The sequence below is a fragment of the Asparagus officinalis genome, chromosome 7 (assembly GCF_001876935.1).
Source record: "Asparagus officinalis chromosome 7, Aspof.V1, whole genome shotgun sequence".
NCBI classification, from domain to species: Eukaryota; Viridiplantae; Streptophyta; class Magnoliopsida; order Asparagales; family Asparagaceae; genus Asparagus; species Asparagus officinalis.
This window is the reverse complement of record NC_033800.1, coordinates 119,751,318-119,823,406: the sequence shown is the minus strand read 5'-3', so window position 1 is coordinate 119,823,406 and position 72,089 is coordinate 119,751,318. Positions and strand designations below refer to the sequence as shown.

The following is a 72,089-nucleotide window of genomic DNA, read 5'->3' as shown; positions in this document are numbered from 1 at the left end:
GAGAGCTGATGGGACGATTTCTTCGATTGAGAGAGAGCTGCTCTTCGTGACTGTTGGGTTGCCTGAGCCGTGAGAATGCATGGGAAAATTGGAGATCAACAGAGAAGCATTAATTTACTCTCTTTAGTGGGCCTGTTATTTACCTGATTACTCTTATGCAACTTTAATCTCAGCCATTTGCGAATGAATCTAGATCCAATGGAGAGGAGCAGGTTTTTTTAGTTTTTAGGATAGTGAGGTTGTGTATTGAACCTCTCCCTATATATATATATATAATATTTATATATATTATATATTATTATATATATATATATATATATATATTATTTATATATATATATATTATATTAATTTATATATATTATTAATATAATATATTATATATATATAAGAGAGATGAGAGAGAGAGGAGAGAGGATTACATGCGGTATCCTTGTCATAGGAGGGGGATTTCCTCTATGACGCCTCTAAAATTCACATGGATTTGAGCAATATTGTGGATGATCCCGCTCTGTTGAACTTGATCTACATATTTCTATAAACCCTAACATACCAAAGTTTGGGTGAACCGGTCGTGTTTTTGACCTTCATCCACTTCGTCTATCATTTTCTAACGGTTTGAATGAATTAGATTTTACCATGGTCGATGGCAGGATCAAACGACGACGAATTCACCCCAAACTTGGTGTATTGGGGTTTTAGAATATGTAGATCAAGTTCAACGGAACGCGGATCATCCATAATGTCGCTCAATCATATGATTTAGAGGCGTCATTAGGAGCGAAATCCCTTCCTATGACAAGGTAACCCATTAATCTTATATATATATATATATATATATATATATATATATATATATATATAATATAATATATATATTATATATATTATATATATATATATATATATATATATATATATAGATGGCAAACTTCTTGTCAACCTTAAGTGGACGTCCACTAAGTTTCTTATCCATTGATGTTCACTTGATTTGAGCTACATTGTGGGATGATCCGCTTCCGTCAACTTGATCTACATATTCTAAAAACTCAAACACACAAAGTTGACAGAAGTTTTAGAATATGTAGATCAAGTTAACGGAGCCGATCATTCCAAATATAGCTAATCAAGTAATCATCAAGGATAAGAACTTACTGTGGACGTCCACTTAACGTTACAGAAGTTTTTGCTCTATATTATATATATTATATATATATATTATATTTTATAATTATATATATATTATTAATATATATATATTTATATATATATAATTATATATATATATATATATATATATATATATATGGTATATATATCGTTTAGAGATTAATTGAAAGAGGTGGATATTTCTGTTTCATATCTTCTAATACTCGTTTTCTCAAGGCAGGAGCGTAGAAATTAATGCCAAGCCTAATTTTGTGCAGGGAAAAAATCGGATAATTTTGACGGCGAACATCTTCGTTCAAATAGCTGATCAGAACTAGAGGCCGAACATAAGAAGTAGATATTGACGTGATTGCTAACTTTTATCACACACAAACTAGGAGTCAGCTTCGGGATGCAATTTTGGTCCATTATTCATGAAAACTGGATTATGAGGACGTGGAATTAAGCTGCTTGATTATTGCGCTTCTGTAACGAACAATCGAAACACCACCCCAAAATCAGAAAGAAGAAGATATGGAAATCGATCTGACCTTGACCTGCATTTTGTGTGCTTGGAGGTCCCCCCCCCCCCCCCCCCCCCCTCCCCAAAAAAAAAAGATTTAGTCACTCTTTAGTATTTCTGACGTATTCTGAACACGACAGAATTCCTATTATTGTTAAAATTTTGGACATAATAGTTCTCAAAAAGCCACGAAGCTCCCACATTAATAGTGGGAGAATATTTAAACAAATATTTATTTCTTAACGTTTAAACAGACAGATTATTTTGACAATTCTTAGTCTCTTAGTCATACAAAAGTAGTGATCAACAGATAATATTAACAATCTCGAAGATAAGGCTAATGAAAGGAGGTATGGGCATAGATACTAGAAATTAACGGGATTTAATAGTAAATTTTGATAACATATAAGAATTATCACAACCTAAGGAGGAAAAAAAAAAAACCTGTGATCACCCAACAAGAAAATGAGAAGGTGGAATATCGTCAATACAAAGATTATATGCTTAAATATGATAAATAAGAAGTTGGTCATGAAAATAACTTTTGATTTGTCAGGATCTTCACACATTACTATCTGTTGAAATAAATGAATGTTAGAGGGTTTTTATGGTAAAATATCATTAATGGTAGGATTCCATAGATGAAAATTAAAATGTGTTTACTAAGTAATATGTGAGTTTTAGTCCCACATTGGCTAATTGAATGTATTTTAGTTGGTTCAAATTAACACACGTGTTATATATAGTATAACAAAGGTATTAGTATTATCCACTTGTGTTGGTATAAAAGCGAGCGGGACCGAGCGCCGGGTACAGCACGGGGTCCGGACGTGTGCTCTTTTTACACGTGCTGTCTTTAAAGGAGCTTAAACGTTTTGCATGTGCTCACTTAAAACTAGCTAAATTTTTCGTACGTTACAAGGATTGAATAGGTTTTACTGTAGACGTTACAAACATTTGTAATAACTGAAATTCAAATCTTTGTCCCCCATGAACCTTATAAAAGGGCTTCCTCTGATTATTTGAAACACAGAAAAATAAAATCTCATGTCTTCTTATTTTATAATTCTATAAGTTGTTAAATACTAGATGTTCTGACGAACTGAAGAAGTAGCCGTTGTGTTCACAAGAAGAGAGCACTTCTTTGAACTGCAGCTGTCTCATCCTCAGAAGTATTATGCAGACCCAATGCTACCGTAAGTGGGGCATAGTTTCTTCAAGATTAGTCCTCTATTAAGAGGGAGATTCAGTCTTGAAAAATATTTTGTGTCCAAGTTCTTAAAGTTTTTAATGATCGAGGGTAAATCTGTAACAGAACAAGCACATGAACTTTTGTTCATTCTTCATGCTCTTCGAGAAGCTGAAATGGAGCTTCTTGAAAAATTTCAAGGTGTGGTAATCATCGAAAAATTTTCTAATTCTTAGGAGACTTTTGGAATGTCTCTCAAGCATCGTAAGGAAAAATAAATCTTGATAACTTGATGATTGCCATAGCTATTGAGGAAGAGCATAAGAATTAGAAACATGTTATGCCTGTTGAGCACCAACCTAAAGTAAACATTATAACTTCTAAGAAAAAGTTTAAAAACAAACCTAATGGCAAACCTGATGACAAAATCAAAGCCAAATCTAAGATCCAATAGCAAACAAAACATATTAGAATTGTGGACATACTAGACATTGGGCTAAAGCTTGTCCTATAAAGAAAGTTAAAGTCAATCCAGAGTTTACTAGTGTGCTCAGGTTAACATGGTTATGACTGAGCCTACTAGATCCATAGAAGGATATGTTTCTATTAACCCTGAATTACTAAATATTAATAAACCAAATAAATGGTTGGTGGATACTGGTGCACACGTACACATTTGTATTGACAAATTATTGTTAGTGTCTTACCAGTCTGCAAGTGAAAATACTGTGAAGATGGGGAACCAATCTGGACCTAAAGTGTTAAAATATGGACGAGTGGACCTGAAGTTTTCTTCAGGGCAAGTTCTATCATTACACAGGGTACATCATATTCATGCTGTTCAACATAACATTATTAGTGGTTCATGTTTAGTTAGGGAGGGTTATGAGTTTTCTTTTAAATGTAATAAAGTAGTTATGTCACATGTTGAATATTGTATCTTTAAAGGCTATGATTCTGATGGAATGTATAAGATTAGAGCAAAACATGTTCTTAGTTCTGAAATAAATAAAATTTTTGTTTCTGATTGTCCTGTTAGTAATAATATTGAAGCATCTAATATTTGGCACTAACGTCTTGGTCATGTTAATTTTAATTCTGTTAAAAGAATGATGAATCTTAATATAATTCCAAAATACTCTTTAGATCATAGTAAGAAATGTCAAGTATGTGTAACAACTAAACAAACAAATAAACATTTTCAATATGTTGATAGAAAACTCTGAGGTGCTTGATTTAGTTCATACTGACATTTGTGAATTTAATAATGTTTTGACCAAAGACATGAAGAAATATTTTATCACCTTTATAGATGACTATAGCAAATATTAATATGTTTACTTGCTTAAAACTAAAGATGATGCTCAAGAAAAATTTATGTGGGGAGAGGATTTGAATATGGTTTGCCATAGTCTGAATAGAGTCTCTCAGAAACATAAAGAAAGTATTGCATTTGAACTTTAGAGAGGCCGAAAGACAAGCTTGAAATACCTTAAAGTGTGGGGGTATCTAGCAAAAGTGATAATCCCATAACACAAGAGGAAGAAGCTAAGTCCTAAGACAGTAAACTCTATCTTTTTGGGTTATGTAGAAAACACCTATACTTTGAGATTCTTAGTGATCAAATCTGAAATCCAAGCACAGATGTTAATACAATTGTTGAAATATTTGGTGATGTAATATTTTTTGAGGATGTTTTTCCTATAAAAACTAGAATGCCTCAAAATATTTCTAATAAAAATCTAGTATTTGTCTCAACTTTCATTCTTGATCATGTGAAAAGGATGACAAATGTGGGGGCATGTAGTTCTAAATTTGAATCTGAAAGACCAGATGATTTTGATGAACCTAGAAGGAGTAAAATATCAAGGATCGTCAAGGATTCTGGAAGTGACTTTGTCACTTACAACATCGAGGAGGATTCTATTTCCAACAGATCCGCTATGATCTCAAAAGAGACTAAACAATGGAAGGAAGCTGTGAAAAGTGAAATAGATTCTATTGTCTCTAATGGGACATGGGAATTAGTTGATCTTCCTCCTGGGTGTAAGACAATTGGGTCCAAATGATTTTTAAAAGGAAAATAAAAGCAGATGGTAGAAAAATTTAAGGCTAGATTTGTTGCCAAGGGGTTCAAACAAGTTGAAGGAATTGATTTCTTTGACATATACTCCCTAGTTGCCCGCATGACTACAATCAGAACGCTTATAGCATTGGCTTCCATATATGATTTCACAATCCACCAGATGGATGTAAAAACTACTTTTCTTCATGGTTTTCTTAAAAAAAAGATTTATATGGATCAACCTAAGGGATCTGTAGCATCTAGAAATGAAAGGAAAGTATGTAAACATGTAAAGTCTATACGGACTTAAACAAGCCCATAAACAATGGTATAAAAAGGTTTAATATAACTATCATTGATTTTGTTTTCAAAATGATTGAGTCTGATAAGTGCATTTAGAGTAAAGTAAGAGGTGATTCTTGTATTCTTCAGTGCATTTATGTTGATTCTATTCTATTGTTTGGATCTAACATTGGGATAATCAATGAGACTAAGTCATTCTTGAGTAGTAAGTTTGAAATGAAGGACATGAGAGTTACTGACATGATTCTTGGCCTAAAATTGATAAGATCATTTGAGGGTATAGTTATTCTCAATCTCACTATGTTGAGAAGGTTATTGAGAAATTTGACTATAAAAATTGCAAACCTACCAAAACTTCATATAATCCTTCAGTAACTCTCTACAAGAATGTAAGTGGAGTCTCTATATCTCAATTGAGATATTCTCAGATCATTGGAAGCTTAACGTATCTTGCAAATTGTTCGAGACCGAATATATTTTACTCAGTTACTAAATTAAGTAGATACACTAGCTATCCAAATAGGGCTCATTGGGAGGCCATGGATAAGATACTTCGGTACCTGAAGGGAACTGTTTTCCCTGCACTGCATTATGGTATATTTCCTCCCGTTATGGAGGGATACATTGATACTAGTTGGATTGCTATGGGTTCAGGTAACAATGGTTGTATAGGGTATGTACTTACCTTGGGTGATGGCGCTGTTGCCTGGAGATCTGTCAAACAGATCATTTTGTCTTAGTCTATGTTTAAGGCAAAACTTTGCTCTTTGGACACTACTGGTTTAGAAGTTGAATGGCTTAAGGGACTTATGTTCGAATTACCCATGATCAGCAAGCATATTCCTGTAATCTCTATGCATTATGACAATATGACCACAATTGAAAGAATTAAAAGTTCAAAGTATACTCGCAAAACTCGAGGTCATATCCAAGTACGGATAAAGATTGTGAAGAAGTTTGTTGATGAAGGGATAATTGTTGTGGACTTATCAGGTCCAAGGACAACATAGCAGATCCATTTACAAAAGGACTAGAGTTGTCACTAGTTCTTAAATCCAATTTGATGATGGGACTGAAATCATTACCTAACTCATCGACAGTAGCAACCCAACCTATATGAGTGGGAATCCCACAAAATAGGTTCAATGTGGTAATAACAAATTGTTGAGTGAGTTAAAGACCTAATCATAGATTGATACTTTATATCTGAGTCTATCATCATGTATACCTAAAAGGTGTTGATAACTGCTAGTGTAGTAAGAGTGTTTCAACTCTGAATGAGATCAAGTCTTTAAGACAAGATGCAATCAGTGCATCCTTGGAGATGCCCAGCTATATGAACATAATTGTGTGGCCACAATTAAAGGAAGGGGGTTATTCCTCGAAATTGTTCATGAAAAGGATAAGTACGCATGGCCATAATGCGTCAAACCTAAAGATTGCTCTTCTATAGCTTATATTGTGTTGTTACCAATGCATATCACCACATAAAAGGTTCAAGTTCAAGACTTAGTTTCACTTCGTGCCTGTGGTGATAAAATTGGATAACTATAGGGAAGGTTCAAATCAGAAGATACCTTCTCCGAAATCATGATATGTATAATCTTAATTACTGTCCGCTATGGAATTGTGGGGGAATGTTAAAATAAATGAATCTTAAAGGGTTTTTATGAAAAGATATTATTTAATGATTGGATTCCATAGATAAAAATTAAAATATGTTTAATAAGTAATATGTGAGTTTTAGTCTCATATTGGCTAATTTAATGTATTTTAGTTGGCTCAAATTAACACACGTGTTATATATGATATGACAAATGTGTTAATGTTATACACTTGTATTGGTATATAAGCAAGGTGCGAGCAAGCGAGCGGGACTGTGTGAGCGGGCTCGTGCGTGCGGGTCCGGGTGCGCGGATCGGGTCTGGGCATGCGGTCCGGGCGTGCGGTCTGGGTGCGTAGTCTGGCGCGTGCTTTTTTTACACGTACTGTCTTTAAACGAGCGTAAACGTTTCGCATGTGCTCACTTAAAACTAGTTGAACATTTCGTACGTTACAAACGTTATAAGGATTGAATAGGTTTTATTACAGACGTTACAAAACATTGCAATAACTAGAATTCAAATCTTTGTCTCCCACGAACCTTATAAAAGGGCTTCTTCTGATCATTTGAAATATATAGAAAAATGAAATATTTGTCTTCTTCTTTTAATAATTCTACAAGTTGTTAAATATTTGAGGTTCTAGCGAACTGAAGAAATAGTCGTGGTGTTCACAAGAAGAGAGCACTTCTTTGGACTGCAGCCGTCTCATCATCGGAATTGCTGTGCAGACCCAATGCTACCGTAGATGGGGTATAGTTTTTTCAAGGTCAGTCCTCTGTTAAGAGGGCGATTCAGCACTTTTGTAAAGTATTTCAAACTTGAAGTGTTTTTAATATGATATTTCTAAATTTCTGCTCTTTTCTTTCTTTCCTATATGATTTGTTCTGTATTATTTTGGATTAGTTTTTATGCTTGTTTTTCCCAACAAAAACTTTTAAGACATTATGATGTAGGGTGTCTCTATGATGTATTTTATAGATTGTTGCGCATGGTTCTATAAGATGTATTTCATTTAATTTTAAACATACTACCAATAGCTTATTGGTGGTCTATGATGGCTGAGTGCTATGTCTTGTTTATGTTATTTGCCGATTTGATATAATTTTATTTGGTAATAACAAGTTGCTCTAGGATCCGTATGTGGAGGTTCAAAAGTGGAGAGATGAACTGAAGGGAGCGGTGGATTTCAATGAGTTGATACAATTGTTGCTTTTCCCCCTTGATTGGAATGGATAATGACACGAAGGATATAGTTATACATAAATGTGATGATTTGAGCTAGTCTAGATTCAGGAAAAAGATAGAAGATTGCATACAACGAATAAAGAGTTGGCTTCATAAAATAATGCTAATCTAAATGGAGCTAATCTAACTAGCCCCACATTAATTTATGTTAGGGAAAAATGTGTCCAGGTCCCAAAAGTGGGAACTTCGTGTGACTAGCCCCCCTGTACTTTGCCCCATGTGGAATAGCCCCAAAAGTTGAGCTTTAATGTTTTAAGCCCCCTCCACGTCAGCTTTATACTAAAAGCAGATCGTATTTTGCAAAAAAACCGAAACTGCCCTTCTCTTTCTTCCCCAGACGAGTCCTGGTCCCGAACAACAGAAGTCACTTCTCATTAATACGATATGATGGGGAAAATGGAGGGAAATTTCCTCCTTTTTTTACTCCATCATGAGCAATAACTAGTTAGTTCTCCATTACTCCTCCTCCTCAGACCAAAATTCTCTCCATAACTCTCTCCAATACTCTTACTATCCCTTCAAAATGGCTGAAAAGGACATCATCTGCATTGTCTCTTCGTAGTATAAAGCAGTATTCTTGAAGATTAATTCTTCAACCACCATCTTAGATCTCAAGTTTGATGCGGCAGAGAGGTTAGCTCTTCCATACGAGTCATTAATTTTGGCATACGAAGATCAAACTGTTGGAAGCTTAAATTTTCTCATTGAGAACGATGGTGATCTGACGTCTATGGTGGAGCATTGCCACAATCTTGGACTGAAAGAGGTTCACGTGCAAGCTTTTAAAGAAGGAGATGATTCTTCGAATAAACAGGAAAACGAGCAAGTCCGACAAGACATGTAGGTTAACTGTAAAATCAATTAACTTAAGTTCTAATCGTCTTCTTGTTAGTTCTATACTAGGTTTAACTGGACTTCAGTTCTAATGTTTTATTTGTCATTAAGCAGTTCTTTGTTATGCTCCATACTAGAGTTCTAATGTTTTATTTGTCAGTTCTAATCGCTATTTTGTTAGTTCTACTAGAGTTATTGCTAGTTCCACTATAGTTCCCATATTGTTAGTCCTAATTGTTATAAATTAGATATAACGTGGTATAAATTAGACAATGTAGGTATAAAATAGAACTAACAAGCCATCGGTTAGAATTGACACTAACACACTACAGATTAGAACTAACACTGTGCATATTATTAGAACTAACACGCTACAGAATAGAACTAACACTATGCAGATTAGAACTAACACTCTACAGAATAGAACTAACACTGTGCAGAATAGAACTAACGCTGTGCGGATTAGAACTAACACTCTACAGAATAGAACTAACACTGTGCAGATTAGAACTAACACTCTACAGAATAGAACTAACACTGTGCAGATTAGAACTAACACTCTACAGAAGAGAACTAACATGTTATAATTTTGAAATAGCTTGTTATAAAATAGAAATAACTTCGTTAAATTAGAACTAACCTTTAATGGCTATATTGTTTGTTCTAATAGCTATTATGTCAGTTCTAATCAATGCACTGTTAGCTCTAATGGTTATATTGTTAGTCTTTCTAGTTCTAATTGATTCTAACAGCAAGCAATTGTCGTTTTTGCTTTTTAGCTTTTGCTATTATCTGTTGATACTTCTACTATTTGTGCAGTTTGAACTCAAAAAGTGTAGACTGTGGTCCGTCGGCGTTGTGGACCAAAAGTGTTCCAGATAAGAATCCCAATGACAATCCTTCCGGAGATGATGTCATGACGATTGATGACATGATTAGCAGATCAGAGAGGATTCCTACTTGGTGGCACACAGCTTTAACCGGTGAGGGACAACGATTTGAAAGTGCGAAGGAGTTAAGATTGGCCTTGCTATACTACTCCATGGCAAAAAAATTCGAATACGAGTTTGGGAAGAATGAACCGAAGCGTATTCGAGTGTTTTGTCGGTTTAAGGCAGCAAAAAATTGTCCGTGGATGTTATTTGCCTCTCCACCGAAAAATGATAATAGACTTGAAATCAAAAGGTTTGTGGACAATCACAGTTGTGGGCAGCATGGCAATAATGCTGGTCAATCTAGAGCCTCAAGGCGATTCATTGCTACCCAATTATAACCCACATTAAAGGTTCGACCGGATATACGGCCTATTGACGTTTAAAAGGAGTTTCTAAGCTCGTATGGGATTAGGGTCGATTATAGTAAGATTTGGTGGGGTAATGAAAGAGCACAAGAGAAATTATATGGTGATGTCCGTGAGTCCTACGATCAATTACGATGGTAAATAGAAGTTGATATCTAACAAAAGACAAACTAATTTTCTTTATGTGACGTTGATTATACTAATTTTTCAATGTTGGTACTAACGCTTAATCTTCAATTTTCTAGGTATGTAGAAGAGGTCAAGAAGACAAACCCAGGTAGCTATATTCATGTTGAACAGTATGAGGGGAGGTTTACAAGGTTATTCATATGCTACGCCGCCTGCATAAATGGTTTTTTATACGGCTGTAGACCACTCTTATTTTTGGATGGTACCTTTCTTAAAGATCGATTCAAAGGCATACTCCTAAGCGCCGTAGCATATGATGGAAATCAGAGGATATTTCCATTGGCGTACTGTATATGCGATCAGGAAAATAACGTTAACTAGAAGTGGTTCTTACAAGGTTAGTTCTATCCCTAGCTATGTTAGTTCTATTGCAGGTTATGATAATTCTAGCTCATTCATTGCTAACTCTATAATTCGTGTATGGTAACCACAACTCTTTGTAGGTTTGTGGTCTATTCTCTATGAAAGGCCAGATCCATACAACCCTCCACACAAGCTAGTGATAATTTCAGATGCGGATAAGGGGATCAGAGAAGCAGTTAGAGAATTTTTTCCAGATTCTATACACTCTCGATGTGTGTTGCATCTAGTTGAGAACTTCAGGACAAAGTTGAAGGATTTGGGATTCAAATCAAAAGATACTCAGATCTTGGGTAATCTATTGCAATCTGCCTGTTACAAATATACTAGAGCAGAATGGAACGATTACATGGACGACATTAGACTGGTTGACGAAAGAGCTTACAATATTGTGATGAACTACGCTCCAGAAAACTGGGCCAATGCGTTTTTTCCTGGAGTTAGGTAAGTTATAAGCTATTTCATTACATGACTATTATAAGCCGCTTGACGAATTCCCTATTATGTTTCAGATATGGTCACGTTACATCAAATGTTGCAGAGTCATTCAACAAATGGATACATGAGGCTAGGCTACTACGGATACTTCAACTGGTAGAGCACATACGTAAACAGATTATGGTTCGTATGAATGAGCGACGAACCATGGCTGAAAGCTGGAATCAATTTCTTTGCCCCAAAGCTGAACTTGCTCTCAAAGAGAACATGGAAAATGGCCGTCCATTGGAGGTTCGTCAGTCCCACACAGGATTATTTGAGGTACAATCCCATAGATCTTGTCAAGTGGATCTAGACAATAAAACATGCACTTGCCGTGGGTGGGATGTAACCCGTGTCCCTTGCAAACATGCATGCGCATCCATTATGTTTATGAAAAGGGATGTCTACCAGTTCTGTGACTGGTTTATGACGGTTGAAGCCTTTAAAAAGAGCTACGAGCCAATCCTCTACCCTATCCCTGACTTTGAGAAGCGCATCGTGCCAAGGGATGAGATACAGATCCTACCTCCACTTACAACAAAAAGGAAAGGGAGAAATAAAACCAGGCGTATCAACAACAGAACTGTTTACACGCGGCCAGTAAAATGTTCTCGATGTCATATGGAAGGTCATAACCGTAAAACATGTAATGAATCTATAGCTGACTAAGTGTTTGATATGTTGAAGTGTTTTCGTCCCAGTATGCAACAAATATTTTGTTTTTTTCCGATTGAATGTTTACTCTTTGTTAATCGGGAACTAACATCAGCTTACACTAGATAAAAAGTTGTAAGTAACAAAACAACTATCATATTAGGCCTAACACGCTTAAAAGAATAGAACTAACATCTCAGTTATTCGATGCGCTCGAGGGGCTAGGAGTAACAAGCCAAAGAATAGAACTAACTTGGTATCAGATAGTACTAACATGTGCAGAAGCAGAACTGACTTGGATCGGAACAGATTACAGAATAGAACTAACACTCTACAGGATAGCACTAACACTCTACAGACTTGAACTAACACTGTGCAGAATAGAACTAACACTCTACAGAATAGAACTAACACTGTGCAGATTAGAACTAACACTCTACAGAATAGAACTAACACTGTGCAGATTAGAACTAACACTCTACAGAACAGAACTAACACTGTGCAGAATAGAACTAACACTCTACAGATTAGAACTAACACTTTACAGAACAGAAATAACTTGGTATAAATTAGAACTAACTTGGTATAAATTAGAACTAACTTGGTATAAATTAGAACTAACTTGGTATAAATTAGAACTAACTTGGTATAAATTAGAACTAACTTGGTATAAATTAGAACTAACTTGGTATAAAATGAGAACAAACTTGGTATAAAATAGAACTAACTTTGTATAAATTAGATCTAACATTGTATAAAATAGAACTAACTTGGTATAAATTAGGTTTATAACGTTGTAAAAAATAGAACTATCTTGGTATAAATTAGAGCTAACGTGGTATAAATTAGATATAACGTGGTATAAATTAGGTTTATAACGTGATATAAAATAGAACTAACTTGGTATAAATTAGAAATAACTTGGTATAAAATGAGATATAACGTGGTATAAATTAGGTTTATAACTTGGTATAAAATAAAACTAACACAAATTAGATATAACGTGGTATAAATTAGATATAACGTGTAATAAAATAGAACTAACAAGCCATCACAAGCTACAGATTAGAACGAACACTGTGCAGAATAGAACTAACACTCTACAGATTAGAACTAACACTGTGCAGATTAGAACTAACACTCTACAGAATAGAACTAACACTGTGCAGATTAGAACTAACACTCTACAGAATAGAACTAACACTGTGCAGATTAGAACTAACACTCTACAGAATAGAACTAACACTGTGCAGATTAGAACTAACACTCTACAGAATAGAACTAACACTGTGCAGATTAGAACTAACACTCTACAGAATAGAACTAACACTGTGCAGATTAGAACTAACACTCTACAGAATAGAACTAACACTGTGCAGATTAGAACTAACACTCTACAGAATAGAACTAACACTGTGCAGATTAGAACTAACACTCTACAGAATAGAACTAACACTGTGCAGATTAGAACTAACACTCTACAGAATAGAACTAACACTGTGCAGATTAGAACTAACACTCTACAGAATAGAACTAACACTGTGCAGATTAGAACTAACACTCTACAGAACAGAAATAACTTGGTATAAATTAGAACTAACTTGGTATAAATTAGAACTAACTTGGTATAAAATGAGAACAAACTTTGTATAAATTAGAACTAACTTTGTATAAATTAGATCTAACGTTGTATAAAATAGAACTAACTTGGTATAAATTAGATCTAACGTGGTAAAAATTAGGTTTATAACGTTGTAAAAAATAGAACTATCTTGGTATAAATTAGAGCAAACGTGGTATAAATTAGATATAACGTGGTATAAATTAGGTTTATAACGTGGTATAAAATAGAACTAACTTGGTATAAATTAGTAAATTAGATCTAACGTGGTATAAATGAGATATAACGTGGTATAAATTAGGTTTATAACTTGGTATAAAATAAAACTAACACAAATTAGATATAACGTGGTATAAATTAGATCTAACGTGGTATAAATTAGGTTTATAACGTAGTAAAAAATAGATCTAACTTGGTATAAATTAGATCTAACGTGGTATAAATTAGGTTTATAACGTGGTATAAATTAGGTTTATAACGTGGTATAAATTAGGTTTATAACGTGGTATAAAATAGAACTAACTTGGTATAAATTAGAAATAACTTGGTATAAAATGAGATATAACGTGGTATAAATTAGGTTTATAACGTGATATAAAATAGAACTAACACAAATTAGATATAACGTGGTATAAATTAGATCTAACGTGGTATAAATTAGGTTTATAACGTGGTATAAATTAGGTTTATAACGTGGTATAAATTAGGTTTATAACGTGGTATAAAATAGAACTAACTTGGTATAAATTAGAAATAACTTGGTATAAAATGAGATATAACGTGGTATAAATTAGGTTTATAACTTGGCATAAAATAGAACTAACATAAATTAGATATATAACGTGGTATAAATTAGATATAACGTGTAATAAAATAGAACTAACAAGCCATCACAAGCTACAGATTAGAACTAACACTGTGCAGAATAGAACTAACACTCTACAGATTAGAACTAACACTCTACAGAACAGAAATAACTTGGTATAAATTAGAACTAACTTGGTATAAATTAGAACTAACTTGGTATAAAATGAGAACAAACTTGGTATAAAATAGAACTAACTTTGTATAAATTAGATCTAACATTGTATAAAATAGAACTAACTTGGTATAAATTAGGTTTATAACGTTGTAAAAAAATAGAACTATCTTGGTATAAATTAGAGCTAACGTGGTATAAATTAGATATAACGTGGTATAAATTAGGTTTATAACGTGGTATAAAATAGAACTAACTTGGTATAAATTAGAACTAACTTGGTATAAAATGAGAACAAACTTTGTTTAATATATAACTAATTTTATATAATATAGATCTAACGTTGTATAAAATAGAACTAACTTGGTATAAATTAGATCTAACGTGGTATAAATTAGGTTTATAACGTTGTAAAAAATAGAACTATCTTAGTATAAATTAGAGCTAACGTGGTATAAATTAGATATAACATGGTATAAATTAGGTTTATAACATGGTATAAAATAGAACTAACTTGGTATAAATTAGTAAATTAGATCTAACATGGTATAAATGAGATATAACGTGGTATAAATTAGGTTTATAACTTGGTATAAAATAGAACTAACATAAATTAGATATAACGTGGTATAAATTAGATATAACGTGTAATAAAATAGAACTAACAAGCCATCACACGCTACAGAATAGAACTAACACTGTGCAGAATAAAACTAACACTCTACAGAATAGAACTAACACTGTGCAGATTAGAACTAACACTCTACAGAATAGAACTAACACTGTGCAGATTAGAACTAACACTTTATAGAATAGAACTAACACTGTGCAGAATAGAACTAACACTCTACAGAATAGAACTAACATGGTATAAATTAGAAATAACATGGTGTAGATTAGAACTAACTTGGTATAAATGAGATATAACGTGGTATAAATTAGGTATATCGTGGTATAAATTACGTTTAAAACTTGGTATAAATGAGATATAACGTGGTATAAATTAGGTTTATAACTTGGTATAAATTAGATCTAACATAGTATAAATTAGATATAACGTAGTATAAATTAGGTTTATAACGTGGTATAAAATAAACTAACGTTGTATAAATTAGAACTAACTTTGTATAAATTAGATCTAACGTGGTATAAAATAAACTAACTTGGTATAAACTAGAACTAACTTTGTATAAATTAGATCAAACGTGGTATAAATTAGGATTATAACGTGGTATAAATTAGATCACACGCTACAGAATAGAACTAACACTGTGCAGAATAGAACTAACACTCTACAGAATAGAACTAACACTGTGCAGATTAGAACTAACACTCTACAGAATAGAACTAACCTTGTGCAGATTAGAACTAACACTAGGTATAAAATAGAACTAACTAGGTATAAATTAGATCTAACGTGGTATAAATTAGGTTTATAACGTTGTAAAAAATAGAACTAACTTGGTATAAATTAGAGCTAACGTGGTATAAATTAGATATAACGTGGTATAAATTAGGTTTATAACGTGGTATAAAATAGAACTAACTTGAATTAGATATATAACGTGGTATAAATTAGATATAACGTGTAATAAAATAGAACTAACAAGCCATCACAAGCTACAGATTAGAACGAACACTGTGCAGAATAGAACTAACACTCTACAGATTAGAACTAACACTGTGCAGATTAGAACTAACACTCTACAGAATAGAACTAACACTGTGCAGATTAGAACTAACACTCTACAGAATAGAACTAACACTGTGCAGATTAGAACTAACACTCTACAGAACAGAAATAACTTGGTATAAATTAGAACTAACTTGGTATAAAATGAGAACAAACTTTGTTTAAATTAGAACTAACTTTGTATAAATTAGATCTAACGTTGTATAAAATAGAACTAACTTGGTATAAATTAGGTTTATAACGTTGTAAAAAATAGAACTATCTTGGTATAAATTAGAGCTAACGTGGTATAAATTAGATATAACGTGGTATAAATTAGGTTTATAACGTGATATAAAATAGAACTAACACAAATTAGATATAACGTGGTATAAATTAGATCTAACGTGGTATAAATTAGGTTTATAACGTAGTAAAAAATAGATCTAACTTGGTATAAATTAGATCTAACGTGGTATAAATTAGGTTTATAACGTGGTATAAAATAGAACTAACTTGGTATAAATTAGAAATAACTTGGTATAAAATGAGATATAACGTGGTATAAATTAGGTTTATAACTTGGCATAAAATAGAACTAACATAAATTAGATATATAACGTGGTATAAATTAGATATAACGTGTAATAAAATAGAACTAACAAGCCATCACAAGCTACAGATTAGAACGAACACTGTGCAGAATAGAACTAACACTCTACAGATTAGAACTAACACTGTGCAGATTAGAACTAACACTCTACAGAATAGAACTAACACTGTGCAGATTAGAACTAACACTCTACAGAATAGAACTAACACTGTGCAGATTAGAACTAACACTCTACAGAACAGAAATAACTTGGTATAAATTAGAACTAACTTGGTATAAAATGAGAACAAACTTGGTATAAAATAGAACTAACTTTGTATAAATTAGATCTAACATTGTATAAAATAGAACTAACTTGGTATAAATTAGGTTTATAACGTTGTAAAAAATAGAACTATCTTGGTATAAATTAGAGCTAACGTGGTATAAATTAGATATAACGTGGTATAAATTAGGTTTATAACGTGATATAAAATAGAACTAACTTGGTATAAATTAGTAAATTAGATCTAACGTGGTATAAATGAGATATAACGTGGTATACTGGCTATAAGATAGAACTAACGAGCATGGTACAGAATAGAACTAATGTTGTATGAGTTAGAACTAACGAGCATCACTAGAACGAACATGGTACAGATAGAACAATACATCTGATAACAATCATTTTCAATTACTTAAATATACATCCATTATTGTATTTGTATGAACATATCATTCATCACTGTACAATGTTTCTTCTTTATGTCTTTGTTCAAAACCAGCCAGTAATAATTGTGTGGCAAGTCTTGCTCGCATAGCTTCAGGGATATCGTTCGGAGGATTAACCAGCAATGTTGATCGTCCTTCAATTATGGATTTTACAAAGAGGTAGACGAACACACCACAGTCAAAGCTGCAACATAGAGTGAGTTCATTAGACATTTTCGGTCCGTTCGAATACTATAACACAAATTTGAACAATATAGACATCGGAACTAACCGTCCTCTTTGTTGCTCGCATTTGATGGCTTGATATCTAAATATTTGGCGCACATTGTCTTCAATAAAATCAGCATGATGGGCATCAAAGAATTTTATGATTTTATTAACAGGCTCCATCCAAGCTTCGTGCCCAGCGGAGCTGTAATGCTTGACGACTTTATCTTTAAGGTCAACTTCTACAAGATGCCAATGGTCGTCCCTGACCAAAGGGATCAAGAGATGCTCTATGCGGTATGCGGTATATTTGTCAATGAAGTTCAGATAATGCTCGTAATTGTTCACCTCCAAGCCATAGAGTGAGTGCTGCAAACACATCATGTTTGAGTTGAAATTAAAACAAACATGAGCTGCGAAGGCTAACTAACACCGTATTAATTAGAACTAACACGCTACAGAATAGAACTAACACTGTGCAGAATAGAACTAACACGCTACATAATAGAACTAACGTTCTACAGAATAGAACTAACACTGTACAGACTAGAACTAACACTGTGCAGATTAGAACTAACACTCTACAGAATAGAACTAACACTCTACAGAATAGAACTAACACTGTGCAGACTAGAACTAACACTGTGCAGAATAGAACTAACACTCTACAGAATAGAACTAACACTGTGCAGATTAGAACTAACGCTCTACAGAATAGAACTAACACTGTGCAGATTAGAACTAATACTCTACAGAACGGACCTAACATGACTTATGGTAGGTCTAAATTGATGCTAACTAGAACTAACGTGATTCATGGTATAACTAGCATGGATTACACAAGATCTAACATGAATTTCAATCAAAACTAACGTGGTGAAATTAGGAATAGCATGTTCTTACAAGAAAGAACACCGATACCACTCCATATCCTTTGCCGTATGCCTCCTGGCTAATCGTGTCCAAAACTGCTTCTTCCACCTGTTATTGTTATGAAACATTAAAATTCAATTTAAATAATATAATTTGAATTATTAAGGAAGTATATGTTAACCTTGTCGTCAAGGCGGCCACCACGAAGCACATATAACAACTCTTCCCTGTTAATACTGCTGTTGGTTGTTACTATAACATTATATCTCCTGGTATAAATTAGAAGTAACATGAATTAGAACTAATATGTGGAGAATTAGCATATAAATAGTCAACTGAAACTTACCTGTGAATCTTCTGAGAATAAAATTTGGTTAGGCTCTCAATTTGAGCTTTGTCGAGTCTTTCTGCTACGGGAGATGTTATCTTTAAATTATGTACAAAAGCACCTGTGCTATCTATTATGCGTAAGTTAAACAATGTTGGGTCTGGAAGCTCATTATTCAGCTCTCCCAATAGATCTTCCTCTTCATCTATCATTGGCTTCAAACTCAACGCATCAAAAGTGGGGATTTGATTACCGGGGTAAAAATGAGTAACTTTTTCAGCTAGTTTTACTTTTGATTCAGGACTTTCAAGTATATCTATACTATTTTTTTCCTTTTTCTTTCTTTTGCCTTCAGTATATGGTGTCCTCTTCCATTTAGATCTCCTGCTTACCCTTCTTGGCTGTGGTCTACTCTTTGCTTCCACATTGGTCGCTAGAACTTCTACAAGTTTGTCCACATCATGTTTAATTTTTTCCTCTTGTTCTTCCAACTTATCTACATTCTCCTTCTCTTTATCTATAATATCTTCCTCCTTATCTACACCATAAACAGGATCCTCATCAAAACCTTTGTTATCTACAATAAAATTTTCATTTTCCATATGCTCCTCTTCCTTATCTACCATATGCTCCTCTTCCTTATCTACAATATCTTCCATATGCTCCTCTTCCTTATCTACAATATCTTCCATATGCTCATCTTCCTTATTTACACTATCCTCAACCTTAGTATCTACAGTCTGGTCAAACTTACTATATACCCCCTCCCCTGAAGAAGTAACAGGCTCCTCTTCTATTGCCTCATCGTTAGCAGGCTGCATCACATCCTCTTCAACAATCTTATGTACATGTTCTTGCATGGTGGGCTCTTCCTTATATACACTGCTTGATTTGGACTTCTGTTCCTCTTGAGATGGCCGTCGCTTCTTCCTAATTTCATTTGCAATTTTATGTTTGATATTTGACTTAAGCAGCACCGGGTCTATAACCTCATCATGTCTTCCACATTTTTCAATTATCCTGTTAAGCCTGTTGATCTCAATCATGAATTCTTTACAATATTTGCTCTTGGTCTGCTTTGTAGCAACAAGAAGTCGTTTGAGAAATTTAGCAGAATTTCTCCAAAATGTGAGTTGCTGCTCAATGGGAAGAACATTGATCTCCTCTTCATCGTCAAAAGCAACGTCAATATGCTTTGCCATGATCTATTATTGATATAAGATTATAATTTTAAGTAGGACTAAACATAATTAGGATATTCTTTGCAGTTAGTGTGAAATGAGTACGACTTAACATAACAGGATACTTACGTAACCTATTGAGAAGTTCTTAGTAGTTTCTTCCTGCAAAGCCTTCCTCTTTGCCTGACGCTTTTGCTGAAGAACTTCATCCCTCTGTTCAGCGGGAAGTGAATGAACATGACCAGGAGAAGCGACCTCCGCAATAGGCCTATGGACAAATGTTATTGACGCTGACTTAGCCTTTGAAATAATTGTCGGCATCCTCATAGATGCGATTCTCTCCTCCCCTGATGCCCAATTTGTCATTGGAGGTCTGGAGGTGTCTAAGAGGGCATATTTCTTTATGCCTGTCATCTCGTAGTACCAAAGCTGTACCAAATAATATATTTACCATTAACATTTAATACTAGACTAGACTAAAGAGAATAAAATATGGCTGCATCTAGAACTAACATGGTGTAAATTAGTACGTGGTACGACATGAATTATGATAGAACTAACATGACCTATGATAGAACTTAAATGGGTGCAGATAGAACTAACACTCTACAGAATAGAACTAACACTGTGCAGATTAGAACTAACACTCTACAGAATAGAACTAACACTGTGCAGATTAGAACTAACACTGTGCAAATTAGAACTAACACTCTGCAAAATAGAACTAACACTGTGCAGATTAGAACTAACACTCTACAGAATAGAACTAACACTGTGTTAGTTCTATTCTGTAGAGTGTTAGTTCTAATCTGCACAGTGTTAGTTCTATTCTGCAGAGTGTTAGTTCTAATCTGCACAGTGTTAGTTCCGTTCTGTAGAGTGTTAGTTCTAATCTGCAGATTAGAACTCACACGCTACAGACAGATTAGAACTAACACTGTACAGAATAGAACTAACACTCTACAGAATAGAACTAACACTGTGCAGATTAGAACTAACACTCTACAGAATAGAACTAACACTGTGCAGATTAGAACTAACACTCTACAGAACAGAACTAACACTGTGCAGATTAGAACTAACACTCTACAGAATAGAACTAACACTGTGCAGATTAGAACTAACACTCTACAGAATAGAACTAACACTGTGCAGATTAGAACTAACACTCTACAGAACAGAACTAACACTGTGCAGAATAGAACTAACACTCTACAGAATAGAACTAACACTGTGCAGATTAGAACTAACACTCTACAGAACGGAACTAACACTGTGCAGAATAGAACTAACACTCTACAGAATAGAACTAACACTGTGCAGATTAGAACTAACACTCTACAGAATAGAACTAACACTGTGCAGATTAGAACTAACACTCTACAGAATAGAACTAACACTGTGCAGATTAGAACTAACACTCTACAGAACAGAACTAACACTGTGCAGATTAGAACTAACACTCTACAGAACGGAACTAACACTGTGCAGAATAGAACTAACACTCTACAGAATAGAACTAACACTGTGCAGATTAGAACTAACACTCTACAGAACAGAACTAACACTGTGCAGATTAGAACTAACACTCTACAGAACAGAACTAACACTGTGCAGAATAGAACTAACACGCTACAAATATTAGACCTAGCACTAACGGGAACAAAATAGAGCTAACACGTAATATTATAGAACTAACATTGGACTCATATTAGAACTAACATTGGACTTAAACTAGATCTAACGTTGGTATAAATTTAGAACTAACATTGGACAAAGCCTAGAACTAACAATATTGGGTTAATCTGCATTGTCTCTTCGCAGTATAACATAAGCCTAGAACTAACAATATTGGGTTAATCTGCATTGTCTGTTCGCAGTATAACATAACACTTACTGTTTTTTTGAGGGGGGTTCGTTGGTACGACCAGCCATTGTCGTCCTCCTTTTCTGGTCTCGCCATTGTAATGCCTCCTTTTGCATTTCGATTAGGGTTTTCGTAGCTTCCGTAGCTTCCTCCGTGCTGCCACCCGCAGATGAAGCGCCTTTTCCTTCCAACTCGGCTCGGTGCCCGACCTCGTAGTCGTTACTGGATTCTTCCGTAGACGACGATATTTTTCCGGCGAAAACCCTAGAAACGTTGAAATTCGTATAGAAATTAGGAAGATGAAGAGTTCTTGATGACGGTGCTAGGTGGAAGAGAGAGAAAGAGAGGGAGAGTACTTGTAAAGGTGAGGGGCACATTAACCCAGCTCAGTCCCATCAGAGGGCAAGATCGTAACTTTCGCTGGGCTTTTTCTGAAAAGAGTCAATTCGGGGCCTCGTCGCAAATACTATACGTATTTGGGGCTATTCCACATGGGGCAAAATACAGGGGGGCTAGTCACACGAAGTTCCAACTTTTGGGGCCTGGACACATTTTTCCCTTTATGTTATACACTGGAGGTATTCCTTTGTTAAATTTATTGGTGCTATTTATTATAAATAAATAGGAAAGTAGGGTATAGTATTTGATATTTAGTGAGGAGGTCTAGTTTGATAGGAATAATAATTTCTATCTGAAGGTTATAATAACCTAGGAATCTAATGACTTGAATAGAGTTGGTACCATGTCCATATGTTTCTTGTTATCAATATCCAAACCCAAAGTTGTCAATTTTGGTTTAGGTTATTGATTGTAATCACACCTAAAATCGCATCAAGTCAGATTTGCTTCGTGTCTAGAGTCTAAACCTATAATTTTTCCAATTTCAAGTATTTACTACAAACTAGTAATTCTTTTATTCATCCCTTTCAATTTTATTGTTTTCTTAATGGTTTGAATTGGTATTCAAATGTTTTTTATTAATTTGGAGAAATATGCTAATATTCACAGAGAAACAGTATCTTTATTGAGGCAACATCAATGATGAGTTGCGCACCATGCAGAAGCGAGCTCGTGAACCAAACAAATCAGTAAGCGATGAGAGAAGAGAACTAAACCAAATACGAGTGCAATCCACCAAAATACGGCACAAATCAAACCAAACATAGGAATTTACGTGGTTCGACAATTACCTACATCCACGGGGAGAGGATAGGGAGATTTCATTATATGGAGGAGAAATACAACGGGTTATAACTCACACGAACACTCAAATATAACCATAATCAAAGATCTCAACTCTCTCACAATATCTCCCTCACAAAGTTCTCAAAAGGCTCACAATTCTCTGGTTAAAACGCTCTCAATTAACCCTAAGAAACGATGTTGTTATTTATATCAAACATCAATCCAAAACAGGATGGGAACCGAATTTGGTCCGTAACCGCTTTCCGGTCGACCGCACATGTGCCACCGGTACGTAGGCAACCTCATTGGTGCAACCGGATTTGGTGAGACGACGCAATGGTGCTCATGTTGGTGTTGGCTCCGTTTTGGGAACACTTCGCCATTTGAGAAAATCGTGCAAAAACACGAGTACAGGAAATCCCTCGGATCGGTCGATCGACGACATAGGCCCGATCGACCGATAGATTGTTGAATTACAGGATTTGAAACCGTCTCTGGTCGGTCGACCAGCCCGATCGATCGATCAGAGATCGTTTCAAATCCTGTAATTCAACATTCTGTCGATCGACCGGGCCTATGCCGTCGGTCGACCGATCCGATGGATTTCCTATACCCGTGTTTTTGCATGATTTTTTAAATCCTTCGCCATTTTCTACAATTCTCCACCTCGGCGAAGTGTTCCCAAAACTGACCCGACACCAACATGAGCACCAATGCGTCGTCTCGCCAAATCTAGCTGCACCAATGAGGTTGCCTACGTGCCCCCCTCTCCCAAGGGATCAAGCCGCCCGTAGTTCATCCAAATGGCCGCGAACGGCCTCAACAATCACGAATTTGTAACAAGTTTCTACAATAATCGAACTTGTTATTCGGAACCATCTTTGTGAGCATATCCGTTGGATTGTCTTTTGTGTGGACCTTCATGAGCTTCACATCCCCATCTTCAAGAACATCTCGAACGAAGTGATGACGAACGTCGATAATCTTCGTCTTTGCATAAAAGACCTGATTCTTCAACAAATAAATAACACTCATTCTATCACAATAAATGGTGACGGATCGCTGCGAAACACCAAGATCATCCAATAGTCCTCGAAGCCAAATCGCCTCCTTAACAGCCTACGTAATCGCCATATACTCTGCCTCCGTCATCAACAAAGCCACAGTAGACTGTAAAGTGCATCTCCAACACACCGGCGCTCGAGTCAAAGTGAACACATACCCTGTCATCAACCGGTGTTTATCCAAATCTCTAGCATAATCCGAATCTATATATTCAATACATAGATGCCCACGGCTAGTGTCCCGTTCAAAAACCAAACCAACATTAATAGTACCTCTAATGTACCTCAAAATCCATCTCACGACATCCCAATGATCCGGACCTAGGTCGTGTATGTATCTCGAAAGCATGCTCACTGCCTATGATAAATCCGGCCTGTACAAGTAGCCATACCATTGAATACACTTTGGCTCAAACCACTGCAAAAATTGACTAGCCGATGTTGCACTTGAGTCTTTAGCTTTCATTATATAAACACCTCAATTTCCCACTCCCCCACCAATGTAGGACTAAATTTCATTTGAAATGTCACTGTCAATTAGTGAGATGTCACATTTACCTCACCTTACAAAGGCGATATCCTCGTCGCGGCATGACAATTAGCACATGCAATTTTGTATGGTAGAGCTCCAATCCTCTCCAAAGTCTCAAAATGTCCAATATATCTCGGACTCAACTTTCCCTTTCTTCCAAATCTCATCACTCCCTTAGTAGGTAATACTCTAAGAAAAATATGATCGCCGACTTCAAACTCCAACTTTCTTCTTCTATTATCAGCATAGCTCTTCTGCCTACTTTGAGCTATACGAAGCCTCTCACATATTTGTTGAATCTTCTCAGTCGTAATCTGCACTATCTCAGGACCAAGCAGCCTTCTTTCTCCTACCTGATCCTAACAAATAGGTGATATACATCTCCTACCATACAGTGCTTCATAAGGGGACATATCAATATTGGAGTGATAGCTATTGTTATATGCAATCTCTACCAAAGGTAAATGTTTCTCGTAAATCCATATACATCTTCGTCGATCCAGGATGAACTGTATACACCGAACAGTGCGCCTCCTCTAGGATTTATTTCTTCAACTCCGGATCATTAGGTACACATAAATGGTTTTTGAATCTAAAAGCTCCATCATGAACTATAAAATCATGTTGAAGTCCCTGTTCCACATTTGCTTTAATTTTTACAAGAATTGGATCATCACTTTGTGTAGCCACAAGCCTGTCAATCAAAACAAGCTGAATTTTAAGATGAGAAAATATCACTCCAGATCCTCAAAGTCGAATATCAATATCAAGTCTCCTCAAGTTCTCCAACATATGTTCTAATTTGTGATCAAAGTGGCAACAGTAGCATTGGATTTCCTACTCAAAGCGTCAGCTACCACATTTGCCTTATCGGGATGATAATGAATATTAAGGTCATAATCCTTCATTAGCTCCAACCATCGCCTTTGTCTCATATTTAACTATGATAATGAATATTAAGGTCATAATCCTTCATTAGCTCCAACCATCGCCTTTGTCTCATATTTAACTCCTTAAGTGTGAAAATATATTTAAGGATCCTTCATTAGCTCCAACCATCGCCTTTGTCTCATATTTAACTCCTTAAGTGTGAAAATATATTTAAGGATCTTATGAACTGTGTAGATGTAACAAGTCTCCCCGTACAAATAGTGCCGCCAAATCTTCAATGCAAAGATAACAACAGCTAACTCCAAATCATGTCTTGGGTAGTTCTTTTCATAAGGTTTAAGCTGTCTGGATGCATATGCTACTACTTTCTCATTCTGCATAAGAACACAACCAAGACCAATATGATAAGCATCACTGTATATCACAAATCCACATGACCCAGAAGGAATCATGAGTATAGGTGCAGACACTAACCGATCCTTCAACTCCTAGTAGCTCTGCTCACACTTCTCTATCCACTGAAACTTGACCCCTTTCTGAGTCAATCGAGTACAAGGTACGACAATGTGAGAAAATCCCTCGATAAAGCTTCTATAGTAACCAGCCAATCCCAGGAAGCTTCGTATCTCAGCCACGGTGCTATGTCTCTTCCAATCAACAATTGGTTCTATCTTTGAAGGATCCACTGACACCCCTTCTTTAGAAATAACATGCCCCAAGAATGAGACACTCTCCAATAGAATTCACACTTTTCAACTTTGCATACAATTTGTGCTCCAAAAGTATTTGTAAAATAGTTCTTAAGTGTTCTTCACGTTCCTCCCGGCTTCTAGAGTAGATCAAAATGTCATCAATAAAAACAACTACAAACTAGTCGGGATAAGACCTAAATACCCTATTCATTAAGTCCATAAAATCAGCCGGGGCATTTGTCAATCTGGCATCACCAAAAATTCATAGTGTCCATATCTTGCCCTAAATGCAGTCTTCGATACATCTTCAGGCTTAATCTTGAGCTGATGATAACCATACCGAAGGTCAATCTTTAAGAACACCTGAGCATCCTTCAGCTGATTAAATAAATCATTAATCCGAGACAAAGGATATTTGTTCTTCACTGTCACCCTGTTCAATTCTCGGTAATCTATACATAATCTCATGCTCCCATCTTTCTTCTTCACAAAAAGTACTAAAGCACCCTAAGGTGATACACTCGGCCTGATTAACCCGTTATCTAACAACTCCTGCAATTGAGTCTTCAACTCCCTCATTTCTGCTGGTGCCATTCGATAAAGTGCTTTTGAGATCGGCCCTATTCTTGGAATCAAATCAATAGCGAACTCAATCTCCCTGTCAAGTGGGTAGTCCTGGCAAGTCTTCAGGAAAAACTTTAGGGTATTCTTGGACAATTGGAATTTCATCCAAAATGACTTCCTTCTTCTCGGTACAAACTACACTAGCAAGATAACCCTAACAACCTTTTCTTAGAAGTCTACAAGCTCGCATAACTGAAATAACATATGGAGGTACACTAACACTTGTCCCCTCGAAACAAAACTAGGACTCCCCATGAATTCTGAATGAAACTGACTTCTAAAAGCAATCTAGAGATGCATGATAAGTAGAAAGCCAATCCATACCAAGAATAATATCAAAATCATGAATATCAAGTAACACAAGATTCGCAGGCATGGTTCGATCTCCCAGTGCGACCTCACATCCCTTAAAGATGTGATTAGTGATCATACAATCGCTGGATGGGGTGGAAACTGATAGTTTAGATTCTAAAAATTCTAGAGTTCTGGCGAACTTACTAGCAAAGCTATGAGATATAAATGAATGAGAAGAACCAGGATTAAACAACACACGTGCGAGCTGAGAGGAAATAACAAGTGCACCTGTAACAACGGAGTTAGATGCGAGATCATCCTGCTTCATCAAGGCAAATACTCTCCCTTGTGCCTTAGATTTCTGGCCATCACCAGGTGTAGGCTTCACTTTCTGATCATTGGTCTTGGGTCCCTTCTTTATTGGATAGTCCTTCGCAATATGTCCCTGCTTGCCACACTCATAACAGCCTCGAAATAAAGGACAAAAATGGCCTTTGTGATTATTACCACACCTATAACACTGTCCATCATGCCTCTGAATAGGAGGACCTGTCCTCTGCACAAATTATCTCGATCTCTGTAATGGAGCTCCTGACCCCCGAAATGCTGGCTTCTTAAAAGCCCTAAAAGCTGATTTATCTTTCTGATTATTCTCGTCCCTAACCCTCTTCTTCTGGTCCTAGTATTTGTTTGGTTCATCTATAATCTTTTCTCCCTTGCTTGCTTTTTCAGCCCTTTTTGCTCGCTCCACTGCCTCTTCAAAAGTCTTTGACATGACCACTGTAACCTTCTTATGGATTTCTAGTCTCAGCCCATTCTCAAACATCTCTATCTTATTAAATTCTTCTGCAATTAGCTCGGGTGCATATTGAGATAACTCATTAAACTTAGCTTCATATTCTTCCACTATCATGTCACCCTATTGCAAATCCATAAGTTCCCCCTTCTTGAGAGATCGGACATACAAGGAAAAATATTTCTCTCGGAATAATTTAACAAATCTGCTCCAAGGAATATCCTCCCCCTCAAGTGATAAACTAGCCTCCTTAGTTTCCCACCAGATCTCTGCATCTCCCTCCAACATAAAGGTAGCATAAATAACTTTTTGCTCCTCTGAACATCCCAAGGCTCTGAATTTCTTCTCCATTTTCTTTAGCCATTCTTGTGCCACTATTGGATCAGAACCTCCCTAAAAAGATGGTTTGAGCCAAACAGTACATTACACTGTTTGACAGTGCGAGATCGGACATACAAGGAATATCCTTCTCAGTTGCTTCCGACTGCTTTTCAGGTATGTCCAAGCTTTAAAGACAAAACTTCTGTTAAGAGGAGTAGTATGTAATAATTCTAAGTTTTTAGCTATATATATAAGGAAAAGTAAAGGAACTTTTATGCAAAATTTGTTAGAGGGTTCTAATAGCAAAAAGGACTTGTATATATACTCGAAACCCTACCTAACTCTTTCTATTCTTTCCGTCAACCTCTTCTTCTCATTCCTCCCGTTCGTTTCTGTCGCATACACAACAAAAAAAATATTCGGATCTGTATTGAAGGAGGATAGGTGGTGATTGTTTACACAAATACCTTGTTCTCATGGCCATGGACAAGTCTTGAGCCTAGTGCATCCCTTGATAATCTCCTTTATATTAAAAAAAATAAGTTAGCAAGCATAACTGTCCACATGTACACTTTTATGTCATTGCAGAATATTTTTTTTGGGAGGAAAACTTTGAAACATCTAGTGTACTAAAGTATTAGTATATAATATGGTTTTATAGGATGGAGCTTAATATGTATTATATTAGTAAGTACGGTTGTATTAATGGTTATTATATTTATTCTTTAGGGGTACCTAGAGTTTTCGTAGAGGCATCGTGAGTGAAATTTGGTTTTCATGTGGACTTGAGGTAAGTGGTAAATTTGTACATTATTCGCTGCGTATTTTTCATATAAAATCTACTTGTCTATATGCAAGTTTGTTCTGCTAGATTATACCCTTTCGTATGGTTGCTCGCATACTAATTGTTGATTGGATGAATACACGTGGTTATTTGGTATAAACCTATGCTTATTTTCTTTGTTAATTATTATGTCTTTTCATATAGTAGTAGATTGAGATGTATATGTGATTGATTTATTTCACTATTGGTTGCTCTTTGACATTTTTGTATAACACATCTAGTTTTACAAACTTTGTATACTTTTCTTAAAGCATATGCATCTCAGGTCAGTATACCGGTATATGTCAAATATAAGCAAGTTATTAAAACAGGGTTTAATGTGCCACTATCAGGTTTTTATTTTAGCTCTAAGAGCCCAAGTTTGGGTCTCATCATCCCGACCACGGGCTATATAATAGTGGGGTTTGCCAAGTCAACCGGAGTATCAAAGTGTTGACCATATTGAGACGTGACTTGCTTATTTCCATTGCATGTATATATTTTGAAAATGTTGCATTATAATTTTTACTATTTTAGTATTTTTCTTATCAAGTCAATTTATTTTAGTTTTCAAAACCAGTGTTAAATGTATAAATTTATCCACTTATTGAGTTGTGAACTCATTGTGTTGTTTTTATTCTTTTCAGATACTCGGGATTAGGTGGAGTTGATGATTTTTCAAATTCTTAGAACGGAGCAAGAAATATAATTCGAGATTGTTATTGTCTTCTAGGTGAAGGTTAAATAAAGTCTTGATGTTTAGTTGATAAATAGAGAGTTTTGGAATAATTAGATTCATTCCTTTAGGTTGAGATTTATTTCAAGTTGAGAAATATTTGTTATATCAAGTTATTTGGATTAATGTTGACTTTTGGGATTATAAAGAATATTTATTGTTGGTTTTAGTTTAATGAAGAGACTATTTTGATGGTCTTTTAATGAATATATATTTTTGGAGGATTTTTTACAGGTTTAGTCCTGCTTCAATATTCCTTTTAGGTTTTAAAATTGGGGTCGTGACAGACCTCGTACAAACCATGGCGTACATCAAGCTCCCAACTGCGCTCGCATACAGAGTTTTCGACATCAACTCTCTATCTTCAACTGTCTTCGGTGAAATGTCAGCTGAAAGCTTCAAATGGGTTCCCAATAGTACACTAACTGGCTTTGTCTCCATGTTCACATTGAACCACTATAGAACATTCTTCAAATAAGCCACTTGTGTAAAATAAATTCTATCATTGTCTCTATCTATGCTGATCTCCATTCCCAAAATGCACTTCGCTTCACCCAAATCCTTCTTCTCGAACTCGCTCGAAAGTTGAATCTTCAACATATCTATCGCGGATCTGAAAGTAGAAGCAATTAACATGTCATCGATATAAAACAATAAGTAAATGTTTGCACCTCCATACAACTTGCGATAATACACGCAAGGATCAAACTGGCTCCTAATGTACGAATAACCGAGCATAAACCTATCGAATCGCCTATACCACTGTCATGGAGGTTGCTTCAAACTGTATAACGATTTCTTTAACCTACAAACCAACTTTTCCTTCCCTACAGCTCGAAACCCTAATGGCTGAGTCATATAGATTTCCTCATCAAGATCACCATGAAGAAATGTTGTTTTCACATCTAATTGATCTAATTCTAAACCATATTGTGCCACCAAAGCTAACAAAATCCGAATCGAAGAATACTTCACCACCGGAGAGAAGACCTCATTGTAGTTAATATCTTCCTCATGTGCATATCCCTTCACAACCAACCTAGCATTGAACCTCACGGGAGTGCCTTCAATCCCCTCCTTCTTCGTATACACCCATTTGAAACCAATAGCCTTCCGCCCCTTTGGAAACTCAACAAGCTCCCTTGTGTCATTCTTATGAAGAGACTCCATCTCATCCTACATAGCCATCTACCACAAATCAGCCTTCGAACTGTGCTCGGTCTCTCTGAATATAGTAGGAACCATCTCATCGATACTCTCTACCAGAAGTGCATACGTAACGACTGTATTTGTATACCTCGCTGGCATCCGTATGTCTCTCCTCAGCCTTTGAACCGTAATAGAATCTTGAACCTGAGTCGTCGGTCCCTGATCCTGCTCAACTATACTTGTATCCTCCAAATTATCTCCGTGCTCGCCTAGCGTCACCTCAGTCGGTACTCTAATGGATACAGTCCCCATCTGGATAATGTGGAGCTGCATTAATCTCCACACCTGTGATATCTCCTTTGTCGGGGTATTCTCCACCTGATGGGAGCTGGGAAGCTTCAAGATCGAAGCCTCATCGAATATGACGTCTCTACTCAACACAATCTTCTTATCAACTGGATCCCAAAGATTGAATCCTTTCATATCACGCTTGAATCCAATAAATATGGTCTTTCTATCTCGATGTTCTAATTTATCAGTCTTCACATGATAAAATGCAGGACACCCAAATACCTTGAGCTGATCATAATCGCATGCTAGCTCTCCCGACCACATCTCCATAGGGGTTTTCCCCTCAATTACAGATGAAGGCATCTTATTAATGAGGTGACTCGCATATAATAGTGCCTCAGCCTAAAATATCTTCTCCAAACCACTCTGCGATAACAAACATCAAACTTTCTCCAGTAAAGACCGATTCAATTTCTCTGCCACCCCATTCTGCTGCAGCGTATGATTAATTGTGAAGTGTCTCTCTATGCCCTCGTCTCGACATAGCTGCTGAAAGGGGTCTGAAGTGTACTTGTCGCCGTTGTCGGATCTTAATATCTCGATCTTTCTCACAGTCTGTACTTTTAATCTCCTCTTCCACTCTACAAATAACTCTAGGAATTTATTCTTATGCTTCATGGTATACACCCAACAACACCTAGAATAGTCATCCATAAACGTGACGAACCAACATCGACCACCAAGTGATGCCGTCTTAGTGGGACCCCAAACATCTGTGTGCATGTAGTTTAACATGCATGTCGTCCTATGTACGGCTGTCCCGAACTTCACCTTTATCTTCTTATCAAGAACACAGTGGTCACAAAATTCAATCTTACCACTCTTGGCTCCCTTCAATAGCCCCTTCTTGTACAAAGTCTGCAGTGACTTTTTACCTGTGTGTCCTAATCTGTAGTGTCAAAGTCTGTTCGCGTCTGCCTCTGAAATAGCTGAAGCTACCTGGCCAATCTCGGTGCTCCCCTTCAAATAATAAAGATTCCTACTGCGGACTCCCTTTATCACTACCAAAGATCCTTTAGTAACTTTTCCTACAACCTTCTCAAAGGTCACCTTGAATTCCTTCGCCTCCAAAGCTTCAACGGAATTAAATTCTTCTTCAACTAAGGAATGAATCTTACTTCATTCAATTCATGAACAACTCCATCGTGCATCCGGATCCTGACGGTACCTATCCTACAAATGTCACAGGATTGATCATTTTCCATGACCATCACGCCCCCATCGAGTCTCTCGAACGATGCAAACCAATCTCGTCGAAGAGTCACATGATAAGTAGCACAAAAATCTAGCATCCAATTAGATGCATCCACATGGTTCACCTTTGGAGTAATCAATAGAGAAAAGCATTAATCATCGGAATCATCACCTCTAGCAACATTCACCTCATTGGCCTTCGGGCCCTTCTTCTTGCTATTCTCCTTCTCTTTGAGCTTTGGGCAATCTCTCTTCCAATGTTCTTGTTCTGTGCAAAAAGCACACTGGTTCTTTAAAATTTGATAGCGGCCTCCAGATTTTGACTTTCCTCTATTGCCACATCTCAGATAGGGACTCATTCCTCTCGTCGACAAGACCTCTCCTAAAGTGCTAGCTCTGAAAGTCTCTTTGTCCTTCCTCCTCAGATCGTAATTCGTCAACGCATTAGTCACATCACTATAGGTGATGAAAGATCTATTATTCAACAAAGTGAGCACGAAAGTATCATACTCCTCATCGGGTAAGGAGCCCAACAAAATAATCGCCTTGTACACATCCGTTATCTTCTCATCCACGTTTGCTAAGTCCGACAATAACTTTGTATAGTTGTTCACATGAGCTGCAAGTGAGGTGCCCATGGATATTTGGACTCTGAATAATCTCCGCAGCAAGTGAAACCGATTATTAACACTCTTCGTAAGGTACTTGTTGTTAAGAATCTCCTACATCTTTATTGCAGACGTCACACCAATCTTATCGTATTTCAGCTATTGTTCCAAACAAGACCTGATCACCCCACAAGCGTTCTTATTCATCTTGTCCCATATCGCCTCATCGTATTTCAGTGGCCTCTCATGGACCATGATGGTCTCTTCCAAATTTTGAGCATTGAAAGCGTCCTGTACGTCGCTCATCCACAAACTAAAATTGATCTTGCCGTCATACTTCACTACACTAATCTTAGTATTTTGAAGTCTAACCTAAACTGTATTCATCATTGTCTTGTTGCTTTCACCAACTTCTTCTCCCATTCTTACAAACTCCAAATTGTAAAGAAAGATTCAAACTTTGATAGAATTGAGAAATTATCGAACTGAACCCAAGATAGGATTCGAACACGATCTCTTAACTACACAAGGAAAGCGAGATCCCAACGGCAACTCCGCAATGTTATCTCCACCGAAGCCTAGAACTCCAAGAACCAAGCTTCAAACAACGAATCTTCCTTCACCCAATGCAAAACCCTAGATCTGAAACCCTAGAGCTCTAATAACAATTGTTACGTGCCGTACGGAAGCGTGCTCGCTAACCAAATGAGTCGGTAAGCGATGAGAGAAGAGAACTAAACCAAATATGAGTGCAATCCACCAAAAATACGGCACAAATCAAACCAAACACAGGAATTTACGTGGTTCGGTAATTGCCTACGTTCATGGGGAAAGGATGAGAGAGATTTTACTATATGGAGGAGAAATACAACGTGTTACAACTCACACAATCTCTCAAATATAACCCTAACTAAAGATCTCAACTCCCTCATAATATTTCCCTCACAAAGTACTCAAAAGACTCACAATTCTCTGGTTAAAACACTCTCAATTAGCCCTAAGAAACGATGTTGCTATTTATATCAAACAGCAATCCAAAACAGACTGAGAAACCGAATTAGGCACGTAACCTCTTTCAGGTCGACAGCACACCACCGGTCGACCGGACAGAAGCTTAATTTCTCACCCTGTAATATGCACATTTTTGGTCAATCAGCCATACCCGTTAAGTCAACCAACCAGAGACGGTTTCAAATCCTGTAATTCAACAATCTGTCGGTTGACCGGGCCTATGCCGTTGGTCGGCCGATCCGAGGGATTTCCTGTACTCGTGTTTTTGCACGATTTTCTCAAATCCTTCGTCATTTTATACATGATGATGTAGTGGGCAATACCACTTTTGGTATTGGTGAGACTAGTCATGGTGATATTCTCGTCGGTAATGGCCTAGTGGCATTTGTGTCGGCGAGGGCACCAAGATTGATGGAGAAGGAACATAAAATTTTAGAAGGATTTTTTTTTTTGGAAAAAGTAGTAAGTTTTTGGATTTGCATGGATGGAATTGTGCTTGCACCAAATGTAGAAATCTGCTTTGGGAATCTACACTTTTTGGAGAATAGATTCCCAAACATATTTTTTGTGCACGTAACACTGACTTAATTTGGAGGAGAAACTTAAAAGGCAACTTTGTAACTTCTTTTCATGGAAGAACATGCTGAGAAATCAAGAATGGTTCCAGAAAATTTGCAATTTTAAATGAGAGCCTTGATGGATGAATGGCGGTTCGATGAAATATGCGAGAAATGAATGCAGTTATAATAACCTATAGGTGGCTTCATCTGATGATATGACGTGGAAGAATCTTTTGGAATGGTTGCATTTCTGCATTGTTGACTATGATTTCCTCAGAAGGTCTAGGATTGTATTTGGAGTTGCTGGGAGTGGTGAACAAAGAAATATACACGATGCAGTGAAACATCTATTTTCCCTTGGAAGATGATAAAAATCAATAAGATGATTCCATTTTTCTATTTCTTTTCTTGTTTCGTTTCATTTCTTTTTGTGATACAGCAATGCTTAAATTTGCAGTAGGCTATGAGGTTCACTATATGGTAAGAGTTGGTCTTTTACGGTGTCTAAGAGAGGGAAAAACACAGAGTTGTTTAACTATTGAGTTGTAGAGTTGAACAATCAACTGATCACTGGGTTGTAATGTTTGTATGTTCATAGCCTTGGGGCTGTCCCTGCTTTTGATCATTCTCAAGCCATCAACGTAGCGATCCCTAAGAACAAGAGCACTAGCAAAATCCACTAGCTTCTTTGGTTGTTCATGTTATTTCGTTGGTGAAACCACCTACTTGTTTATGTTACACCAGTAATGTTTGCTAAAAGTAATACATCACCTAGGCTCAATAATACTTTCTGTCACCGTATTGATAGAGTGATCAGCACTGGAATGAGTATTTGATGAAACATTTGATGCTGATGTCCTATGTCTAATAAATGTTGGGGGTTCTGTGGGCTGGCGAATAACCATCTCCTCAGCTCGAAGCATATGAACCACCAAATACATGGTCGGTCTTGCATCTGAATTTTCTTGGACACACAACAAGCCAATATTTATTAATTTCATTGCCTCATTTGTTGGATATGAGCCTTCTAACAATGAATCCATCAGCTCCACTGCATTGTGCTCGTTCCACAGCTGCCATGCCTGTCAAGTGCAGTTCAGAGTCATTTGAATTTGTTATTCTGATGTATAGTTCTCATTCCACAAGTTACCATGCCTTTGCCCTTGCAGTTCAATATCTTAACTTGAATGCTAGTTATAGTTATTCTTGCAAATTTTAATATACGCTAAGTTTTATTTTGTATGGAAATGGACTGGACATCAGTTAGAATGCTGATGAATAAAACGTTTTCCTATGAAATTTGTTAAAAGTTTCTGCATAAAGCATCCAGTTCTTCTCGTTTGAGAGAATGGATCTTGGAACATCAGGTTTAGGTGATTTAAAGCATATAAAGAACTCACATATCTAAGAAGGGTCTGCCCACGTCTTTCAAAATGTGTGCGGCCGTTCTTTTCACCACTTATGATCTCTAGTAGCAGAACTCCAAAACTATACACATCTGACTTCTCAGAGTACAGACCATCCATTGCGTACTCAGGTGCCATGTATCCGCTGTTTTGCATCAAAGTAAGGGTTTTGTTAGACAAAAGTGGTATTTGATTCACTTACTAAGTTCCAACAATTCTGTTAGTATTAACTTCAGTTTCGTCCACTTCATAAATCTTTGCCATGCCAAACTAAGTTCCAACAATTCTGTTAGTATTAACTTCAGTTTCGTCCACTTCATAAATCTTTGCCATGCCAAAATCTGATATCTTTGGGTTCATCTCATTATCCAACAACACATTGCTAGCTTTAAGATCTCTGTGAATGACTTTGAGCCTCGAGTCCTCGTGGAGGTAGAGAATACCCCTTGCAATTCCTGAAATTATCTGTATTCTTGTGTACCAATCCAGCTGAGCACGCCTATTTGGATCTGAGATCGTAGGAGTATTCTTGTATTAGTGAGAGAACAGTATGGTTAAACAAAAAGCTGTGAATGCTTTTATTGTCAATGAAATAATATGTAAGAATGTATAAATGAGACCACTAACCGCAAAGAAAGGCATCCAGGCTTCCATTGGGAAGAAATTCGTAAACTATTAGTTTTTCGTCTCTCTCAACGCAGCAAGCCAAAAGTCTAACAAGGTTTCTGTGCTGAAGTTTTGCAATTAGTTTCACTTCATTCTTGAATTCAGCAGAACCTTGTTTGGAATTTTTTGAGAGCCTCTTAACTGCGATTTCTTTTCCGCCATGTATGCCCTACGTAGAGGTTTGCATGTTGATTAAGAAACAAAGATTTAGGGACCAGCATAAGTAAGATTAATATCTGATACCTTGTAAACAGGGCCAAAGCCACCTTCCCCAAGTTTATTGCTGTCGGAAAAGTTACTCGTGGCTGCTTGTATAGTAACCAAATCCATCAGATGCAAATCTGTGTCCGGTAAATTTGAAATATCACTGAAAGGAGATTTTCCTCTATCTGGAAGGAAGAACTTAAGATAGTTTAGCAAATAAAAAGTGCATTATATTTCTTGAAGGAAGAACTTAAGATAATTTAGCAAATAAACAGTGGGGTAGCTATGTACCTTTTTTCCTTCTCAGCCTTCGCCATAGGTAGTATAGAAGAGGGCCCAAAAGAACTGCTCCAAGAATAGGTGCAACAATGGAGGCAATCTTAGCGCTTGACATGTTGTTCTTTGTCATCTCTGTTCAAAGAGGAAGACAATTAAAATTCTCAAAACTTTAGTTGAGGTTGCTCATGTATTGCTCAAATTTCATCTAGGTCCCTTGTATTTTGAAAGTCTTCATTTAGGGTCCCTACACTCTAGTTTTTTTTTTTAACTAACTTCAGTTAAATCTTGCTGACGTATCAGTGACATGGCTGGACAAACTTGTAACTTCATTAATGTCCTCCGTGTCAGTGACATGTCATCATTATCTAATAGAAGTTTGTAAAAGAGACCTAGGGTTATGACAGAGGTAACACTAGGAACCCTCACTTAAGACTCATAAATATAAAAGACCTAGATGATATCTGACCAATGCATAAGGGACCTCTACTAACTTTTTGCCTTTAAAATTCAATATTAAAAAAATCAGAAGATGCGGGAAATCTAGTTTCAATCAAAGTTCTCCAGGTTGTAGCTTTTTTTTAATCACCTAAGTTTTTGGTGATCAAGTGATGTTTCAATTATCCGAGGCAAAATGAGTCCTTCAGACATTATCCAGCTATGCATGATGACAAGCTTTTACAAGCTATTCCTCTGGGAATGTATTCATAAAATAGTGACTGATCATTTCGGGAATGTATTCATGAACTAGTGACTGATCATTTCTTCTCCGTGTTGCTATATTTGGGTGTTACTTTCTAACTAAAGGTTCCCAACACATCCCTTGCTTAGTTATTTATCCACCTACCTGTTGGCCTTCTTGTTTTGATGATGATTTACAAACAATTTACTACTAATGTTGTTTGTCTAGTGTTTGTGCATTCCTATATATTGTAGACAAACAACGTAGTTGGAGGATGGATGGAATAGAGCTTCAACGATCATATCCAAAGGAGGTTGGCGGAATGTCGGATTGAAGCCTATACAACAATTCAAGTTAAAGATCAAGTTCAAGCTTCATCCGCAACGTGTACCAAGTCAAGCTTAATTGAAGATCAAGATTGCTTGGGTAATGTAGTTTAGGATTTATATTATGTGGGTTAAGTACTCTAAGCTCAATTATCTATACACACACATTTTATTGGTTTCCTTGTATATATATGTAGTCACATATATATACAACACAAGTTTTAGTTTTCATGTTTATAAATATGAAATTACATGTTTCATATTTATTATTTTGATTTGGTTTATCTGCATAGATATGAAACAAATATATTTTCATATACATACTCATAGGTTTCATTTTCTATTGTATTTGTGAAAATATTGTATTCTTAGATTGTAGACTTCAATATCAGTTTATACATGTTTTACTAAGTCTATAAAAACATTTCACAAAGTTTCAAAAGTTGGTTTATGTCAAAACATCAAAATTCAAGTATCTCATATTTTCATGTTTTGGACTATTTTGTAAAATGATGATATTTCTCATTTGGGATGTCCTTTTTCGAAACCAGTCATTGTAGCATGTTTATTATCATGTCTACAATCATTCCCCAAAGTTTTACATTTTTTGGAATTTATTTGATATTTTTAAACAGGGTTTTAAAATCAGCTCTAAAACCAAAAGAAAACCAGTTTTTGTAGCATGTGTATTATCATGTCTACAATCATTCCCCAAAGTTTTACATTTTTCTGAATTTATTTGATATTTTTAAATAGTATTTTAAAATCAGATAAACAGTTTTCAGAATCTGAGATGTCAGTTTTCGGTCGACCGGTACGGTCGACCGGTCTAGTGACCATTCGTCAGTATTTTTCCAGAGAGTCGTCGGTCGACCGGTCCGGTCGACCGAGAGCTCAAATCGGTCGACCGACAGAATTTCCGGTCGACCGACGATGGCTTTTACTGTTTCCAACGGCTAGTTTTTGTACCGTTGGCTGGGTCTTTTGGTCTTTTGTTTTGGGTGTTTTTGGCTGAGCTTTGAGTGGGTATATATACCCCATTGCTGATGTCTTTTCAAGTTAACTAAGAGAGTTTTTAATCAAGTTTAATAAAGTTTTTAACAAGGGTTTTAGTTTGGTTTAAGTGTGTTTAAAAAGCTTTTAAGCAAATTGAGAGTTTGTTTTTGTGATTCAATTCTACAAGAGCTTGAGGAGATCATCTATTGGTGTTTGGGCATTCAACTATTCTCCCTCCAACTCTTGATATATTGAGAAGTTTTCTAAACTCTATTTCTAGCTTTTTTATATATTTGATTATCATTGTTATTAAGCTAGAACTACATTGAGTTTAGTTTTGATTTATATCTCTTTGTTCACACACAACCTATTGAGCTTATTGTATTTACATTCATAGTATAATTTGGGGTTGTGGGTTTGTGACTAAGAGTTGTGCTTAATTGAGTTCTCACCTTGTTTTGAGAACAATCATTTGTCATATTTGTGCTTATTGTGAGAATCACTTTGTAATACACTTGTACACCGAGTGAGGAGTGTGTGGTGAGAGTCGGGGATCGTCCCAAGAGGAGTGGCGTCGGTTGACGTGCCTAGGGAGAGGTTGTAACCGAGCACTTGAGGGAGACACGGCTAGGTCCAACACTTAGTGGGTGTAGAGTGTGATTGCAAGAGTGTGTGTTGTAGAGTTTTCGGTTAGCTAGAAAACCGAGTGTGTAGAAGAAGTTCCGGCTTCCAAACCGGATTGTGTTAGTGGATTTCTCCCCGGGAGTGGGGAGCGGAGACGTAGGACGGAAGGTCCGAACTCCGTGATCATATTGCTTGTTTGAGTGTGCTTTGGCGTTCATTTATATTTATGTTCATATCTTATATCGCCATTGTCCATAGCTCATTATTTATATGATCCACTATCTTGTTTATGTTTATATCACCCTTAGTTACATATCCTTGCATATATCATATTGTATATCTATTTGATAGGATATATCACATTGTGTTAGTTTTATATCCTTGCATATACATTGCCTATATCTCTTGCTAGGATATATCTTGTTGTTCACATTGCTTATCCTAGCTCACATATCTTGTTGTATTTCATATTGCTAGGATAACTTGTTAATTAATTTTAATTGGCATTTAATCGGATTAGATTAGCATAAGACCCTAATCACCCCCCTCTAGGGTCTAACACTACCGATGCAGTGTGTAATGCAATTGGATAGTCCACTTCATTAATTTTACATGTACAAAATCTGAAAGTTCTATAAATATATATCACACATTTTGAAAGTTTCTGTAAGTGGTGTTTCAATTATATAACCGAAAGCACTCAGGGATTCATGAATTTAGGTAGCTCAATGGACACTCTGTTCCATTCAATATGCTACATGCCTCAAAGAATTTATAACTAAAAAGTCATGTGGTCGGAAGCTTCTAGTTCATAGATAATGAGATTTTTCTAGTTAGATTGTAGACCTAAAAGAAATTGGTTGGAAGCAATTAAGAAGGATATGATAACACTTAACACAGTAGATGACCCAAAAATAGAACTGAATGGAAGAGTAGCATTCATGTAGCTGCCAACAAAAATTTAGGGTAAAAACTTTGTTGTTGTTGTGGTTGTTTTCTAGTAGATTGTCGACGAAAGAAGGCTCCATATTCCACCTTATGGTGTGTTGGATGATAGGTCTTCAAATTTTATTATTTACTATGAATTAATTGCGAACAGACCCCTATAGTATCACCCAACTGTAAAGAGACCCCTTGTATGTCTATTTGTTGCGAATAGACCCCTTATAGTTCTACTTGTTGTGAATAGACCTCTATAATATTTGGGCCAAGTGCGAGCACACCCCCTTAGTGAATTTTTTATCTTTTTTAAGTCAAAAAAATGAGAAATTAGATGCCTATCCTTACCAATAGAACTATAGGGGTCTATCCACCTCCTTAAACATTTTTCACTATTTAAGAGTAAAAAAAATTCACTCGAGGGGTCTATTTGCAACAAGTATAACTACAGGGGTTCTATTAACAACAAATAGAACTACATGGAAGCTCTTTGCGATTGAGTGGTACTACAGTTGTCGATTCGCAACCAACCCTTGTTTCTATGTAGGGGACCTTCAAAACATGCAGGTTATAATGGATCTAGGTGTATAAATTTTATTTATTGTGTAAATGCCATTTTGGTAGCTGAGCACAGCTAAACTAGTTATGTTGTGAAAAGCTGTTCCTTGAGTGTCGCACTTGTAACTTTTAAAGGATTAATATTCCCTTTATCCGTTCTTTATTTTATTTTGTAAAGTTCCAAATAAAATATCAGGTTTGACTAACGGAAAAGACGCAAACCTTCTTCGCCCTGTGGAGAAGCTATCGGTGGAGATCCAGGAGTTGATATTGCCGAAGTGTTGAAGAAGGGAAAAACCTCGTACCTCAGCGTGCAGCTTCCTGATAGATACTGCCACCCGTTAGTTGGTTTGCAATTAGCACCAACTTGGCTCAACCCGAATTCTAAGCAGTTCTTGCAGCCTTCACTATTAAGATCTCTTGTGCACTGCAACAAAACATAGCCCGACGACTGATCACTGGTAACTGGCTCTTCTCCACCGGCAACCATCAGTGGATTATTCGAGGCTTGCTCCACGAGGCCCCTAGCAAACTTGATCGTGTCATCACTGGCAGCTTGATAGAGTCTGCCCAGCCAAATCCACCACCCCGAAGAAGTTGCTGTTGGAATATCTCATGAGGCATTTCCCGTACCATTTGATCCCTTGTGTGTTATTCGGGCAGTCTCCTATTATTGCAATCGTTACTGGGTGGGATGAGGTCCCCCCGGCAGAGGGCTAGGCCGTAGAGCTGGTCTTTGTTCTCTCCAACAGTGGTGTTATAGAAACCGCTCGTCTGAGCATTGGTTGTCAGAATTTGCAGAAGATTGTTGAGATTTGATTCGACTATTGCAAGACTATTTGATGGGAAAGTGGAGTCTGAACAGCTATATTGAGTGATCACTGTGGGAGTTCCATTCAAGTTTTTAAGGAAAGGTGTGTACTCGTACCTCACCCAGCAGCTAGTCGCCAAGTACCGCCACCCCCTCCATTGCGTGCAGCAATTCTTGATATCAGCCAATATCGTTGTCAGGCACTCTCTGCAACCATCGACGCTAAGGTCATCACTGCACTGAGCGAGCGCATAAATACTGTCGTCGTCGTTCACCAACGCCTTCGAGGCAAACATTAGCGGTTTGTTGAGTGGTGAGGACTTCACGAGGTCAGCCACAACTGCAAACGGCTCTCGAGAGCTCGTCTTTTGGCTGGGATTGCTCATGTTGAATCCAGCTGTGTCGGGGATGCCGAAGAAGTTGAAGTCGGAGTAAACGGAGTTCGCAGCTATCATACCAGATGACGGCCTGGCGTGATGTTGGACAGCTGTTGTTGGTGATCGCAGTGGCAGCAGCCCTGACACATGTCTGGCAGTCTGACCCGGCAAGGTCGCCTTGGCACATGAAAAGACCGTATACATGGTCCGAACTGCTTCTGGTTGTAACGTTGGAGACGGCGGAGTTGGATGACGACGACTTGGCGGTGAGGGAGGAGAGGACGGCGGCGAGGCTGGTGGCGAAGGGGCTGTTTTGGGTGTAGGACAGGCCCGTGCAGTTTGCCTTTATGGGTTGGAGGATGGGGTAGTCAGCGGCTGAATGGAGGAAGAGGAGATGGAAGATTAGGAGGGAGGTTAGACCTATAATCTTGGATTATTAAACCATAAAAGATTCTGAAGTACCATTTTTTAAAGGTTCTTTTGAGGTTTGAGCGATTCTTGAAGACATGGGGGCGAGTGTTATTTTTTATTTTTTTATGGAGAGAGGTTTGAATGGTCGAAAGAGGTGGTCTCCGTAGTGGGGTAGAGCGGCACATGCGGCGATGTTTCCTTCCCTGGACTGGAAGCTAAAATTGGTGACAAGACAAGTCATGTCTTCTCCGCGATGTTCCCTTCTCTGGTGGAAAGTTCACAGTTGTGCGAAGACAAGTCTTTCATCACCATTATTTATTTGGGAAAATCCTCTTTTAACCCAAAGTTTTACCCCCAATTATTTTAAATCTCATCCACTTTACTGAACATCAATAAACCCATTATACCCATTTGGCTTAGTTTTAAACCCAATGCTCCTTATACCTCTCTATCTCTATACTGTATTTTCCCCAAAATAAAGAAACCCGACTTTGCCCTTTCTCTCTTCTTCTCATCACCGTCAACAGTAGGCATTAATGGCGACAATGGCGGGAGAAAAGGGCGGGCTACACTCACTCTTCACAAACCCCCAATTTGGTCCCCATCTTCAATTACTCTCTCCTTCTCTCTCTCCTCCATTAATTTCTCCTCTCTTCTTGAGAAATCTCTCTCCTCCATTAATATTTCTCTTCATAGAAGACATTAATCCTACATCAGATCAGTGGTTGAGATCTCATGTTCGTTTCTTGCAGTAAAAGAAGACATTTAAAGGTAACTATAAAGTGATTGAGATCCCATCTTTATATCTTGATTTGTTGAAATGTCTAAATTTTTAAATGAGAAAACCTTTATCATGTTGAGACTACTATTTTCTCATGAGAAAACCCTAATTCTGTTGATTACATCATTTGTAGTGAGAGTTAGGAAAGTGATATACTTTCTTTAAAAAGTACTATGAAAAGCTAAGCAATGTACCCGTTCTATATTTTCTTTATTTGATTCACAAAATAAAAATCATTTGTTCCTCATTTCTATAGAATGTAGAAAAATGTGGTCTTTGAATATTTAGGAATGAATATTGAATTATATTGTATAGAAATATAGAGAATTGCATATTGAATGCCGATGTTGAATTATATCGTATACAATAAGAAAATGCATGTTAGACTTGTGTTTGTTTGGTAATATTTGATTGTTAGTTAGTTCCCCACTTATTTTATTTTTTATGAATTTCAGTAATGGAAGAAGAGCTATATTGTGCAATTATGGACTTTAGAGGAAACAATCATTTGATTCCAATGAATATCAAGGGGACTTTCAGTAATTTAGTGGCCGAGGTGCAAAGTAGAATTGCTTTTTTTTCAAGCCCAGTGAAGCTGACTTATGAAGTCCCATATACAGAAGAATTGTTTGTACGTGTCCATGATGACGTCGATTTGTCAACAATGTTCGATGTACATCTAAGTTGCAAGAAGAAGATAGTTAAGATGCATGTTGACATAGATCGAGATACATTATTTGGTCTAGAGGAAAACACCATTCACATAAGGTAAGAACTTATTGTATATTGTGAGGTCCATATTTCACAAAATTAATCCATGTTTATTTAATTTCTCTGTAGTTCAAAGAAAAATTATGACGATATAATATGTCGGCAATTAGCTGTAGTACTAGATAAGAATTTTCATTAATGTTTCTAATTGCTAGTCTTATAAGGTAACTGCTTTATGTTTGCAGGAATCCTACCATATCTCTTTCGGAACAACATGCATCCTCGACGCATAATCCATCCAATTCACAAAATGCATTACGTGAAGTTGAGAGATCTAGTATTCAGATTCCTATTTCATGGTATCATGCCATTAGAAGTGTCGGACAAGAATTTAATGATGTTGAACATCTAAGGCAAAGTCTTGGAAATTACTCAATTGCTCTCGGTTTTAACTTTGCTTATTTGAAAAATGAACCTAGACGATTGATAGTAAAATGCAAAGGTGCTGATTGTGAATGGATGGTCCATTGTAACCATCGTACAGACTGCAAACGGTTTTACGTGAAGAAAATTGGTCGTGCACATAGTTGTCTCGGAGGAGGCATAGGAGAGAAGGGACATCCACGGGCATCTCGTAAGTGGGTTGCAAATATTGTGAAATCCATACTAAAAGAACAACCCACCTACCGCGCAATTGATCTTAAAAAGAAGCTTCTGAGAGAGTTTGGCGTTGATATCCCCTATGGAAGAGCTTGGTGTGGGAAAGAGCTTGCTCAACAGGAGTTATATGGGTATGCAAAACATTCATATGAACAACTTAGATGGTACAAGGATAAAGTTATGGAAACTAACCCAGGATCAATCGTCCATCTAGAACATGAAGATGGCAGATTTACTAGATTTTTTATCTCATATTATGCTTGTTGGAAGGGTTTTGTCGAGGGATGTAGACCAATTTTATTCTTGGATGGCACCCATCTTTTTGATAGGTACAAGGGAACTCTACTTGCTGCTACTGCTTTGAATGGAGATGGAGGAATGTTTCCTGTCGCTCTTTGTATTTGTGGAACCGAGAATGAGAGCAATTGGGAGTGGTTCCTTGAATGCATTCGTGACGTATTGTACAATTCAGATGATCCATATACTCCGAATGATGAGCTGGTTATAATCTCTGATCGAGACAAAGGACTTCAAAATTCCGTCAAGAATTGCTTCCCTTGTTCATATCACAGTTATTGCATCCGCCATTTTATGACCAATTATAAGAACAACTTGTCAAAGAAAGGGTTACCAACGCCACTTAGGGATGACTGTGTTCATATTATGAAGAGAGATGCATATGCCTACACAATGCATGCTTATCAACATGAATGCAACGAGCTAATAAGTCATCTGTTGCTTTCATTGAAATGCTGAATATTGAAATGTTGAATATGAGCCCACAAAACTGGGCTAATTGTTATTTTCCTGGAAAGAGGTCACCATTTTTACATATTTTTGGTCTTTGTGATTGAACTCTCTGATATGTGTGTTTGAACATGTATAACATTTGAATAATCCTATAGCTATAACATGGTTGCAGGCATGGGTGGTTAACCTTAAATCTAGCCGAGTTCTTCAACGCATGGATTAAGGAAGCCCGATTTTTACCGATAGCGCAGTTGGTTGATCACATCCGGGTGAAGATGATGAAAATGAGCTACGATAGACGTGAGGAATCCAACAAATGGACTACACCACTTGTTCCTAGTGTAGAGGAGCATCTTGTCCTGATCAACGAGGGTGCACGTTGTCTTCATGTTAATCCTTCTACGTCGATTCTGTATGAAGTATATGATTCCCCATCTGTTAGAGTGAATTTGGAGTACCACACATGTATTTGTCACCAATGGCAAGTTCTTGGACTACCTTGCAAGCATGCGGCCGCCGTAATCAGGCACAAAGATCAGCTATTGTATCCATATATTTCTGACTATTTCAGCACGGAGGTGTACCGCAAGTGTTACTCCTTTCCCATATATCCAATTCCTGATGATGAGAAGCCAATTATAACGGATGAGAATATGGAGATTAGACCTCCATTAACCTCGATTCGTAGAGGAAGGCCAAAAACAAAGCGGATCCCTTCTGGACTAAATCCTTCTAGAATGTTGAAGTGTAGCCGATGTAAGGAGTTCGGTCACAATCGACGAACATGTAACCAACCAATAGCTGATTGAAATATCATGCTTTTGAATATTTTCAAATCAGTTTGATTGTGATCTTCATGGACCTATTATAGGTTGATTACGTTTTGGTGGTGAAGATCAAAAAACAAACTATTTTGATTATTGTAAATTTTGTGTAACTACTTCAGTTATTATGGGTTGATTATGTTTTGGTGGTGAAGATCAAAAAACAAACTATTTTGATTATTGTAACTTTTGTGTAATTACTTCAGTAGTTTTAATGTTATTTCAGTTAGTTTTATTGTTATATCTATTTGTGTTGTGGTGTAACTACTTTAATTAGCTTGTGTATCCGAAATCGAGTGTTCTGTCGCGGAGAAAAAAACTGAAAAAAACCGAAATCGAGTGTTCTGTCGCGGAGAAAAAAATCCGAAATCGAGTATTCTGAGCTCCGAGTTGTCGCGAACCATTTCGGTTTTTTTCCCCGCGGCGAGAACACTCGGCGACCGACGCGTCGTCGTAATAGGCCGATCATCCGCCGCGTCGGCCGGTCCTCGCCCAATTTCGAAGCTTCAGGCAAAGTATAGCACCTTATTGCAAAGTATAGCACCTTATGGCCAAAGTATAGCACCTTACGCTCTCTGGAAATTCTGAGCTCCGAGTCGTCGCGAACCATTTCAGTTTTTTTCCCCGCGGCGAGAACACTCGGCGACCGACGCGTCGTCGTAATAGGCCGATCATCCGCCGCGTCGGGTCCTCGACCAATTTCGAAGCTTCAGTCAAAGTATAGCACCTTAATGCATAGTATAGCACATTATAGCCAAAGTATAGCACCTTATTACAAAGTATAGCACCATATGGCCAAAGTATAGCACCTTATGGCCAAAGTATAGCACCTTACGCTCTCTGGAAATTCTGAGCTCCGAGTCGTCGCGAACCATTTCAGTTTTTTTCCCCGCGGCGAGAAAAGCCAAAGTATAGCACCTTATTACAAAGTATAGCACCATATGGCCAAAGTATAGCACCTTATGGCCAAAGTATAGCACCTTACGCTCTCTGGAATTCTGAGCTCCGAGTCGTCGCGACCATTTCAGTTTTTATCCACACGACGAGAACACTCGGCGACCGACGCGTCGTCGTAATAGGCCGATCATCCGCCGCGTCGGCCGGTCCTCGACCAATTTCGAAGCTTCAGGCAAAGTATAGCACCTTATTGCAAAGTATAGCACCTTATGGCCAAAGTATAGCACCTTGTTGCAAAGTATAGCACCTTATGGCCAAAGTATAGCACCTTGTTGCAAAGTATAGCACCTTATGGCCAAAGTATAGCACCTTATTACAAAGTATAGCACCTTATGGCCAAAATATAGCACATTATTGTAAAGTATAGCACCTTATGGCAAAAGTATAGCACCTTATGGCCAAAGTATAGCACCTTACGCTCTGGAAATTCTGAGCTCCGAGTCGTCGCGACCATTTCAGTTTTTTTCCGCGCGACGAGAACACTCGGCGACCGACGCGTCGTCGTAATAGGCCGATCATCCGCCGCGTCGGCCGGTCCTTGCCCAATTTCGAAGCTTCAGGCAAAGTATAGCACCTTATTGCAAAGTATAGCACCTTATGGCCAAAGTATAGCACCTTACGCTCTCTGGAAATTCTGAGCTCCGAGTCGTCGCGACCATTTCAGTTTTTTTCCGCGCGACGAGAACACTCGGCGACCGACGCGTCGTCGTAATAGGCCGATCATCCGCCGCGTCGGCCGGTCCTCGACCAATTTCGAAGCTTCAGTCAAAGTATAGCACCTTATTGCAAAGTATAGCACCTTATGGCCAAAGTATAGCACCTTACGCTCTCTGGAAATTCTGAGCTCCGAGTCGTCGCGACCATTTCAGTTTTTTTCCGCGCGACGAGAACACTCGGCGACCGACGCGTCGTCGTAATAGGCCGATCATCCGCCGCGTCGGCCGGTCCTCGCCCAATTTCGAAGCTTCAGGCAAAGTATAGCACCTTATTGCAAAGTATAGCACCTTATGGCCAAAGTATAGCACCTTACGCTCTCTGGAAATTCTGAGCTCCGAGTCGTCGCGACCATTTCAGTTTTTTTCCACGCGACGAGAACACTCGGCGACCGACGCGTCGTCGTAATAGGCCGATCATCCGCCGCGTCGGCCGGTCCTCGCCCAATTTCGAAGCTTCAGGCAAAGTATAGCACCTTATTGCAAAGTATAGCACCTTATGGCCAAAGTATAGCACCTTGTTGCAAAGTATAGCACCTTATGACCAAAGTATAGCACCTTACGCTCTCTGGAAATTCTGAGCTCCGAGTCGTCGCGACAATTTCAGTTTTTTTCCGCGCGACGAGAACACTCGGCGACCGACGCGTCGTCGTAATAGGCCGATCATCCGCCGCGTCGGCCGGTCCTCGCCCAATTTCGAAGCTTCAGGCAAAGTATAGCACCTTATTGCAAAGTATAGCACCTTATGGCCAAAGTATAGCACCTTACGCTCTCTGGAAATTCTGAGCTCCGAGTCGTCGCGACAATTTCAGTTTTTTTCCGCGCGACGAGAACACTCGGCGACCGACGCGTCGTCGTAATAGGCCGATCATCCGCCGCGTCGGCCGGTCCTCGCCCAATTTCGAAGCTTCAGGCAAAGTATAGCACCTTATTGCAAAGTATAGCACCTTATGGCCAAAGTATAGCACCTTACGCTCTCTGGAAATTCTGAGCTCCGAGTCGTCGCGACAATTTCAGTTTTTTTCCGCGCGACGAGAACACTCGGCGACCGACGCGTCGTCGTAATAGGCCGATCATCCGCCGCGTCGGCCGGTCCTCGCCCAATTTCGAAGCTTCAGGCAAAGTATAGCACCTTATTGCAAAGTATAGCACCTTATGGCCAAAGTATAGCACCTTACGCTCTCTGGAAATTCTGAGCTCCGAGTCGTCGCGACCATTTCAGTTTTTTTCCGCGCGACGAGAACACTCGGCGACCGACGCGTCGTCGTAATAGGCCGATCATCCGCCGCGTCGGCCGGTCCTCGCCCAATTTCGAAGCTTCAGGCAAAGTATAGCACCTTATTGCAAAGTATAGCACCTTATGGCCAAAGTATAGCACCTTACGCTCTCTGGAAATTCTGAGCTCCGAGTCGTCGCGACCATTTCAGTTTTTTTCCGCGCGACGAGAACACTCGGCGACCGACGCGTCGTCGTAATAGGCCGATCATCCGCCGCGTCGGCCGGTCCTCGCCCAATTTCGAAGCTTCAGGCAAAGTATAGCACCTTATTGCAAAGTATAGCACCTTATGGCCAAAGTATAGCACCTTACGCTCTCTGGAAATTCTGAGCTCCGAGTCGTCGCGACCATTTCAGTTTTTTTCCGCGCGACGAGAACACTCGGCGACCGACGCGTCGTCGTAATAGGCCGATCATCCGCCGCGTCGGCCGGTCCTCGCCCAATTTCGAAGCTTCAGGCAAAGTATAGCACCTTATTGCAAAGTATAGCACCTTATGGCCAAAGTATAGCACCTTACGCTCTCTGGAAATTCTGAGCTCCGAGTCGTCGCGACCATTTCAGTTTTTTTCCGCGCGACGAGAACACTCGGCGACCGACGCGTCGTCGTAATAGGCCGATCATCCGCCGCGTCGGCCGGTCCTCGCCCAATTTCGAAGCTTCAGGCAAAGTATAGCACCTTATTGCAAAGTATAGCACCTTATGGCCAAAGTATAGCACCTTACGCTCTCTGGAAATTCTGAGCTCCGAGTCGTCGCGACCATTTCAGTTTTTTTCCGCGCGACGAGAACACTCGGCGACCGACGCGTCGTCGTAATAGGCCGATCATCCGCCGCGTCGGCCGGTCCTCGCCCAATTTCGAAGCTTCAGGCAAAGTATAGCACCTTATTGCAAAGTATAGCACCTTATGGCCAAAGTATAGCACCTTACGCTCTCTGGAAATTCTGAGCTCCGAGTCGTCGCGACCATTTCAGTTTTTTTCCGCGCGACGAGAACACTCGGCGACCGACGCGTCGTCGTAATAGGCCGATCATCCGCCGCGTCGGCCGGTCCTCGCCCAATTTCGAAGCTTCAGGCAAAGTATAGCACCTTATTGCAAAGTATAGCACCTTATGGCCAAAGTATAGCACCTTACGCTCTCTGGAAATTCTGAGCTCCGAGTCGTCGCGACCATTTCAGTTTTTTTCCGCGCGACGAGAACACTCGGCGACCGACGCGTCGTCGTAATAGGCCGATCATCCGCCGCGTCGGCCGGTCCTCGCCCAATTTCGAAGCTTCAGGCAAAGTATAGCACCTTATTGCAAAGTATAGCACCTTATGGCCAAAGTATAGCACCTTACGCTCTCTGGAAATTCTGAGCTCCGAGTCGTCGCGACCATTTCAGTTTTTTTCCGCGCGACGAGAACACTCGGCGACCGACGCGTCGTCGTAATAGGCCGATCATCCGCCGCGTCGGCCGGTCCTCGCCCAATTTCGAAGCTTCAGGCAAAGTATAGCACCTTATTGCAAAGTATAGCACCTTATGGCCAAAGTATAGCACCTTACGCTCTCTGGAAATTCTGAGCTCCGAGTCGTCGCGACCATTTCAGTTTTTTTCCGCGCGACGAGAACACTCGGCGACCGACGCGTCGTCGTAATAGGCCGATCATCCGCCGCGTCGGCCGGTCCTCGCCCAATTTCGAAGCTTCAGGCAAAGTATAGCACCTTATTGCAAAGTATAGCACCTTATGGCCAAAGTATAGCACCTTACGCTCTCTGGAAATTCTGAGCTCCGAGTCGTCGCGACCATTTCAGTTTTTTTCCGCGCGACGAGAACACTCGGCGACCGACGCGTCGTCGTAATAGGCCGATCATCCGCCGCGTCGGCCGGTCCTCGCCCAATTTCGAAGCTTCAGGCAAAGTATAGCACCTTATTGCAAAGTATAGCACCTTATGGCCAAAGTATAGCACCTTACGCTCTCTGGAAATTCTGAGCTCCGAGTCGTCGCGACCATTTCAGTTTTTTTCCGCGCGACGAGAACACTCGGCGACCGACGCGTCGTCGTAATAGGCCGATCATCCGCCGCGTCGGCCGGTCCTCGCCCAATTTCGAAGCTTCAGGCAAAGTATAGCACCTTATTGCAAAGTATAGCACCTTATGGCCAAAGTATAGCACCTTACGCTCTCTGGAAATTCTGAGCTCCGAGTCGTCGCGACCATTTCAGTTTTTTTCCGCGCGACGAGAACACTCGGCGACCGACGCGTCGTCGTAATAGGCCGATCATCCGCCGCGTCGGCCGGTCCTCGCCCAATTTCGAAGCTTCAGGCAAAGTATAGCACCTTATTGCAAAGTATAGCACCTTATGGCCAAAGTATAGCACCTTACGCTCTCTGGAAATTCTGAGCTCCGAGTCGTCGCGACCATTTCAGTTTTTTTCCGCGCGACGAGAACACTCGGCGACCGACGCGTCGTCGTAATAGGCCGATCATCCGCCGCGTCGGCCGGTCCTCGCCCAATTTCGAAGCTTCAGGCAAAGTATAGCACCTTATTGCAAAGTATAGCACCTTATGGCCAAAGTATAGCACCTTACGCTCTCTGGAAATTCTGAGCTCCGAGTCGTCGCGACCATTTCAGTTTTTTTCCGCGCGACGAGAACACTCGGCGACCGACGCGTCGTCGTAATAGGCCGATCATCCGCCGCGTCGGCCGGTCCTCGCCCAATTTCGAAGCTTCAGGCAAAGTATAGCACCTTATTGCAAAGTATAGCACCTTATGGCCAAAGTATAGCACCTTACGCTCTCTGGAAATTCTGAGCTCCGAGTCGTCGCGACCATTTCAGTTTTTTTCCGCGCGACGAGAACACTCGGCGACCGACGCGTCGTCGTAATAGGCCGATCATCCGCCGCGTCGGCCGGTCCTCGCCCAATTTCGAAGCTTCAGGCAAAGTATAGCACCTTATTGCAAAGTATAGCACCTTATGGCCAAAGTATAGCACCTTACGCTCTCTGGAAATTCTGAGCTCCGAGTCGTCGCGACCATTTCAGTTTTTTTCCGCGCGACGAGAACACTCGGCGACCGACGCGTCGTCGTAATAGGCCGATCATCCGCCGCGTCGGCCGGTCCTCGCCCAATTTCGAAGCTTCAGGCAAAGTATAGCACCTTATTGCAAAGTATAGCACCTTATGGCCAAAGTATAGCACCTTACGCTCTCTGGAAATTCTGAGCTCCGAGTCGTCGCGACCATTTCAGTTTTTTTCCGCGCGACGAGAACACTCGGCGACCGACGCGTCGTCGTAATAGGCCGATCATCCGCCGCGTCGGCCGGTCCTCGCCCAATTTCGAAGCTTCAGGCAAAGTATAGCACCTTATTGCAAAGTATAGCACCTTATGGCCAAAGTATAGCACCTTACGCTCTCTGGAAATTCTGAGCTCCGAGTCGTCGCGACCATTTCAGTTTTTTTCCGCGCGACGAGAACACTCGGCGACCGACGCGTCGTCGTAATAGGCCGATCATCCGCCGCGTCGGCCGGTCCTCGCCCAATTTCGAAGCTTCAGGCAAAGTATAGCACCTTATTGCAAAGTATAGCACCTTATGGCCAAAGTATAGCACCTTACGCTCTCTGGAAATTCTGAGCTCCGAGTCGTCGCGACCATTTCAGTTTTTTTCCGCGCGACGAGAACACTCGGCGACCGACGCGTCGTCGTAATAGGCCGATCATCCGCCGCGTCGGCCGGTCCTCGCCCAATTTCGAAGCTTCAGGCAAAGTATAGCACCTTATTGCAAAGTATAGCACCTTATGGCCAAAGTATAGCACCTTACGCTCTCTGGAAATTCTGAGCTCCGAGTCGTCGCGACCATTTCAGTTTTTTTCCGCGCGACGAGAACACTCGGCGACCGACGCGTCGTCGTAATAGGCCGATCATCCGCCGCGTCGGCCGGTCCTCGCCCAATTTCGAAGCTTCAGGCAAAGTATAGCACCTTATTGCAAAGTATAGCACCTTATGGCCAAAGTATAGCACCTTACGCTCTCTGGAAATTCTGAGCTCCGAGTCGTCGCGACCATTTCAGTTTTTTTCCGCGCGACGAGAACACTCGGCGACCGACGCGTCGTCGTAATAGGCCGATCATCCGCCGCGTCGGCCGGTCCTCGCCCAATTTCGAAGCTTCAGGCAAAGTATAGCACCTTATTGCAAAGTATAGCACCTTATGGCCAAAGTATAGCACCTTACGCTCTCTGGAAATTCTGAGCTCCGAGTCGTCGCGACCATTTCAGTTTTTTTCCGCGCGACGAGAACACTCGGCGACCGACGCGTCGTCGTAATAGGCCGATCATCCGCCGCGTCGGCCGGTCCTCGCCCAATTTCGAAGCTTCAGGCAAAGTATAGCACCTTATTGCAAAGTATAGCACCTTATGGCCAAAGTATAGCACCTTACGCTCTCTGGAAATTCTGAGCTCCGAGTCGTCGCGACCATTTCAGTTTTTTTCCGCGCGACGAGAACACTCGGCGACCGACGCGTCGTCGTAATAGGCCGATCATCCGCCGCGTCGGCCGGTCCTCGCCCAATTTCGAAGCTTCAGGCAAAGTATAGCACCTTATTGCAAAGTATAGCACCTTATGGCCAAAGTATAGCACCTTACGCTCTCTGGAAATTCTGAGCTCCGAGTCGTCGCGACCATTTCAGTTTTTTTCCGCGCGACGAGAACACTCGGCGACCGACGCGTCGTCGTAATAGGCCGATCATCCGCCGCGTCGGCCGGTCCTCGCCCAATTTCGAAGCTTCAGGCAAAGTATAGCACCTTATTGCAAAGTATAGCACCTTATGGCCAAAGTATAGCACCTTACGCTCTCTGGAAATTCTGAGCTCCGAGTCGTCGCGACCATTTCAGTTTTTTTCCGCGCGACGAGAACACTCGGCGACCGACGCGTCGTCGTAATAGGCCGATCATCCGCCGCGTCGGCCGGTCCTCGCCCAATTTCGAAGCTTCAGGCAAAGTATAGCACCTTATTGCAATATCACGTTGGCAGGTTTGACGAGAAAATTTTTTAAATGCAGGATAAAAACCATCTCTAAACATATCTTCAAATTCATCATCTTCTACTAATTTAAAAGGAAGGTTTTTAAGAATGATAAACCTGATTACGCATTTCCTAGCTCTGGCAGCGTCATAGTTCCAACTACCGAGACTACCAGAAGAGGAGGATTGAGAAATCATGGATTGTCGGATATCACCTTGAGGAGGCTGGCCTTTGTTGTGTTTATCTAAATGGCGTTTGAGGTGATTGGTGCCGCTCTTATGATGAGCTTGAAAAATCTTGCCGCACAAAGCACACTTAGCCTTCTGGGTGAGGATCCTACCGTGTTCATCCTTGGTGACGTCGATCTTCTCGTAAAAATTCCACACATCGGATCTTGGCCGTTTAGGAGCTCTTGGTGCAGATTCGTCGCCACAGGATTCGAGATTAACTTCGGTAGGAGGACTCACAGTAGGAGGACTCAATTCAGGATCGGGAGATATGTTTTGCTCTTCATAATCAGATCCGGAAGCCATTTGATGAAAGGATTAGAAAGTATAAATAAGAGAGTATAAGAGTATAAGAGAGAGTATAAGGGTATAAGAGAGAAGAGATGAGTTTTTGGTGTGAAGAAAACAAATGAAAACCCCCCTCTATTTATAGAACCAGCCCCCTAGGTAAATGACCAAAATAACCTCACAAAATAGCCGTTTTTATACCGTTTTGGGGGCAAAACGGTCAAAGGGCCAATCTGGCCGTTGTTACCGGGCCGGGCCGGCCCGGCCCGGTCGTTTTGGCCACAACGGTCACCAATGGTGACCGTTGTGTGAAAACGGCCGGCCCGGCCCGGCCGTAACGGTCAGATTTGGCCTTTTGACCGTTTTGCCCCCAAAAACGGTCAAAAAACGGCTATTTGTGAGGTTATTTTGGTCATTTGCCTAGGGGGCTGGTTCTATAAATAGAGAGGGGTTTTCATTTGTTTTCTTCACACCAAAAACTCATCTATTCTCTCTTATACTCTTATACTCTCTCTTATACTCTTATACTCTTATTTATACACTTATACTCTCTCTTATACTCTTATACTCTCTTATTTATACATTCTAATCCTTTCATCAAATGGCTTCCGGATCTGATTATGAAGAGCAAAACATATCTCCCGATCCTGAATTGAGTCCTCCTACTATGAGTCCTCCTACTATGAGTCCTCCTACCGAAGTTAATCTCGAATCCGGTGGCGACGAATCTGCACCAAGAGCTCCTAAACGGCCAAGATCCGATGTGTGGAATTTTTACGAGAAGATCGACGTCACCAAGGATGAACACGGTAGGATCCTCACCCAGAAGGCTAAGTGTGCTTTATGAGGCAATATTTTTCAAGCTCATCATAAGAGCGGCACCAACCACCTCAAACGTCATTTAGATAAACACAACAAAGGCCAGACTCCTCAAGGTGATATCCGACAATCCATGATTTCTCAATCCTCCTCTTCTGGTAGTCTCGGTAGTTGGAACTATGACGCTGCCAGAGCCAGGAAATGCGTAATCAGGTTTATCATTCTTAAAAACCTTCCTTTTAAATTAGTAGAAGATGATGAATTTGAAGATATGTTTAGAGATGGTTTTTATCCTGCATTTAAAAAATTTTCTCGTCAAACCTGTCAACGTGATATTTTAAAATATTATCAGGAGGAACAAGGAAAAATAATTTCTTATTTTAAAAATTTAAACTGTAAATTTTCTTTAACTTCTGATATTTGGACATCTAGAGCACAAACTGGATATTTATGTATCACAGCACACTGGATTGATGAAAATTGGCAAATGTTTAAAAGAGTTGTTTCTTTTATTGCAATAGAAGAGTCACATACTGGTGCTAATGTTGCAAATTTAATAATTGAAGAACTTATGAAATTAGAAATTTCACAAAGAATATTTTCTCTTTCACTAGATAATGCAAGTAATAACAATGTAGCTGTTGATTTTATCAGATCATCTTTATCATTGCCATGTCATGGTGATCTTTTTCATATTAGGTGCATCTGTCATATTTTAAATTTAATTGTTCAAAGTGCATTTACTGAAATTAAACCCATGATAGAAAAGGTTAGAACAGTTGCTTACATGCATAGTGCTTCTGAACAAAGACTTAAAAGATGGAAACAATTTTGTAAAAGAAAAAATGTAAAGCCTAGACTAATTCCAAAAGATGTTGACCATAGGTGGAATTCCACATATGCAATGTTAAGTGTAGCAATAGAATATAAAGACATTATAACTGATTTTATAAACTATTATGCTTCTAGTTCTAGTTCTGGTAGCACTTATGGAATAACTGAAGATGAATGGACAGTTATATGTAATTTAAATGAAATGTTACAAGTTTTTTATGATGCTACCATGTTATTATCTGGCTGTTATTATCCAACCATTACTTTAGCTGCTTTACAAATTTTAAATATTCAAAAAATTTTTGATAAATATCGTTTGGATGCTACTTTTGGACCTATGGTTTTTGAAATGGAGAGCAAATTTAATAAGTATTTTAGGCCTATTCCTCATATTTTTGGTTTGAGGGTTCTTATTGATCCATGCTTGAAGGATATTGGCCTTCGAAGTTTGTTACAGTCATTGTATGGTGGACAGGTTATAGACTTAGATGATGGAACCACCCTGAATGCTACTACTCATCATTTACTTATTAGAAATTATTTTCAAACTTTATATGAAGCCACCTCCCGGACTGAATAAAATCTCCTCGACACGAGGTACCGTCGGAGATTAGGGCGAAGCCCAGCCAAGAACATCTGAGCCTGACGCTCTCCAGTCTGCCACATACTCGTGAAATGTAGCAACTCCATGAACCTGCTCTCAAAATTGCAACTGTCATGTCTCCCTGAGTCAAACGGGATAACTCGAGCTCCTTCCCTATCCGTGCTGCAGAGGAAATGTACTGCCCATCAAAGAAATATATGAAGTCCTCCCATGTGAGGGTCATCCTCTGCTCTGGAGGGAACTGTAGTCGGTACCATCTCCCAGCATCACCCTTCAGACTGTAGGATGCCAACCTCTGCTTCTGAACTGAGTCCACACTGAGTATGTCGAGAATGTTGCTCACATCCTCCTTCCACTTATGGGCTGCCAGAGGGTCTGGTGATCCCTGAAACTCGGGTGCTCTCATCTTCTGGTACCTCTCAACCATACGGAGCCAAGCCTCCTGCTCGGTGGCTCTGTCTAGGACTGCTTGAGGAATGGCTGCAGGCGTGACCTCTGAGGGTCTCTCTCTGACAGGAACGGCAGGTATCCCCTGCTGCTGAGCTACCGGTGGTGGTGGTGTCCGTGGTGCTATATGAGTAGTCACCAACTCCTCAATGGCTGTCATCCGGGCAATGAGAGGAGCCATGATGTCCACCAAATACTGAGGAGCCTGCTGAGGCTCGGACTGAGCTGGCAGCTGCTCTGATGGAGTCTGCTATGACTCTGCCTGGGTCTGTGACTCCGCCTGGGTAGCTCTCCTGTACGAGGTCTACCACGTCCTGCCATCTATCTGATCATAAGAAAATAAAAGTTTATGAGTCAAAATAAACTTCTAAAAGTAGCGTATCACAATACAATCTTCACAACATATAGTATTCACACAAAATACTTTAAACTTGCAAAATAGTTATCATAAAAAAAAATTTCCTCAAATCTTGAGGTATACGCATAAGTCGTCCTCACTCATACTAGGAAATCCCTACGGACTCTATACATGAATCCTAGGAAACTCTATCCTAGCTCCACGACTCGACACAGGATGATCCTAAGGATACTGGAACTAGAGCTCTGATACCAACTGTGACGCCCCTGGGTTCACACAAGGCTGCAGTCCAAGGTGAAACCAAGAATGTCAAACCTGCCATGCACCACACCGTGCAATAACATGTTTCACCATCACAATTAACATCTATCTAGAAGAATCAACAACTGGTGTAGGTACAAAACAGGTGAGAGATCTGAGTAGATAAATCTGGAATACTCAACAAGTCTCATATACAAATGTCTGACAAGAAGGAAATAAGGCACATAGCCTTTACAACTTCTAGAACAATACTGTCAAATGTCTAATAAAAACTACAATGGAGCTCCAACATGAACAGAACTAGACAGCTAAACACTAAGGTGTGTCGCCATCAACCTGCGACTCTCCGGGCTCCTGGCTCGTTACCTGAAAGGGGGAGGGACAACGAGCGTCAAGCGCTAGCGAGCAACATCACAACCAACCCCAAGGGAATAGGGCTCGTTGTATAAGAAAATACAGTTATCACAAAACATATATATAGATATATATATAGGCAATTATCCTAGAAATGAACAATGGGCTTTAGTACTTAGGAAGTTTCAACACGGGCATAGGTACGTCGAGCGAAATAATCCAAACAAGGAAACCCTCATATATATACCTTGTATCCCAAATTGAAAATCCCTAAGTACCAAACCCGGAGTCTAATACGTGAACAGAAAATAAATAAAAGGAAAGACAACCCATCTCAGAACATAAGTAGAGTATCATGTGGTGTCCCATGCCATAAAATATCAAGTCGTATTCTACATAAGTGTCATTCCCAGTCTAGGTAGCTATCATGTCTTAACGGTATCAAAAAGTCGTGTTCCAAAACTCAAATGTGTACCATGCTCAAGGTTTGGCAAAAATGTCCAACACATGGACTAAAAGTGATGTAGGTCCAACACATGGACTGAATAGAATGCATGTCCAACACATGGACCAAGATGGTAAGTATCCAACACATGGATCAGAATAATGTATTGTCCAACACGTAGACTATAAATGAAGGAAATGTAATTTATCACTTGCATACATGTAAAAATACACCAAATCTAAACCCGCACGCATCCCGATGTACATGTCTAAACTCATGTCAAAAGTCAACCCACATGCACAGATAAATCATTAACGTGATAAACTAGGGTCAGGTTACCGAGGCGACCCCGAAAGACAACTTAAACAGATCAAGAATCTGTAAAACAGCTCATCAGTCGACTGATGTGTCGACTGATGACGTCAGTCGACTCATACGTCGACTGATGGAGCTCAGACAGCACAGCCTCAGCTCGCCAGTCGACTGACCAGTCGACCGAGAAGCTGAGAAAGCAGAATCAGCCCGTCAGTCGACTGATCAGTCGACTGATGGCTGAACAATTTGCCCGTCGGTCGACTGATCAGTCGACCGACAGACTGCAGATAATCTGTACAGGTTCTTATATACCCAAAATTTGATCTAAACTCATCCCCATCAATTCCAAGCATGAATCATACGAATATTAACATGTATGGACTAACTGAAACATAACTTTCATATACAAATACATGAATAAAACTCTAAACATAAGTATTTATGTTTTAAAAACACTTTTCAAAACAAAACCCATGTTAAATCTCTTTTAAAACATTTCAGATCTGGATTTTAAATTTACCAAACATTGGTAGGTTATTTGTTAAACTGAAAATGCACATCTTCATGTTACATGCAATAAAAATCCAATCTTTGTACTCAAAATACGTTTTAGGCCAAAGAGATCTCAATAAAACCATTTGAAAACGTTTAAAAAGAATGGGACAAGGTTGGGCGAGATGTTACTCGCCTCTGAGGTGATGAAGAGCTCCTGGATCTGAGGGGGAGTGATTCCTTTCGCTGCAAACTGAAGATCCCGACGAAAATCCTCCAATTTCGCCCCAAAATCACCAAGAACTACCCTAGGGTTTGAGAGAGAAGAGAGGGGGCTAGGGTTTCTCTGGTCTGAAGAGGAGAGGGGATGATTTCGGGTGAATGAGATTTTATATGAGCCCTTAAACCCGACCCAAACCCGAATCAAAACAAAACAGACCCGAAACCTGTAAAAACTGGAAATCAGCGCATCAGTCGACTGATGTGTCGACTGATACAGTCAGTCGACTGATGTGTCGACTGATCTGGACATTTTCAGTTTTTGTGCATGTTTTGCTTATTTGCAAAACCAACACACAAAACTCTACACTCATACTCTCATATCATCTCAAATAACTTGTTATCATGTACATCAATAACCTCAAGCTATTTATTAACTAAGAATTATTTATTTACTAATAATTCATATATATTCATATATAAAAATTTACGGGGTTCTACACAAACTTTCTTGAACGAGATTCGTAGACTTAAATGAAAAGGTTAAGGGGTTGGACGGATCTTTTGACATAACAGATCCCTTGGTTTTAAATAACAATGTGAAGAAGCTTATTGCATAGCTGTTGAAAGGAAAGCCTACAGTGGAAGAAGAGGACAAGCATGAAATCGATGGAGAAAACCTTAATAATGAGCTCGTATTTGAGGATGAAGAGGACAACCATGGAGAGAGAGACGACGTCACCATGATTGAAGGTGTCGATGAAATGGGCAAGAACGAAGAGAGAGACGAAGTGATCAAGGATGAGGAGGACAGTTAGATGGTTGAGGATGAAGAGGACTTGAATGGAGAGAGAGAGACTATGTTACCAAGCATAAGGTTATCGAGGAAATGGGAAAGAGCGAAGAGAGAGACGAAGTGATCAAGGATGAGGAGGACAAGCAGATGGTTGAGGAGAGATCCGAGGTGGCAGAGGAGACAAAAGGACTGACAACTAAAGATGGGCATACGTCTGTGGAGGAGGAAGGTGTGGTTGAGAATGTTCCACTCAACAAAAGTTCTATGAGGTCGAGGAAGCCGGTGAGAAAAAAATATGTGGGTTTTAGGAGTAGAGCTCCAAGCAGAAGAGCAACCAAGAAAGGTAAACTGGTTAGGATACTATTCACTGAGGATAAGAAACCGAGGGCTAAGGGATTACAGTTGAAAGAAGGTGAGCATAAAGATGAACCCATTGTTGTTGATGATAAGGTAGAAAAAATAACAGTTTACCACGATGACAGCGTTGGCAAGTGGGACGTGCTAAAAAGCACGTATTTGACAGATGTGGATCGTGCTGCTTTAAAAGTGGTGAATCAGGGTATCCCTGATGTAGGCACGTTTAGCTTACGAGTATTGGATAGCGCTGAGACTTTTGTACATAACTACAGAATATCAAGAAATGTGATTGTGAAACTCTCAGCTGAGGAGAACAAATGACTCGCATAGTACTGCAAGGAGAAATGTAGCCCGTAAGTTAACTGTGAACCTCTGTTAGCTCTCTTTAATGTTAAATGTGAACCTCTGTTAGCTCTCTTTAATGTAAACTATGAACCTCTGTTAGCTCTCTTTAATGTTAACTGTGAACCTTTGTTAGCTACTTGTTATGTTTTCGCGTTTAGATGTTAGCTTTCATGTTTTAGATTTTAACCCTCCGTAACTTATTGCTTTTTAAGGTACGTCGATGTCATCGTTACTGATAACAACACAATTACATACCCGGAACTACTGTATTTGCTCCGTGGGGGAAGACTCGATGACAAAGTAACAGAGGCCATCTTAGATAGATTACGGCAATGGTTGCAGTTGAAGGAGAACGCTGCTTTAAACAAGCAGTATGGGATTATATCTACATTTTTCTGCGTAAGACCAATCCTCATATAATTAGTTAACATCTAATCTCTTATAGCTAACATGTTAACCATAATAGTTAACATGTTAAAAATAACAGTTAGCCACAATAGTGAACATGTTAATCACAAGAGTTAACATATTATCCACAAGAGTTAACATGTTAGCCATAAGAGTTAACATGTTAACCATAAGAGTTAACATGTTAACCACAAGAGTTAACATGTTAGCCTCAAGAGTTATCATGTTAGCCTCAAGAGTTAAGATGTTAGCCACAAGAGTTAACATGTTAGCCACAAGAGTTAACATGCTAAATATTGTGGTTAAAATATTAACTATATGAACTTGAACCATGTTCACATGTTAAAGATCGCTCTTCCTTAATATATCAATTTTGTATAACAGCATTCACTCTATGAAGACAACTCTCATCTGCGGCTATATGAACTATATGAACTTTATATACAACAACATATTGTTGCTGGACGATCAATACTCATATTCCCAATTATTCGTCATGACCATTGGCATTGTGTTGAAGTTAGATTGGATGAAAATTTAGCTTTGCACTATAGTTCGGTAACTCACTCTGCTTACCTTGAGTCCGTTAACAAAATTATAAACTTCATGGACCATATGAAGGCCGCATTCAATCTTGAAAAGGTGTGTAGGACATTTCAATATAAGGAAATCCCATGCGAGCCTCAAAAGGGAATGTACATTGGAGATGAACCTTATTTTATTAAAAACTTTCGTCTCCAAAACTGACCAGTAATATGTATTTATGTTTTGTTATTTGTAGCTATGACTGTGGGATATACGTTTACCTTTATGTATGGGCTATTCTCCATAAAGGTGATGTACTGCATGTTATGCCCGCCGATGATTCGTCGGAGGTAGTGCGTGCAAGGTTTATCGCGGAATTGATAAAAGAAGGTTGGGAGCACAAAAATATCAAGGGCACAATAGCTGTGGAGGACCCAGAATTGAAAGCGAACAAATGAGCCGCAAATGTACATCCTTTTGAGCTTGTATAGATTATAGTTAATATCTCTGGGGTAGATAAACAACTGCAAACAATCTTTACAATTTTCAGCTTGTATAGATTATAGTTAATATCTCTGGGGTGTAATATGTTAACAGCTAATGAACTATAGTGTCCGGAGAAAGTTAACATGTTAGATGCGTAAGTTAACAATGTATGAAGAAATTTTATATCATATCAGGTTCACTTGTTAAATATGGAGAAAGTTTATATCATATCAGGTTCACTTGTTAAATATTACTGTGTACGGATAATGTTAACGTATTAGAAGTGTAAGTTAACACAAGAGTTAACATGTTAGCAACAAATGTTAACATGTTAGCCTCAAGAATTAATATGTTAGCCACAAGAGTTAACATGTTAGCCATAAGAGTTAAATATGTTATCTTCGTAGCTTAACAAGTTAACAAAGAAAGTTAATATTTTATCTACATAACTTAACAATATAACAACAAAAGTTAACATGTAATATGTGTAACTTAATAAGCTACTAAGAAAATTTTATATGTTAACTGTAACTTAACAATCTAACAGAGTAACTTTACAAACCAAGTAAGTTAACATTTTTATTATAGTTCACATTGCCCCAAAAGTATTTCAATTCATATACACAACTTCTACATACCTACAAAAGTATTACAAACACCCAAATATGTTTCAGTTCATTTAAACAGTAACATATATACAAAAGTATTACATACACCCAAATATGTTTCAGTTCATATAAACAGTAACATACATACAAAAGTATTACATACACCCAAAAGTATTTCAGTTCATCTGCAACTCATATCAATCGGCGATTGGTTCATTGCAAGTTGCGCGGTTGTGGCTTTCGGCGTGGCATCGAGAGCATTTCAAAGGTCGTTTGTACACTGTTTGATTATTGATACGCCGTGTTTTATTTCTCCCCTTTCTTTTGGTAGTATGTGGTGGAAGTAGCTCGACCTTATCCCTTAGCACACTTCATTTCTCATAATCTGGTATAGGATAGAGAATCGGATCATAGCTCTTTTTAAATGCTTCTGTGGACATAAACCAATCGCAATATTGGTAAATGTCTGTCTTTATGTACGAGATGACTACACATGCATGTTTACACGGAATCCGCAGGACGTCCCAAGCACGGCAAGTGCATGTCTTCTTCTCCAAATCAACGCGGGTAGTTGTATGTGCTTGCACTTCAAATATGTCAGTTGTAGCTTGCTTAACATCCAATGGACGACCTTTCTCTATATTTTCTTTAAGCACAATCTCTGCTTGTGAACAGAGATATCCAGCCCATTTATCTCCAAGTAACCGACGATTACTCATTCGGACCATTATCTGTTTACGAATATGCTCAACCATTTGTAGAATTCGTAACAATCTAGCCTCCCTTATCCAATTATTAAAAGACTCAGTGACATTAGATGTTACGTGTCCATACCTGAAATTATATATATCGAGTTAACAGGTCACAAATAAGGGTTAACAAATAATTGTATAGAGTTAACAGGTAATGAATGTTGGCCTCTTTGTTTTGATGATGTTTAACAAACAATTTACTACTAATGTTGTTTGTCTAGTATTTGTGCATTCCTATGTATTGTAGACAAACAACGTAGTTAGAGGATGGATGGAATAGAGCTTCAACGATCATATCCAAAGGAGGTTGGCGGAATGTCGGGTTGAAGCCTATACAATTCAAGTTAAATATCAAGTTCAAGCTTCATCCGCATGTGTACCAAGTTGAGCTGCAATGAAGATCAAGATCAAGCTTGGGTAAATTAGTTTTAGGTTTTATATTATGTGTGTTAGTACTTTAAGCTCAATCATATACACACATACACGCTTTGGTTTTGGTTTTGTATATATACAGTTATATATATATACATATATGTTTTTTGGTTTAATAGGTTTCGAGTTTATATATGAAACAAATAAATAAAATTGGAAAATACTATTTTGTTTCACGTTTATGTGCCTATATATGATTTCGTCTTTAACAAGTTATATTTAATGAAATCATATTTAGTGTTTTGTATATATTGCATAGAATATGCAATTTTATGAAAATATGGTATTTCTAGGTTATAGACTTCATAACAACATGTTATATCTTTTATTAAGTCTATACAATCATTTCATAAGGTTTCAAAATGTTGTTTAAGTCAAAATATCAAAATATCAATTTTCAGGTTTTCATGTTTTTGAACATATTTGCAAAATAATGATATTTTACATTTGGGAAGTCCTTTCTGATAACCAGTCGCTGTAGCATATTTATTATCATGTCTACAATCATTCTCCAAAGTTTTACATTTTTTAGAATTTACTTGATATTTTTAAACAGTATTTTAAAATCAGCAAAATAGTTTTCAGAACCTGTCATATCAGTTTTCGGTCGACCGCACCGATCGACCGCTCGTTTGTTCTTTCGACAGTAGGCTCCAGAGAGTTCGTCGGTCGACCGCCGCGGTCGACCGAGAGCTTCCTTCGGTCGACCGCACCGGTCGACCGAATAAGTCAGCTGGTGTTTTTCTCGTGTTTGTCCTGGATAGCGGTCGACCGACATCGGTCGACCGACAGAATTTTCGGTCGACCGACAATAGATCCGTTAGACACTAACGGCTATTTTTCTAAGCTGTCTTCTGGGGACTTCTCTGTCTTTTTGCTTGGGGTTTTTGGCTGAGTTGTGAGAGGGTATAAATACCCAATTGCTGATCTCTTTTCATGTAATCTAAGAATATTTTAAAGAAGTTTTTAAACAAGGGTTTTAAAAAGGAGTTTAAGCTTGTTTAAGCTTGTTTAAGGGTTTAGTTTAAAGCAAGTTTAGCTTTCACAAGTGGAGGAGATTATCTTCTTGTTTGGGCTCATATCTCCATCTCTCCATCTTGATCTAGAGAAGTGTTTCTAAACTCATCTAGCAATTTATTATTTTGATTATAATTTCCATAAGCTAGATTTATATTGAGTTTAGTTTAATCGTTTTATTGATACTCTTTGTTCACACACAACCTATTGAGCTTATTGTATTTACATTCATAGTATAATTTAGGGTTGTGGGTTTGTGACATTGAGAGTGAGCTTAATTGAGTTCTCACCTTGTTTAGAGAACAATCAAATTCTAGAAAACCGAGTGTGAGGTGTAAACGTTGTTCGGGTGAACGTAGAAAACCCGGTTGTGATAGTGGATTTCTCCCCGGGAGTGGGGAGCGGAGACGTAGGACGGAAGGTCCGAACTCCGTGATCATATTGTGTGTTTGAATGTGCTTTGGCGTTTATTTATATTTGTGCTCATTGCTCATATCGCCATTGTCTCATTATTCATATCATCCTCTATCTTGTTTCATATTGTTTACCCTTGTGTTGTTTATATATCCTTGCATATATACATATTCATCATATAGGATATATCTCTTTGTTTGCATTGCTTATCCTAGGTTATATATCTTGTGGTATTTCATATTTGCTAGGATAACTTGTTTATTAATTTTAATTAGCATTTAATCGGATTAGATTAGCATAAGACCCTAATCACCCCCCTCTAGGGTCTAACAATGAATTGCATTTAACAATTTACAGATAAGAGTTAACATGACAAATAATTGAATAGAGTTAACTTTTTTGAATTGCAGTTAACAATTTACAGACAAGAGTTAACAGGTAACATATAAGAGTTAACAAATAATTGAATAGAGTTAACAGGTAATGATTTACAGTTATTAGTTTACAGATAAGAGTTAACAGGTCACATATAAGAGTTAACAAATAAATGAATATAGTTAACAACCTCCTAAATTTTGTTATCAGTTAAGAAATAACTGAATATAGTTAACAAATAAATGAATATAGTTAACAACCTCCTAAATTTTGTTATCAGTTAAGAAATAACTGAATATAGTTAACAGCTCTGATATAGAATTTAACAAATCCCTAAATTTTGTTATCAGTTAAGAAATAACTGAATATAGTTAACAGCTCTGATATAGAATTTAACAAATTCAAAGTTAACATGCTACATATCATAAGTTCAAACATTAGCGTAGATATAGAACCGCCAAATAACGTTACCTTATTCCCGGAAAGAATGCATTTGCCCATTGATCAGGAGAGTAGTTCACAGCAATGTTGTATGCCCTTGGATCTATGTGATATATCTCTTTCATGTACTCATTCCATTCTGCTATTGTGTATTTATAACAAGCAGCTTGGAGTAAGTTCCCCAGAACATGAGTGTCCTTCAACTTCATACCCAAGTCCTTAAGCTTTCACCTGAAATTTTCAACAAGATGTAGAACACACATCGATTGTAGAGCTTCTGGAAAATACTCTTTTACTAATTCTTTAATTCATTTGTCCGTATTAGAAATTATAACCAATTGGTGGGGAGGATTGTAAGGGTGAGCCCTCTCATAAAGTATGGACCATAGACCTTAGAGGAACCACTTCCGATTCATCAAATTCTCTTGATCACATATGCAATACGCTAAGGGAAATATACATTGGTTCCCATCGTATGCTATGGCCGAAAGAAGCATACCTTTATATCAATCCTTCAAAAATGTACCGTCCAAAAATAGAAGGGGTCTGCATCCACTCAAGAAACTATTGATGCATGCAGCATAACAAACAAAGAGTCTTGAAAACCTCCCCTCATTCTGGTCAACATGTATATAGCTGCCGGGATTTGTCTCTTTTACCATGCGCTCATACCTAGTCGTGTACGAAGAAACAAACCAACAAGTTAACATGTTATTCATGTAGCTTAACAAGTGACCAAAAAAAGTTAACATATTATCAGGGTAACTTAACAAGTTAACACATAAAGTTAACAAATTATATGCGTAACTTAACAATGTAATAGCGAAAGTTAACATGTTAGTGGTGAAACATAACGTGTTATCAATATTATCAGTGAACTTAACAAGGAACATGTTAACTATTTGTTTTAACAAGCAAACTTTGAAACTTAACAAGTTAACAATTATATATCCCTGTAAAGCTTCTCTTGTGCTCTCCCCCCCACCATATCTTACTGTAATCAATTCTAAGGCCATAGTTTGTGAGGAACTCCTTTTGCACATCAACGAGTCGGATTTCTGGATGGACCTTCAGGAATGGTTGTAACTGTGTTGCAATGAAATTACGGGATGCCCTTGAACGACCTGCATTTTACCCGTGCTGTCCACAAGTGTGTTCATTAACAAACTTCTTGATCGAAAGTCTCTTTTCATTCTTAACAGGTGAAGCAAACAACATCCATGGGCACTCGTAAGTTTCTTTATATCGGCAATATACACGGATACGTTTTGGTTCGTTCTTTTTAAACTCATAATCAAACATTTTGGCAAGAGCATAATATGTCAGCGCCAACCTTAATTCTTTAGCACTCTCAAATTCTTGACCCTCTTCAGTTATTGTATTATGCCACCAACCAGGAATCATTAATGTGTTGTTAACAATGTCATCAGACCGCACTACAATGCTATCGTTGGGATTATCAATTGGATTCTTTCTGAACCATGATTTACGGTAGAAGTTCTATCAATAAACTGTGGCTTCAATGTATTCATAATGCTGCACAAATATAAACAGGACTTGTAGTTAAATTCTACGGTACCTTTAAAAGTTAACACATATGCCCTAAAGCTTAACAACCTTGGGTAGAAAGTTAACATATATCAGTTAAAAGCTAACATTTAACCTGAAAGAATTCGCTATGTTATCATTTCTCCACATTTTACTCACGCAATTCACAAGTTTTCAAAAAATTGAAGTGTAAATATAACTTACATTTCAGGAGGTTGCTTCGGGGTATTCTGACATCTGAAAACATCTACATCTATAGTAGCTCGAATATGGATCTCTAGACACCCGATATTACGGTTGTGCTCCGCCATACACTCCATATCATTCTCATTCTCAATCTCAAAACTCAGATCAGGGATCCTTTCAGATTTACAAACCATTGATAACGCATCATAAGGAACCTTCAACCTCTCAGCCACGTCAAACTTAAACTCAAAAAAAGAGGTTGCACACGTTACCCTTGAGAACACTGCTCTCTCACCCAAGGAAACCATGCAAATAAGGGGGTTCTCCGCCATAAATAAATGGGATTTAAGAGGATTTATGAAGGGCACTTTAGGACAAGTAGGGGGTTGAAGATCATAAACCCTAACCGCATAAATCTGCCATTTGCACCATAAATACACTCTATTCAAAGACGAGTGGGTTACAAGGATATATAATGGAGGGAGCGCGCCAAAATTCCCTCCCAAAACGGCCATCACCTCGCCTTAATTGCGACGGGAAGGGATCGCCAGCGATCAGATCTCGTTTTCGAGGCACGGAGAGAAAGGCGGGGGTATTTTAGGGTCTCTGGGTGCAAATACGGCTGAGAGAATGGCATTTAGGGCTCAGTTTTTTTTTTTGAATTTTTAAGTGCTTAGCCATATGGGCCAAAGTACATGGGTCTGTGCCACATGAGAAGTCAAATTTTGGGGCCATGAAGCAAGTTTTCCATATATATATATATAAGTTTGGTAAACCTTTTAACTGACCTATTCTCAATTCAAAAGCATTTCTCAATTGCTACCCATATACTAGTAGCTTTTTGTTGCTAAATATAAAACAAATAAATGTTATCTAACCAAAATAATTATAATATTTCTCTAGAGTTTCTACTGACATTGCATCCTTCCGTCGACCTTTTCGCGACAAAAACCAGATTACTTAATCCAAGAAAAATTAAAATGATAAACTTAGCAGAAACTAGCAAAATAAATAGAGTACGTATAAATGACAGATATATCAAAGAAAATAGGATCTTTGACCAAAAAAAAGGAAGAAGAAAATTTTACGATCATGTCATGCTGCTGTCTACGCCAGTGCGTCCTAAAAAAAATGAAGAAAGAATCAAGAAGTATGGGAAATTAGTTTTGATCTACAATCCATTTAAGTGCATTGATTAAGATGAACTCCAATGCTCTCCTACAAGACAAGGATATATGAGAAAATGCTAGCTAATAAATAGTTTAAAAATTCTCAGCTACCAAAATGCGTTGGCTTATTAAGTTTTTGGATAGAACCTAATTAAAACCATAAAATAAATTTCTGGTCAGGACTTAATTGCATTTCCGGTTGATGGAATCATACAAGAGCATCAAAGTGAGCTAAAGAGGTAGCTACCCATGCAGTAATACTTAATGAGCTCAGAACGAGCGCAGCCCAATGAATGAAACTTCTAGTCTAGTATTAAAGGCTCTCTTTGATTTGAGGGAAATTGCGAGAAAAGAAAAAGTAAAAATACGAAAATAAATCAAATTTTATTATGTTCCCTTAATTAACGGTTTCATGACTTTCATCCCTGTCCAACTACTAAAAAACGATAACCATAAGCAAAGAATGAACAAATGAAGAAAAAAAATGAATATTTTTTCTTCAATTTGCCGGCCCTACATTTTGGCTGTATCACCATCTCCATCATCATCAAGCCACAGGCCCACAGTTATGAAAAAAAAAAATGAATAACTGAAGAGTTCTTACTTAGACGTGCTAGCGGTTTTTAATCTTGATCTAATATCAAAATTGTTTTTTATGGGGTTGGCACCCATAGTCGCCTGCTCATGACTAACCTGAATATAGTAAATGGAACTACAGATTCATTGGTTCAAGTGAAAAAGTTATGTACATAGTTTTCATGGTTTTAGTGAAAAAGTTTTTTAATGGTTTAATTGAAAAAGTTCGTGCAGCATATATGGTAGGGAAATAGCCTCAAATTCGTCTGGATGTCTCTATTTTATCATGATAAATATGCTTTCAAATTCAAGTCCACCATTTGATTAGTTGCAAAACCCCGGAGATTCGCATTTTTTGTTATAAAAATATATTTCCATTGTAACAAGTGTTTGTTTCTCCACAAATGTAAAGAGATATATTTACAAGTCAAAATCAACTAATTAGATGACATGACATTATATTTTTAATTAATGTAAGCACTTGCAACATTTATTGCAGCTAAGGGACTGTTCGGTTCGCTATTATAAGGGGTGGAAAACTCAGAAAACCTCTCAACATTAGATTTTTAGTCATCCACGTCAGTTTTTTTGTTTCCGTCCATTTCTTTGTGCCGCTTTGGTTCGCTCGGATGGAAGAGGAAAAACTCTGCTGATTTTTTTGTTTCCGTCCATTTCTTTGTGCCGCTTTGGTTCGCTCGGATGGAAGAGGAAAAACTCTGCTGAAATCGCCGTCTTTGTGCCGCTTTGGTTCGCTCGGATGGAAGAGGAAAAACTCTGCTGAAATCGCCGCCAGCTCAGATTTTTTTCCTCTCCGATTTCCTTCCTCAACCGAGTAAAATTGATGAAAACTCTACCACGTCAAATTTTTTTTCTTCTCTGCTTTGTTTACAAAAGTTTTCTTTTTTCCTATGTGAACAAAACACAAAAAAAAAAAACGTTGGTTTCTCACCATATTTTATGTGCGAACCAAAACAAAACAATCTATTTCTTAGAAAAATTCGAAAAACTCAAAACTTGTATTTCTTCACATGGAATTGCATTTCCCTATATCAAGGAAACGAACCAAACAGCCCCTAAATTGACTGCAGCAAATGCCTCAAGTTTCTTCTACAAAATGTAGATCCAATCACCATCTACAACCACCTTGTTGTAAACCACACACTGAAATAGAAATTTTGTTTACTACTTGCAGCTGTAAACTTATTTCCAGTCAACCAAACAGTCCCTTGAAGGGGAAAACAAGTTTATTTTCAGAGCATCAAAAATACA

The 72,089-nt window shown here is 38.5% G+C and overlaps 5 protein-coding genes and 1 pseudogene across 6 annotated transcripts; 2 read left to right on the top strand and 4 right to left on the bottom strand.

The window, feature by feature from the left end:
- LOC109849901 lies at window positions 10,730–11,969 on the top strand. Its single transcript, XM_020419784.1, has 3 exons — window positions 10,730–10,738; window positions 10,845–11,205; window positions 11,274–11,969. The coding sequence occupies exons 2-3, from the start codon at window positions 11,111–11,113 to the stop codon at window positions 11,908–11,910; spliced, it is 732 nt and encodes a 243-aa protein (XP_020275373.1). The 5' UTR covers window positions 10,730–10,738; window positions 10,845–11,110; the 3' UTR covers window positions 11,911–11,969.
- Window positions 17,495–20,696, bottom strand: LOC109847698. Its single transcript, XM_020416929.1, has 7 exons — window positions 20,210–20,696; window positions 19,654–20,104; window positions 18,918–19,476; window positions 18,753–18,807; window positions 18,602–18,679; window positions 17,763–18,067; window positions 17,495–17,675 (listed from the first exon to the last, which is right to left on the bottom strand). The coding sequence occupies exons 1-7, from the start codon at window positions 20,492–20,494 to the stop codon at window positions 17,495–17,497; spliced, it is 1,914 nt and encodes a 637-aa protein (XP_020272518.1). The 5' UTR covers window positions 20,495–20,696.
- Window positions 35,446–42,008, bottom strand: LOC109850450 (putative receptor-like protein kinase At4g00960). 2 transcript variants are annotated; one of them, XM_020420472.1, is made up of 8 exons: window positions 41,678–42,008; window positions 37,346–37,465; window positions 37,094–37,239; window positions 36,812–37,019; window positions 36,509–36,693; window positions 36,387–36,439; window positions 36,179–36,329; window positions 35,446–35,860 (listed from the first exon to the last, which is right to left on the bottom strand). In XM_020420472.1, exons 1-8 carry the CDS (start codon window positions 41,943–41,945, stop codon window positions 35,546–35,548), a joined length of 1,446 nt encoding a protein of 481 aa, XP_020276061.1. In that variant the 5' UTR covers window positions 41,946–42,008; the 3' UTR covers window positions 35,446–35,545. The 2 variants fall into 2 exon arrangements, with proteins under 2 accessions (XP_020276061.1, XP_020276059.1); XM_020420470.1 differs by lacking the exon at window positions 36,387–36,439 and having other exon boundaries at window positions 36,456–36,693.
- On the bottom strand, window positions 42,021–43,588 carry LOC109847697 (annotated as a pseudogene).
- On the top strand, window positions 44,293–46,765 carry LOC109847696. The gene is made up of 3 exons (XM_020416927.1): window positions 44,293–44,603; window positions 44,792–45,832; window positions 46,129–46,765. Exons 1-3 carry the CDS (start codon window positions 44,293–44,295, stop codon window positions 46,763–46,765), a joined length of 1,989 nt encoding a protein of 662 aa, XP_020272516.1.
- Window positions 64,282–67,550, bottom strand: LOC109847695. Its single transcript, XM_020416926.1, has 2 exons — window positions 67,372–67,550; window positions 64,282–64,744 (listed from the first exon to the last, which is right to left on the bottom strand). Exons 1-2 carry the CDS (start codon window positions 67,548–67,550, stop codon window positions 64,282–64,284), a joined length of 642 nt encoding a protein of 213 aa, XP_020272515.1.

Coding starts and splice junctions, on each gene's coding strand:
- LOC109850450 (XM_020420470.1), bottom strand. CDS start 41,945: ATGGTTGCCGGTGGAGAAGAGCCAGTTACCAGTGATCAGTCGTCGGGC. Junction 36,330..36,455: donor AACAGAATTGTTGGAACTTA/GTTTGGCATGGC, acceptor GATGCAAAACAG/CGGATACATGGCACCTGAGT. Junction 35,861..36,178: donor GGCAGACCCTTCTTAGATAT/GTGAGTTCTTTA, acceptor TGCACTTGACAG/GCATGGCAGCTGTGGAACGA.
- LOC109847698 (XM_020416929.1), bottom strand. CDS start 20,494: ATGACAGGCATAAAGAAATATGCCCTCTTAGACACCTCCAGACCTCCA. Junction 20,105..20,209: donor AGAACTTCTCAATAGGTTAC/GTAAGTATCCTG, acceptor TATCAATAATAG/ATCATGGCAAAGCATATTGA. Junction 17,676..17,762: donor TGCGAGCAACAAAGAGGACG/GTTAGTTCCGAT, acceptor TCTATGTTGCAG/CTTTGACTGTGGTGTGTTCG.
- LOC109847695 (XM_020416926.1), bottom strand. CDS start 67,550: ATGAAGTTGAAGGACACTCATGTTCTGGGGAACTTACTCCAAGCTGCT. Junction 64,745..67,371: donor GCATTCTTTCCGGGAATAAG/GTAACGTTATTT, acceptor ATATAATTTCAG/GTATGGACACGTAACATCTA.
- LOC109849901 (XM_020419784.1), top strand. CDS start 11,111: ATGGACGACATTAGACTGGTTGACGAAAGAGCTTACAATATTGTGATG. Junction 11,206..11,273: donor GCGTTTTTTCCTGGAGTTAG/GTAAGTTATAAG, acceptor ATTATGTTTCAG/ATATGGTCACGTTACATCAA.
- LOC109847696 (XM_020416927.1), top strand. CDS start 44,293: ATGGAAGAAGAGCTATATTGTGCAATTATGGACTTTAGAGGAAACAAT. Junction 44,604..44,791: donor GAAAACACCATTCACATAAG/GTAAGAACTTAT, acceptor TTATGTTTGCAG/GAATCCTACCATATCTCTTT. Junction 45,833..46,128: donor AACAACTTGTCAAAGAAAGG/GTTACCAACGCC, acceptor ACATGGTTGCAG/GCATGGGTGGTTAACCTTAA.